General features: G+C 35.4%; 4 protein-coding genes and 1 pseudogene across 7 annotated transcripts; 4 read left to right on the top strand and 1 right to left on the bottom strand.

Moving 5' to 3' along the window:
• Positions 1-4,917: 4,917 nt before the first annotated feature.
• LOC107618686 (transferases, transferring acyl groups) lies at positions 4,918-25,667 on the top strand. Of its 4 annotated transcripts, XM_088499518.1 has the most exons (16): positions 4,918-5,146; positions 20,441-20,561; positions 20,655-20,691; positions 20,954-21,075; positions 21,474-21,547; positions 21,644-21,722; positions 21,801-21,890; positions 22,303-22,376; positions 22,726-22,813; positions 23,603-23,729; positions 23,810-23,914; positions 24,038-24,164; positions 24,259-24,310; positions 24,395-24,439; positions 24,893-24,991; positions 25,107-25,667. In XM_088499518.1, the coding sequence occupies exons 2-16, from the start codon at positions 20,451-20,453 to the stop codon at positions 25,257-25,259; spliced, it is 1,383 nt and encodes a 460-aa protein (XP_088355644.1). In that variant the 5' UTR covers positions 4,918-5,146; positions 20,441-20,450; the 3' UTR covers positions 25,260-25,667. The 4 variants fall into 4 exon arrangements, with proteins under 4 accessions (XP_088355644.1, XP_016176303.1, XP_020966229.1 ...); XM_016320817.3 differs by lacking the exon at positions 4,918-5,146 and having other exon boundaries at positions 20,359-20,561; positions 23,603-23,725; positions 23,818-23,914; XM_021110570.2 differs by lacking the exon at positions 4,918-5,146 and having other exon boundaries at positions 20,359-20,561.
• Positions 14,348-15,810, bottom strand: LOC148543927 (uncharacterized; annotated as a pseudogene).
• A 12,722-nt stretch (positions 25,668-38,389) lies between the features above and the next one.
• LOC107618353 (uncharacterized) lies at positions 38,390-46,672 on the top strand. The gene is made up of 14 exons (XM_016320386.3): positions 38,390-38,603; positions 38,686-38,936; positions 39,873-40,010; positions 40,115-40,196; positions 40,445-40,521; positions 40,842-40,951; positions 41,795-41,915; positions 42,754-42,870; positions 42,979-43,070; positions 44,474-44,540; positions 44,683-44,761; positions 44,832-44,923; positions 45,188-45,331; positions 46,471-46,672. The coding sequence occupies exons 2-14, from the start codon at positions 38,712-38,714 to the stop codon at positions 46,609-46,611; spliced, it is 1,485 nt and encodes a 494-aa protein (XP_016175872.1). The 5' UTR covers positions 38,390-38,603; positions 38,686-38,711; the 3' UTR covers positions 46,612-46,672.
• A 7,313-nt stretch (positions 46,673-53,985) lies between these two features.
• On the top strand, positions 53,986-55,354 carry LOC107615199 (uncharacterized). Its single transcript, XM_016317299.3, has 3 exons — positions 53,986-54,048; positions 54,164-55,000; positions 55,106-55,354. The coding sequence occupies exons 1-3, from the start codon at positions 53,986-53,988 to the stop codon at positions 55,352-55,354; spliced, it is 1,149 nt and encodes a 382-aa protein (XP_016172785.1).
• Positions 55,355-59,696: 4,342 nt separating this feature from the next.
• Positions 59,697-60,501, top strand: LOC107616672 (uncharacterized). The gene is made up of 4 exons (XM_021112332.2): positions 59,697-59,807; positions 59,891-60,070; positions 60,146-60,211; positions 60,301-60,501. Exons 1-4 carry the CDS (start codon positions 59,697-59,699, stop codon positions 60,499-60,501), a joined length of 558 nt encoding a protein of 185 aa, XP_020967991.1.
• Positions 60,502-60,948: the final 447 nt, after the last annotated feature.

Below are 60,948 nucleotides of genomic sequence, written 5' to 3'. Positions count from 1 at the left end.
CTGCGCCTTTCCGGTTTGCCGCCACCGTCTCTTTTCTCGTTAAATGCTGCTCTGCGCTTTTAATTCTGCTGCTACATTGTCTCTCTGATGCTCTGATTCCGCTCACGCCACGCAGCGCCCGCCTTTCTGCTTCTGTTGTTCTGTGAATTTGTGTAGAAGGTGCGATGTTGCTTCTGCTGATCTGTCGTTCTTCTTTGTTTTCCTACCAGTGTTGTTGTTTCTGCTGCTATAAGTGAGAATTTTAAATGTTGTTTGGCCAGTTGCTGCTAATATTTTTGGAATTTGTTGCTGTAAGTGATAACTGTGTTGATTCATGCTTACAACATAATTAATAAGATTGGGATTACGATATTTCTGCTCCTGATTGTTTCTGTTGTTAGTGTGCTACATGGAGCCTCTTTTTTCTTCAAACCCCTCGCAATTGAATCTGGCACGGGAGATTGAATTATGGCACTGCATTTATAAGTGATATATAAAAGCTATAGCATTATAGAATGTTGATTCAGATTTGAGACATATCTTTTAAGATAAAAGGGGCTAGAAGAGTTGAGATATACTCCCAAAAATGGTTTGAAGTTTCCTTATATGGATCATGGTTTTTGAGGATGAAATCATAGTTTGTTTGAGAACAATGATTTGTGAAAATCATAGAGTAGACCTATTGACGGACTAAGAATATTATATTAGTTTGTTGCTCTTAATTAGAGTGAAAGGTTATTGGAGGTTTAGGGATGTGGTATATCACTATATCTTGTGTTTTGTTGGTTATTTCATGCTTTATTTTTGTTTGTAAATGTGAACCTTGCTCACTTTGTGTTGAGCTTTAGTATTGTATATAACAAATGATGAATTTTGTTTAATACATATATGTGATTATGTGAACCTCTGAACCTTTTTGTTTGAGATTTATCAAATTACACACACCACTCCTTTAGTTGACCGTGTACATTCACCACCCCTTTATTACATGCACTGTAAACATTACACTGATTGCAAGTTTCGAACCAAGGAAGCAAGGATTATAGTAGAGGCTCTAAGCCAACATGGCACCCATGGAATGTCTTATACTTAGACCCCTTGGCGATGATGTAACTAACAAATCCTTATACATGTGAACTAGTGCTTTTTTTCCATTTACTTTTGCTTTGTTCAATTAAATTGGCAAAATATCCCCCATAACAAAGTTAAAATACAGAGATTTCTGTATTATCCTTTTGTTTCTACGCATAGACTTATGGGTTAACGATGACGTTTGACAACGTATTTTTAATTTAATAATGTTTCAATTTAATGGACCTATAGAGACAGCACATCTCATTAGATATAATGCTGGAGAGGTGAGTGTATACTAGTTAAATAGTGAGGTGGTGTGTGTAGTTTTGATAAACTCCGAGTGGTTGTAACTTGTAAGTGTAATTTATCCTTTCCTTTTTGTTATTTTTTATTTATTTCATTTTTGTATAATATTTTATGCAGTGTTTAATATTATATGGTCTCCCTATACTTTTCCAACTGCTCCTTTTTTTTTTTCTACCGGAAGAAACATGGAGTTGAATCTCTTCCCTGTTACATACTTAAACTAAAAGAGGAGAAAGCTATTCTGATAATCTGATTCATCTCCATCTCCAATTGTTCATCGCCGCCGATCTTCTGTCGCCGTTGCCGCCTGCGCCCTTTCGGTTCGCCGCCACAGCCTCCTTTCTCGTTAAATGCTGCTCTGCGCTTTTGATTCTGCTGCTACATTGACTCTCTTATGCTCTGATTCTGCTCACGCCACGCCATGCCCGCCTTTCTGCTTCTTCTGTTCTTTGAATTTGTGTAGAAGGTGCGATGTTGCTTCTGCTGATCTGTCGTTCTTCATTGTTTTCCTACCAGTGTTGTTGTTTCTGCTGCTATAAGTGAAAATTTTAAATGTTGTTTGGCGTGTTGCTGCTAATATTTTTGGAATTTGTTGCTGTAAGTGATAACTGTGTTGATTGATGCCTACAACATAAGTAATAAGATTGGGATTATGATACTTCTGCTCCTGATTGTTTCTGTTGTTATTGTGCTACATGGAGCCTCTTTTTTCTTCAAACCCCTCGCAATTGAATCTGGCAAGGGAGATTGAATTATGGCACTGCATTTGGAAGTGATATATAAAAGCTAAAGCATTATAGAATGTTGATTCAGATTTGAGACATATCCTTTAAGATAAAAGCGGCTAGAAGAGTTGAGATATACTCCCCAAAATGGTTTGAAGTTTCCTTATATGGATCATGGTTTTGGAGGATGAAATCATAGTTTGTTTGAGAACAATGATTTGTGAAAATCATAGAGTAGACCTATTGACGGACTAAGAATATTATCTTAGTTTGTTGCTCTTAATTAGAGTGAAATGTTATTACAGGATTAGGGATGTGGTATATCACTATATCTTGTGTTTTGTTAGTTATTTCATGCTTTATTTTGGTTTGTTAATGTGAACCTTGCTCACTTTGAGTTGAGCTTTATTATTGTTTATAACATATGATGAATTTTGTTTAATACATATATGTGATTATGTGAACCTCTGAACCTTTTTGTTTGAGATTTATCAAATTACACACACCACCCCTTTAGTTGACCATGTACATTCACCACCCCTTTATTACATGCACTGTAAACATTACACTGATTGCAAGCATTGAACCAAGGAAGCAAGGATTATAGTAGAGGCTCTAAACCAACATGGCACTCATGGAACTTCTTACACTTAGACCCCTTGGCGTTGATGTAACTAACAAATCCTTATACATGTGGACTAGTGCTTTTTCCATTTACCCTTGCTTTGTTCAATTACATTGGCAAAATATCCCCCGTAACAAAGTTAAAATCCAGAAATTTCTGTATTATCCTTTTGTTTCTATGCATGGACTTATGGGTTAACGATGACGTCTGACAACGTATTTTTAATTTAATAATGTTTCAATTTGATGGACCTATAGAGACATCACATCTCATTAGATATAATGCTGGAGAGGTGAGTGTATACAAGTCAAATAGTGAGGTGGTGTGTGTAGTTTTGATAAACTCCAGCGGTTGTAACTTGTAAGTGTAATTTATCCTTTCCTTTTTGTTATTTTTTATTTATTTTATTTTTGTATAATCTTTTATGCAGTGTTTAATATTATATGGTCTCCCTATACTTTTCCAACTGCTCCTTTTTTTTTCTAACGGAAGAAACATGGAGTTGAATCTCTTCCCTGTTACATACTTAAACTAAAAGAGGAGAAAGCTATTCTGATAATCTAATTCATCTCCATCTCCAATTGTTCATTGTCGCCGCTCTTCTGTCGCCGTTAGAGCCTGCGCCTTTCCGGTTCACCGCCACTGTCTCCTTTCTCGTTAAATGCTGCTATGCGCTTTTGATTTTGCTGCTACATTGACTCTTTGATGCTCTGATTCCGCTGACGCCACGCCACGCCTGCCATTCTGCTTTTGCTGTTCTATGAATTTGTGTAAAAGGTGCGATGTTGCTTCTGTTGATCTGTCGTTCTTCTTTGTCTTCATTCCAGCGTTGTTGTTTCTGCTGCTATAAGTGAGATTTTTAAATGTTGTTTGGCCTGTTGCTGCTAATATTTTTGGAAGTTGTTGCTGTAAGTGATAACTGTGTTGATTGCTGCCTACAACATAAGTAATAAGATTTGGATTACGATACTTCTGCTCCTGATTGTTTCTGTTGTTATTGTGCTACATGGAGCCTCTTTTTTCTTCAAACCCCTCGCAATTGAATCTGGCAAGGGAGATTGAATTATGGCGCTGCATTTGGAAATGATATATAAAAGCTATAGCATTATAGAATGTTGATTCAGATTTGAGACATATCCTTTAAGATAAAAGGGGCTAGAAGAGTTGAGATATAATCCCCAAAATGGTTTGAAGTTTCCTTATATAGATCATGGTTTTGGAGGATGAAATCATAGTTTGTTTGAGAACAATGATTTGTGAAAATCATAGAGTAGACCTATTGACGGACTAAGAATATTATCTTAGTTTGTTGCTCTTAATTAGAGTGAAAGGTTATTGGAGGTTTAGGGATATGGTATATCACTATATCTTGTGTTTTGTTGGTTATTTCATGCTTTATTTTGGTTTGTTAATGTGAACCTTGTTCACTTTGTGTTGAGCTTTATTATTGTATATAACATATGGTGAATTTTGTTTAATACATATATGCGATTATGTGAACCTCTGAACCATTTTGTTTGAGATTTATCAAATTACACACACCACCCCTTTAGTTGACGGTGTACATTCACCACCCCTTTATTACATGCACTGTAAACATTACACTGATTGCAAGTTTCGAACCAAGGAAGCAAGGATTATAGTAGAGGCTCTAAACCAATATGGCACTCGTGGAACTTCTTACACTTAGACCCTTTGGCATTGATGTAACTAACAAATCTTTATACATGTGGACTAGTGCTTTTTTCCATTTACTTTTGCTTTGTTCAATTAAATTGGCAAAATATCCCCCAAAACAGTTAAAATCCAATGATTTCTGTATTATCCTTTTGTTTCTATGCATGGACTTATGGGTTAACAATGACGTTTAACAACGCATTTTTAATTTAATAATGTTTCAATTCAATGGACCAATAGAAACAGCACATCTCATTAGATATAATGCTGGAAAGGTGAGTGTATACTAATCAAATAGTGAGGTGGTGTGTGTAGTTTTGATAAACTCCGAGTGGTTGTAACTTGTAAGTATAATTTATCCTTTCCTTTTCGTTAATTTTTATTTAATTTATTTTTGTATAATCTTTTATGCAGTGTTTAATATTATATGGTCTCCCAATACTTTTCCAACAGCTCTTTTTTTTTCTTCCGGAAGAAACATTGAGTTGAATCTCTTCCCTATTACTTACTTAAACTAAAAGGGGAGAAAGCTATTCTGATAATCTGATTCATCTCCATCTCCAATTGTTCATCGCCGCCGCTCTTTTGTCGTCGTTGCCGCCTGTGCCTTTTCGGTTCGCCGCCACCATTTCCTTTCTCGTTAAATGCTGCTCTGCGCTTTTGATTCTACTGCTACATTGACTCTCTGATGCTCTAATTCCGCTCACGCCACGCCACGCCTGCCTTTCTGCTTTTGCTTTTCTGTGAATTTGTGTAGAAGGTGCGATGTTGCTTCTGCTAATCTGTCGTTCTTCTTTGTTTTCCTAACAGTGTTGTTATTTTCGCTGCTATAAGTGAAAAATTTTAAATGTTGTTTGGCTTGTTGCTGCTAATATTTTTGGAATTTGTTGCTGTAAGTGATAACTGTGTTGATTGATGCCTACAACATAAGTAATAAGATTGGGATTATGATACTTCTGCACCTGATTGTTTCTGTGGTTATTGTGCTACATGGAGCCTCTTTTTTGTTCAAATCCCTCGCAATTGAATCTGGCAAGGGAGATTGAATTATGTCGCTGCATTTGGAAGTGATATATAAAAGCTAAAGCATTATAGAATATTGATTCAGATTTGAGACATATCCTTTAAGATAAAAGGGGCTAGAAGAGTTGAGATATACTCCCAAAAATGGTTTGAAGTTTCCTTATATGGATCATGGTTTTGGAGGATAAAATCATAGTTTGTTTGAGAACAATGATTTGTGAAAATCATAGAGTTGACCTATTGACGGACTAAGAATATTATCTTAGTTTGTTGCTCTTAATTAGAGTGAAATGTTATTGCAGGATTAGGGATGTGGTATATCACTATATCTTGTGTTTTGTTGGTTATTTCATGCTTTATTTTGGTTTATTAATGTGAACCTTGCTCACTTTGAGTTGAGCTATATTATTGTTTATAACATATGATTAATTTTGTTTAATACATATATGTGATTATGTGAACCTCTGAACCTTTTTGTTTGAGATTTATCAAATTACACACACCACCCCTTTAGTTGACCAAGTACATTCACCACCCCTTTATTACATGCACTATAAACATTACACTTATTGCAAGCTTCAAACCAAGGAAGCAAGGATTATAGTAGAGGCTCTAAACCAACATGGCACTCATGGAACTTCTTACACTTAGACCCCTTGGCGTTGATGTAACTAACAAATCCTTATACATGTGGACTAGTGCTTTTTTCCATTTACCCTTGCTTTGTTTAATTACATTGGCAAAATATCCCCTGTAACAAAGTTAAAATCTAGAAATTTCTGTATTATCCTTTTGTTTCTATGCATGGACTTATAGGTTAACGATGACGTTTGACAACGTATTTTTAATTTAATAATATTTCAATTTAATGGACCTATGGAGACATCACATCTCATTAGATATAATGCTGGAGAGGTGAGTGTATACTAGTCAAATAGTGAGGTGGTGTGTATAGTTTTGATAAACTCTGAGTGGTTGTAACTTGTAAGTGTAATTTATCCTTTCCTTTTTGTTATTTTTTATTTATTTTATTTTTGTATAAACTTTTATGCAGTGTTTAATATTATATGGTCTCCCAATACTTTTCCAACAGCTCTTTTTTTTTTCTACCGGAAGAAACATTGAGTTGAATCTCTTCCCTGTTACTTACTTAAACTAAAAAGGGAGAAAGCTATTCTGATAATCTGATTCATCTCCATCTCCGATAGTTCATCGCCGCCGCTCTTCTGTTGCCGTTGCCGCCTGCGCCTTTCCGGTTCGCCGCCGCCGTCACCTTTTTTCGTTAAATGCTGCTCTGCGCTTTTGATTTTGCTGCTACATTGACTCTCTGATGCTCTGATTCCGCTCACGCCACGCCACGCCCGCCTTTCTGCTTCTGCTGTTTTGTGAATTTGTGTAGAAGGTGCGATGTTGCTTCTGCTAATCTGTCGTTCTTCTTTGTTTTTCTACTAGTGTTGTTGTTTCCGCTGCTATAAGTGAAAAATTTTAAATGTTGTTTGGCTTGTTGCTGCGAATATTTTTGAAATTTGTTGCTGTAAGTGATAACTGTGTTGATTGATGCCTACAACATAAGTAATAAGATTGGGATTACGATACTTCTGTTCCTGATTGTTTCTGTGGTTATTGTGCCACATGGAGCCTCTTTTTTGTTCAAACCCCTCGCAATTGAATCTGGCAAGGGAGATTGAATTATGGCGCTGCATTTGGAAGTGATATATAAAAGCTAAAGCATTATAGAATGTTGATTCAGATTTGAGACATATCCTTTAAGAAAAAAGAGGCTAGAAGAGTTGAGATATACTCGCCAAAATGGTTTGAAGTTTCCTTATAGGGATCATGGTTTTGGAGGATGAAATCATAGTTTGTTTGAGAACAATGATTTCTGAAAATCATAGAGTAGACCTATTGACGGACTAAGAATATTATCTTAGTTTGTTGCTCTTAATTAGAGTGAAAGGTTATTGCAGGTTTAGGGATGTGGTATATCACTATATCTTGTGTTTTATTGGTTATTTCATGCTTTATTTTGGTTTGTTAATGTGAACCTTGCTCTATTTGTGTTGAGCTTTATTATTGTATATAACATATGATGAATTTTGTTTAATACATATATGTGATTATGTGAACCTCTGAACCTTTTTGTTTGAGATTTATCAAATTACACACACCACCCCTTTAGTTGACCATGTACATTCACCATCCCTTTATTACATGCATTGTAAACATTACACTGATTGCAAGTTTCGAACCAAGGAAGCAAGGATTATAGTAGAGGCTCTAAACCAACATGGAACTCATGGAACTTCTTACACTTAGACCCCTTGGCATTGATGTAACTAACAAATCCTTATACATGTGGACTAGTGCTTTTTTCCATTTACTTTTGCTTTGTTCAATTAAATTGGCAAAATATCCCCCATAACAAAGTTAAAATCCAGAGATTTCTGTATTATCCTTTTGTTTCTTTGCATAGACTTATGGGTTAACGATGACGTTTGACAACGTATTTTTAATTTATAATGTTTCAATTTAATGGACATATAGAGACAGCACATCTCATTAGATATAATGCTGGAGAGGTGAGTGTATACTAGTCAAATAGTGAGGTGGTGTGTGTAGTTTTGATAAACTCCGAGTGGTTGTAAATTGTAAGTGTAATTTATCCTTTCCTTTTTGTTATTTTTTATTTATTTTATTTTTGTATAATCTTTTATGCAGTGTTTAATATTATATGGTCTCCCTATATTTTTCCAACTGCTCCTTTTTTTTTCTACCGGAAGAAACATGGAGTTAAATCTCTTCCCTGTTACATACTTAAACTAAAAGAGGAGAAAGCTATTCCGATAATCTGATTCATCTCCATCTCCAATTGTTCATCGCCGCCGCTCTTCTGTCGCCGTTGTCGCTGCGCCTTTCCAGTTCACCGCCACCGTCTCCTTTCTCGTTAAATGCTGCTCTGCGCTTTTGATTCTGCTGCTACACTGACTCTTTGATGCTCTGATTCTGCTCACGCCACGCCATGCCCGCCTTTCTGCTTCTGCTGTTCTTTGAATTTGTGTAGAAGGTGCGATGTTGCTTCTGCTGATCTGTCGTTCTTCTTTGTTTTCCTTCCAGTATTGTTGTTTCTGCTGCTATAAGTGAAAGTTTTAAATGTTGTTTGGCTTGTTGCTGCTAATATTTTTGGAATTTGCTGCTGTAAGTGATAATTGTGTTGATTGATGCCTACAACATAAGTAATAAGATTGGGATTACGATACTTCTGCTCCTGTTTCTTTCTGTTGTTATTGTGCTACATGGAGCCTCTTTTTTCTTCAAACCCCTTGCAATTGAATCTGGCAAGGGAGATTGAATTATGGCGCTGCATTTGGAAGTGATATATACAAGCTAAAGCATTATAGAATGTTGATTCAGATTTGAGACATATCCTTTAAGATAAAAGGGGCTTGAAGAGTTGAGATATACTCCCCAAAATGGTTTGAATTTTCCTTATATGGATCATGGTTTTGGAGGATGAAATCATAGTTTGTTTGAGAACAATGATTTGTGAAAATCATAGAGTAGACCTGTCATGGCCCGAACCAAGCCATGACTGGTGCTCAAGGGACAAGTCCCTTAGCAAGCCAAACGACCAAATTTCCAGAAAAACAGACAGAATCTCCTCTATTTCTAGGTCCTTACCAACATGAATATTAACTCCCTATATCAATAATACACATCTATTTCCAAAGACAATAACAACAATATATTCCAATCATATCTAAAATACGCATTATATATATATATATATATATATCACGTTGATAACTAGAGTATATAGTTAAATCCATAAGTTTTACATAACCAACTTATAATTACTATCTAAACAGTTCAAGATTCAAAATAACATAACCCACACGAGGATCCTGCCTGTGACATATGGAGCATTGACATAATCTAAGTTTTGAGCAAAGGTTCCATTACATAATGACTTAGCCCTAGGAAAGAAGAAGGGATCACCAAAATGACTAAGATCTATTGAGGAGCAGGTGGAATGGAACCTGGAATGACTCCTGTATCTAAAAATCATGGGAATATAATAGGGTGAGTTTTGCAACTCAGTGAGCAAACATTACATCTATAACCCACACGAGACAATACAGAGTTTACCTTGAAAATTATATTTCTTTTCAGAGATGAAAAATTCATATTAATTAATTATGCAAATAAATAGATAAGTAGTTAAGCGGATGAACTGAAATGGGAGTTTTCATTCCAGAAGTCAAATCAAATCAAATATTACACACCTAGGGCGGCTCCACCTCTAAGGGTAGCCCTTTCCTCTAGTGTGCTCGTACGGTATAACAGATCCAACGTGTGGCCTACACGTTAGGCTAGCAACGCCCCTGCTAGTTGAGGTCTGAGCCAGATGCATCTAGGTTAACGTCATAACCGCCGGTAACTACGATTTTCTAGTCAGAGTCTCCCAAACCAATCCAAACCAAATCACTTATAAAAATCTCTAATGCTTATAACATACTACTAAATTCCATAGCAAATCAATATATATAAGATTGCATACTAAAATTTAATTAAGATTTAATAAAATCAAATAAGAAAACATGTATGCTTTACAAAATATATAAATTTCGTCTCGTGTGTATTTTTATAAAACTGTAAGTTTCACAAATCAATATTCATTTCAAAAATTCAAAAATCACGATAATAAAATATTTTCAAACTCCAAAATTAATGATTCAACAAAAGTACTGATAATAATATATTTAAAAACAATTATAGATATAATATCCACTCACAGCTTGATTCCAAAGAATCGGAAGCAACTCTGAACGCATCAACGAGCTACCAAATGATGTCTAATAACTCTACAGCTCTAGAAATATGACAATAATAATATTTGTGAGCTACCTATGTTGTCAATTCACATAATCTTACTCAATATGATAGAAGTTCTAAATTTCCTAACCCTAATAACCCTAATTTCGGATTTTGCTATGCCCACAAGTATAGGGATGCTAAAAATTTGAGATATAGCTAATTATTGAGTCAAAGAGTTACCTTGAAGTCTCAATAATAACTGGAACTCAAAGTTGAATGCTTCCTTCACTCATTAAGTTGAAATCACATGATTTGGAGGTTTTGAGAGAATAAGATTTTGAATAAATAGAGGTAGAGTAGAGAAGAAAAGAAAGCAAGATGATAAAGGTGAGTTTGATGACATTGGGTGGTTGATTGCAAGGAAAAGAGATGAGGAATTATAGTTGAGAAGGGAAGAGAAGAGAGGATTTTTAGTATTATTGTTAGGAAGAAATAAAAAGAAAAATGAAAGAAAGAAGGGGGATTGTCGAAGGAGGGGGGCAGCGGAGAAGAGAAAAGAGGTGTTTAAGTGGGGGCATGTACCCCCCACGTGCTCTCCCTCCTTTGTTTTTTTTTTACTTTCCGGTTACTACATTCTCTCCCTCTTAAGAAATTCGGTCCCCAAATTTCGAATTTATATACGGTGATAAGTGTGATAGTTACCTTTAGACTCAAACAAATACGGATATTGTCGCGCATAGCATCCTCCACTTCCCAAGTTGCTTCTTCTTTCGAATGATTCTTCCAAACAACTTTCACAGATGCTATCTCTTTAGAACGTAGTTTCTTTACTTGGCGATCAATTGTAGCCACTGGTTCCTCTTCAAATGATAAATCTTCCTTTAGCTCTTTAGCTTGTGGTGCAAGCACATGAGATGGGTCGGGAAGGTATTTGCGCAACATTGATACGTGAAAGACTGGATGAATCATAGACAACTCAGGCGGCAATGCCAAGCGGTAAGCAACTGCACCTATTCTGTGCAGTATCTCAAATGGACCAATGTAGCGAGGACTAAGCTTGCCTCTTTTCCCAAACCTCATCACTCCTTTCATAGGAGACACTCTAAGAAATACCTGATCACCCACTGCAAACTCTAAGTTACGCCTTCTGTTATCAACATAAGCCTTTCGCCTACTCTGAGCTGCTAATAATCGTTCTCTTATTATGCGAACCTTCTCAACTGCATCTTGTACCAAATTTGGCCCCAAAAGTTTAACCTCACCAACCTCAAACCACCCAATAGGTGACCTGCATCTTCTCCCATAAAGAGCCTCAAATGGTGCCATTTGAATGCTGGCTTGATAACTATTATTATAAGAGAACTCAATCAAAGGTAGATAGTTGTCCCAATTTTCACCAAAATCTAGAACACAACACCTTAACATGTCTTCCAATGTCTGGATCGTCCTCTCTGATTGTCCATTGGTTTGAGGGTGAAAAGTTGTGCTAAGATCCAGACGAGTTCCTAACGCTTTTTGAAAAGATTTCCAAAAATAAAAGGTAAACTGGGGCCCGCGATCTGAAATAATGGACACTGGAATTCCATGTAGTTTAACTATCTCATCAACATAAAGTTGAGCATACCGAGCTGCACTAAAAGTTGTTTTCACCGAAAGAAAGTGAGCTGACTTTGTCATTCTATCCACAATTACCCAAATTGAATCAAAACCCTTAAAGCTACGAGGTAAACCTGTTACAAAATCCATCGTAATCCTTTCCCACTTCCATTCAGGCATCTCAATCTGTTGTAATAACCCAGCAGGTCTTTGATGTTCAGCTTTAACTTGTTGGCAAGTTAAGCAATGAGAAACAAAAACTCCTATATCTTTTTTCATGCCTTCCCACCAAAATAATTGTTTTAAATCTTGATACATCTTATTGGAGCCTGGATGAACTGTGTACTTAGAATTGTGAGCCTCTTCCAAAATAGCTTTCTTCAAGTCGGGGTTATCTGGCACACATAAGCGTTGACCACAACGCAAAACATCTTGATCAACAGAAAAGTCTGAGTTCCTCCCATTGCGAACATCTTCCATAAGCTTTCTTAATTTCAGATCATCACTTTGTGCAACCTTGATCTGTTCTATCAGGGAAGATTGGGCTCGAACATGTGCTAAGAAAACTCTTGATTCTCCAAGGTCAAATTGAATTCCACCGGCCTCCAATTGATGGACTTCTTCAATAATTGGTCTCCTTGCAAGAGTGATGGCCAAGCTACCCATAAATTTTCTACTGAGAGTATCTGCTACAACATTTGCCTTTCCAGGATGATACAAAATAGTACAATCATAATCTTTTAGTAACTCCATCCATCTCCGTTGCCTCAAATTTAAATCCTTCTGTTGGAATATATACTTCAAACTCTTGTGATCCGTATAGATCTCACAGGTCTCACCATAAAGGTAGTGTCTCCAAATCTTTAAAGCAAAGACGACCGCTGCCATTTCCAGGTCATGAGTTGGATAATTCTGCTCATGCTTCTTGAGTTGTTGCGAGGCATAGGCAATAACGCGGCCATGCTGCATCAATACACAACCCAGTCCTATCCGAGATGCATCGCAAAAGACTGAGAATCTCCCAGACCCAGAAGGTAAAACAAGAACTGGTGCTGAGGTTAGACAAGCCTTAAGTGTCTGAAAACTTTCCTCACAAGCTTCTGACTATTGAAACTTTACATTCTTCTGAGTTAATTTGGTTAATGGTGCTGAAATTCTCGAGAAGTCCTTGATGAATCGCCGATAGTAGCCGGCCAACCCTAGAAAGCTACGAATTTCTGTCACTGTAGTAGGCTTTGGCCACTTCTGAACGGCTTCCACCTTCTTTGGATCCACCATGATTCCATCTTTTGATACCACATGCCCCAAAAATGTCACTTGATCAAGCCAAAACTCACATTTAGAAAATTTAGCATAAAGCTTGTGATCCCTTAAGGTTTGTAACACAATCCTCAAATGATACTCATGCTCCGTAGCACTTTTCGAATACACCAAGATATCATCGATGAAGACGATAACAAAGTGATCTAAGAAAGATTTGAAGACTCGATTCATTAAGTCCATGAAAGCTGCAGGCGCATTCGTCAGACCAAAGGACATTACTAAGAACTCATAGTGCTCATAGCGAGTACGAAAAGCAGTTTTTGGAATGTCTTCCTCTTTTATCTTCAATTGATGGTACCCTGAACGCAAGTCGATTTTTTGAGAAATAGGTAGCTCCTTGAAGTTGATCAAACAAATCATCAATCATTGGCAATGGATACTTGTTGCGAACAGTTATCTTATTGAGCTGACGATAATCCACACATAGTCGCATCGTTCCATCTTTCTTCTTTACGAATAGAATAGGAGCTCCTCATGGAGAAGTGCTAGGACGAATGAATCATTTCTCTAGCATATCTTCTAATTGAACTTTTAATTCTCGTAACTCAGTTGGAGCCATACGATAGGGAGGAATGGATACAGATTGGACTCCCGGAGTTAATTCTATAGAAAACTCAACTTCACGGTCAGGCGGCATCCCCGGTAGCTCATCAGGGAACACGTCAGAGAATTCTCTAACAAAAGGAACCTGATCAAGACTAGGAACTTCGGCATTAACATCTCTAACAACTGCCAGAAATCCTTGATTTCCCTTATCCATCAATTGCATCGCACTCATAGATGAGATGATGCTAGCTAAAGTGGGACAATCATCACCCTTAAAAACAAAAGGTGAGATACCCGGTATGTCAAACTTCACAGTTTTGGAGTAACAGCCCACATCAGCATGACAAGCTGCTAACCAATCCATGCCTAAGATGACATCAATATCTTCCATTGGTTCTAAAAGGATCAAATCAGCTAAGGTTTCAACCGTATTAATTCTAACAACACAAGACCGAAACACGACTCGAACCACCATGGAGACTCCAAGTAGAGTGCCAACATGAAAGGGGTGGGATAACAGTTCATGTTGTTTATCGAAATGAGATGCAAGATGTGGAGATACATATGAATAATGAGAACCCGTATCAAATAACACTCGAGCATCTAAAGAACAAACTTGTAAAGTACCTGCCACTACAGCATTAGAAGCTTGAGCATCCTAACGTGTCAAAGCGTACACACGTGCCTGACCTCTTCCTCTTTGGCTCCCTCCTCTGTTATAAGTCTGACCCCTGCCACCTGCTCCTCTAGCACTAGGACCAGAAGAATTTCCAATAGACATAGCTGAAGATGGTGGCATTGGTGTTGTAGGACGTGCAATATCTGGAGCAAAGCCTCCTCTAGGATTTAGACAATCCCTCCTAAGATGACCAGATTGACCACAACCAAAACATGCACCAGTAGCCTTGAAACATATACCGGAATGGTAACTCCCACACTAAAGACAATAGGGCTGAGCTGGCCTTGTCTGATTTGAACCATGTGCACTAGATTGAGAAGCGGGCTTAACAAAAGGTCTAGGACTCGAAACACTCATGGGAGCAGATCCAGAAGAAGTAACCCCACCAAAAGATATTTGAGGACGAGCTCGATAACCCGAATAACCTTGCTGATTAGTTTGACCATGATAAGACTGAAATCCTCCTGAAGTAGATCCACCAGAAAATTGTCCCTTCATCTTAGGCTTCTTACCAACATCCTTAAAGCATTTCTCTCCGCTATCCCAGCTTCAATTCTATAAGCAGAGTTTAGGACATCCTTAAAAGACATGCGTCCGACTTCAGGCATAAGAGTAGTGACCATATGTTCTACCAATCCACGAACGAAACAGCGAACTTTCATCTCTTCTGAATTCACCAAGTACGGAGCACTCTTAGAAAGTCTAGTAAACTCCTTAGCATACTCAGTCATTGTCATATTCTCTTGCCTTAATCTTTCAAAGGCAATTGCATCTTCTGCTTGCTTGTTAGCTAGATAAAATCGAGCGAAGAACTCTTCAGTAAACTCTTCCCAAGAAGGAGGAGGAAGTCCAGCTGCTTCTTTGCTCTCAAGAAGAGACTCATACCAATATCTTGCTGAACCATGCAAGTTGTAGGATACTAACTCAACAGCCCATTCCTTGGTGCACTTGAGAGCTCGAATAGCTTTCTTTGCATCCTCTAGATATTGTTGTGGATCTTCATCCAATGAATCTCCATTAAAAGTGGACGAATTCAGCTTCAAATACTTCTCAATTGGTGGCTCTTGATCCCCAAACAATTGATGAACTCTATGAGGATGAGGATTTGGCATATTAAGAATTCCTGCTCCGCCCCTTTTTTGATTTGTTAGGACCTGTAATACCGCATTAAGGGTTTGATTCATTCCACTTAATTCAGCTGCTAAGTCCGGTTGAGCATCTCTTATTGCGGGGTTCTCCTGAACTCTCTCATGGGGTATCTCTCCTTCGCGCCTATCAGCTATCTTTTGGCTCCTTGGCCTTTGTTGAAGTGCTCCAAGTGGCGGAGAAACTGCCCTATTGGATTCAGCAGTATCAGGAGCACCAATAGCTCCACCACGTCTTTTCTTAGGTGGAATCTTCCACCTATCGAGTAAGTAAAGCGATTGAATCACCAATGACATATGTATATGGAGTTCAAAGAGAATAGGACAGACAGAAAGAATTATGAGAACAAAGGATTGATGACAACTTCCTATAGGCCTCTAGTAACATCACACTTTGTGAAAATGAGCCGATTTTCATTTGCACAATTGTGATCTTACTAAAGAACACTTGCTTCATATTACACAGGAAAACCTAAGGCTCTGATACCACTTTGTCATGGCCCGAACCAAGCCATGACTGGCGCTCAAGGGACAAGTCCCTTAGCAAGCCAAACGACCAAATTTTCAGAAAAACGAACAGAATCTCCTCTGTTTCTAGGACCTTACCAACATGAATATTAACTCCCTGTATCAAGAATACACATCCATTTCCAAAGACAACAACAACAACATATTCCAATCATATCCAAAATACGCATAATATATATATCACATTGATAACTAGAGTATATAGTTAAATCCATAAGTTTTACATAACCAACTTATAATTACTATCTAAACAGTTCAAGATTCAAAATAACATAACCCACACGAGGATCCTGCCTGTGACATATGGAGCATTGACATAATCTAAGTTTTGAGCAAATGTTCCATTACATTACATAATGACTTAGCCCTTGGAAAGAAGAAGGGCTCACCAAAATGACTAAGATTTACTGAGGGGCAGGTGGAATGGAACCTGGAATGACTCCTGTATCTAAAAAACATGGGAATATAATAAGGTGAGTTTTGCAACTCAGTGAGCAAACATTACATCTATAACCCACACGAGACAATACAGAGTTTACCTTGAAAATTATATTTCTTTTCAGAGATGAGAAATTCATATTAATTAATTATGCAAATAAATAGATAAATAGTTAAGCGGATGAACTGAAATGGGAGTTCTCATTCCAGAAGTCAAATCAAATCAAATATTACACACCTAGGGCGGCTCCACCTCTAAGGGTAGCCCTTTCCTCTAGTGTGCCCGTACGGTATAACAGATCCAACGTATGGCATACACATTAGGCTAGCAACGCCCCTGCTAGCTGAGGTCTGAGCCAGATGCATCTAGGTTAACGTCATAACCGCCGTTAACTACGGTTTTCTAGTCAGAGTCTCCCAAACCAATCCAAACCAAATCACTTATAAAAATCTCTAATGCTTATAACATACTACTAAATTCCATAGCAAATCAATATATATAATATTGCATACTAAAATTTAATTAAGATTTAATAAAATCAAATAAGAAAACATGTATGCTTTACAAAATATATAAATTTCGTCTCGTGTGTATTTTTATAAAACTGTAAGTTTCACAAATCAATATTCATTTCAAAAATTCAAAAATCACGATAATAAAATATTTTCAAACTCCAAAAATAATGATTCAACAAAAGTACTGATAATAATATATTTAAAAATAATTATAGATATAATATCCACTCACAACTTGATTCCAAAGAACCGGAAGCAACTCTGAGTGCGTCAACGAGCTACCAAATAATGTCCAATAACTCTACAACTCTAGAAATATGACAATAATAATATTTGTGAGCTACTAATATTGTCAATTCACATAATCTTACTCAATATGATAGAAGCCCCAAATTTCCTAACCCTAATAACCCTAATTTTGGATTTTGCTATGTCCACAAGTATAGGAATGCTAAAAATTTGAGATATAGCTAATTATTGAGTCAAAGAGTTACCTTGAAGTCTCAATAATAAGCGAAACTCAAAGTTGAATGCTTCTTTCACTCATTAAGTTGAAATCACATGATTTGGAAGTTTTGAGAAAATAAGATTTTGAATAAATAGAGGTAGAGTAGAGAAGCAAAGAAAGCAAGATGATAAAGATGAGTTTGATGATATTGGGTGGTTGATTTCAAAGAAAAGAGATGAGGAATTGTAGTTGAGAAGGGAAGAGAAGAGAAGATTTTTAGTATTATTGTTAGGAAGAAATAAAAAGAAAAATGAAAGAAAGAAGGGGATTGTCGAAGGAGGGGGAGCGGAGAAGAGAAAAGAAGTGTTTAACTGGGGGCATGTGCCCCCCACGTGCTCTCCCTCCTTTGTTCCACATGCTCTCCCTCCTTTGTTATTTTTTTTTCTTTTCGGTTACTACAAGACCTGTTGACAGACTAAGAATATTATCTTAGTTTGTTGCTCTTAATTAGAGTGAAAGGTTATTGCAGGTTTAGGGATGTGGTATATCACTATATCTTGTGTTTTGTTGGTTATTTCATGCTTTATTTTGGTTTGTTAATGTGAACCTTTATGTGAACCTTTGAACCTTTTTGTATGAGATTTATCAAATTACACACACCACCCCTTTAGTTGACCATGTACATTCACCACCTCTTTATTACATGCACTGTAAACATTACACTGATTGCAAGTTTCGAACCAAGGAAGCAAGGATTATAGTAGAGGCTCTAAACCAACATGGCACTCATGGAACTTCTTACATTTAGACCCTTTGTCGTTGATGTAACTAACAAATCCTTATACATGTGGACTAGTACTTTTTTCCATTTACTTTTGCTTTGTTCAATTAAATTGGCAAAATACCCCCCATAACAAAGTTTAAATCCAGAGATTTCTCTATTATCCTTTTGTTTCCATGCATGGACTTATGGGTTAACGATGACGTTTGACAACGTATTTTTAATTTAATAATGTTTCAATTTAATGGACATATAGAGATAGCACATCTCATTAGATATAATGCTGGAGAGGTGAGTGTATACTAGTCAAATAGTGAGGTGGTGTGTGCAGTTTTGATAAACTCCGAGTGGTTGTAACTTGTAAGTGTAATTTATCCTTTTCTTTTTGTTATTTTTTATTTATTTTATTTTTGTATAATGTTTTATGCAGTGTTTAATGTTATATGGTCTCCCTATGCTTTTCCAACTACTCCTTTTTTTTTTCTATCAGAAGAAACATGGAGTTGAATCTCTTCCCTGTTACATACTTAACCTAAAAGAGGAGAAAGCTATTTTGATAATCTGATTCATCTCCATCTCCAATTGTTCATCGCCGCCGCTCTTCTGTCGCCGTTGCCGCCTGCGCCTTTCCGGTTCACCGCCACCGTCTCCTTTCTCGTTAAATGTTGCTCTGTGCTTTTGATTCTGCTGCTACAATGACTCTCTGATGCTCTGATTCCGCTCACGCCACGCTACGCCCGCCTTTCTGCTTCTGCTGTTCTGTGAATTTGTGTAGAAGGTGCGATGTTGCTTCTGCTGATCTGTCGTTCTTCTTTGTTTTCTTACCAGTGTTGTTGTTTCTGCTGCTATAAGTGAAAATCTTAAATGTTGTTTGGCTTGTTGCTGCTAATATTTTTAGAATTTGTTGCTGTAAGTGATAACTGTGTTGATTGATGCCTACAACATAAGTAATAATATTGGGATTACGATACTTCTGCTCCTGATTGTTTTTGTTGTTATTGTGTTATATGGAGCCTCTTTTTTATTCAAACCCCTCGCAATTGAATCTGGCAAGGGAGATTGAATTATGGCGCTGCATTTGGGAGTGATATATAAAAGCTATAGCATTATAGAATGTTGATTCAGATTTGAGACATATCCTTTAAGATAAAAGGGGCTAGAAGAGTTGAGATATACTCCCAAAAATGGTTTGAAGTTTCTTTATATGGATCATGGTTTTGGAGGATGAAATCATAGTTTGTTTGAGAACAATGATTTGTGAAAATCATAGAGTAGACCTATTGGCGGACTAAGAATATTATCTTAGTTTGTTGCTCTTAATTAGAGTGAAAGGTTATTGGAAGTTTAGGGATGTGGTATATCACTATATCTTGTGTTTTGTTGGTTATTTCATGCTTTATTTTGGTTTGTAAATGTGAACCTTGCTCACTTTGTGTTGAGATTTATTATTGTATATAACATATGATGAATTTTGTTTAATACATATATGTGATTATGTGAATCTCTTTTTTGTTTGAGATTTATCAAATTACACACACCACTCCTTTAGTTGACCGTATACATTTACCACCCCTTTATTACATGCACTGTAAACATTACATTGATTGTAAGTTTCGAACCAAGGAAGCAAGGATTATAGTAGAGGCTCTAAACCAACATGGCACTCATGGAACTTCTTACACTTAGACCTCTTGGCGTTGATGTAACTAACAAATCCTTATACATGTGGATTAGTGCTTTTTTCCATTTATTTTTGCTTTGTTCAATTAAAATGACAAAATATTCCCCGTAACAAAGTTAAAATCCAGAGATTTTTATATTATTCTTTTGTTTCTATGCATGGACTTATGGATTAACGATGACGTCTGACAACATATTTTTAATTTAATAATATTCAATTTAATGAATTCATAGAGACAGCACATCTCATTAAATATAATGCTAGAGAGGTGAATATATACTAGTAAAATATTGTGGTGGTGTGTGTAATTTTAATAAACTCCGAGTGAGTGTAACTTGTAAGTATAATTTATTCTTTACTTTTTGTTATTTTTTATTTATTTTATTTTTGAATAATCTTTTATGCAGCTCCATCCAATTAATTCATCAATTTACCTTAATGGAGCCCTAGTTTATTTATTTATGATCAACACTTGAGCTGAGCCTCGCAAATAAATTGAATTTGCATATCACATTTCTGTACCGTTTTTTCTCAGTGTGGGTGCCATGGATCCTCTGAAATCCTTCAACTCCAACAAGCATCTCAAAGAAGAATTTGTGAGCAATTTGAGTGGATCCTCTGTTCTCGAAATCATTGCTCTTACGATTACTGTCCCTGTGAGTTACTCTCCCTCCTCCAATCTAATCCTTCTCATGCATAAATGATGATGATGATGATCCGGTTCTTGTTTTCTCTGCCTTCCGCTACAGATGTTGGTCCTTATTCGACACTCCACTTCTGCAACTGGTCAGTCCCATTTCCATGCTCATCTCTCTTTTCAAAATGTGTAAATTGGCCTTTTTAATTATTGTTTACTTCATTCGCACCGCATCCTACCTATGTTTTGCTGTGCTCAACTGCTATAGTTCATTCGAACTCTACAATTTCTCAAAACTTACGCTTTGATTCCCTTTGGTCTGATCTGCCTGTCTCTGACCATGTGGTTTCTTTCGATTCAGCATCTGTTTTCTCATATCTTGCTTCTATTTTCTTATTTCCTCAATGATAGGTGCCTTCTTGAAGAAGAAGAATGATGATGCAGTTTCCAAGTCTAGTAATTTCAAAGCATACTTATCTACATTGTCTTTGGATTTTATTATTATTGTTGTTCCTATGCTGTTGTGTTTCACGGTATGTTTTCTTTCCTATTATCAAATCATTTTTTTTATGAAATAGATAATGCTTTTGGCTTGGATCGAGTCATTTCTTGTGAATCATTACTGTAACTTCACATAGAGCGTCATATTTCAAGAATCAAAACTCATCTTTCATAGTGCATGCGTCTTTGCTGTTAAGGGAAAGAGTGATATAAGGGGTAGACTGAGAAAAGACAGGAAATTCAATTTGGGAATTGTCTTGGGAGACTGGGGTTTCTATAGTGCCCTGTTTCCCTTTGCTTCTTGTTGATTCTCTTCAGTTTTATCTTCAACCTTTAGCTAAGATCCAGGCTCATCAGTGTGAATAATACAATCATGGTACTCTTCTATTCTCTGAGTTTGTGGTTTCTTACATCAACATGTTTGTTGCAGGTACTTTCAAACTGGACATATATATTCACAATTTTGTTAATGCTCTTAACATTCGTTTGTATTGCAGCCAAAAGGTAATGTTTCTCACACTTTTGTGAAATAACTAATTAATACCATGATTTCTTATGAGTCAAGCTAATCATGGCTAACTTCAATACCCTGAACTACAGGACTGCTGCTTCATCTGTTTCTATCAAAGGAGAGCACAATTCTATTCGAGAATATATTACATCATACAGGGTGGTTGTGGTATGAAGTGTCACTATTGATATTTTATTCTACTCTTCTGGTTTTACTTGTTATTATGTTGATAAAGAAGTTTTGCAGATGATTATAACATTCCTGTGCATCTTGGCTGTTGACTTCAGAATATTTCCAAGAAGATATGCAAAGACTGAAACTTATGGAACTAGTTTGGTATGATTATTCTTCACTTTCCAATGTACTAAAATAAATGGTGCTTCTAGACAATTCTCCAGGAAAATATTTTTCTGTATGTTAATGAGAAAAGCGGGTTCCAAAGGCTGTAATTGTAAAAGACTTGCTAATATTGGGAAGAAGGGCTCTTGATTTTCAGCAAAACTTCTTGGCTTGAACGTAGAGCGTAATTCCTGAGTTTATACACAAACAATATGCTTTTATTTAGTTATGCACACTTAAAGTACATGTAAAGAAAATTACTTTAGGCTGTTACTTCTCCTTGCTGATTATCCGAAATTTTAGTTTCTATCTCTGCTCTCTGTTTCCCTGCTTTTGTTCTGTTGCTAACAAGCAGTACAGTCTATAATTTCATTGTTATATTGAATTGTAACATAAATTTTCATGCTAGATGGATCTTGGAGTTGGGTCATTTGTATTGGCGAATGCATTAGTTTCTCGGCAAGCACGAAATATCACATCTGTGTGAGTTCTTCAATTTCACCCCATTCAGTGTATGTATTTAGAAATGAATGTGTATGTATGCTTACTCACATATAGATCTTATGTTCTATAAATTTTAAGTTGTCTTACCCCCAGTAAGTTAGGGAGCTTATGACATGCTCATACAATGGGTAAAAACCAAAAGTCCATGTGATCCCCTTGCTAATAGGCTTTTGAATATAAGTAAAAACCGAAAGTCCATGTGATCCCCTTGCTAATAGGCTTTTGAATATAAAGTGATCAAATTTCTACTTTATGTGCTCCATTATAAATCTTGCTCTGGTGTTCTGTATTTTGCATCCTGAAATATCCATTTTTTCTCCTGCTTCAGAAATTGGAAGACTGCAATAGTTTCAATTAGTCCACTGATCACATTAGGGTTTCTTCGTCTTGTCACTACGACTGGTGTGGATTATCAGGTGCAATTTTTTCATTGTAATCATCTATGTGGCGACAGATACACATAATGTTCAACATGCATTTGCAAAAAACTGTCTTAACAAAGCTGGTCGCCTATCAATTTTTGAAAATTGGAAGTGATATAATTCAGTTTCCACATGACATAGATAATAATCTTTTGGCCAATTTATGTCTTATTTCAATCCCTGTTTTCTCAAGCCTGGAAACTCTGATGCCGTTAAAGAGAGGTAGTCTTGAGTTGAGGCATATACTGCAAAAACAATTCAATTGTACTCCTAATAACTGAGAAGAGTTGCAAAGAAAACAAAAATTAAGGACATGATATATGTCTATTGTTTTCCTCATGATTGTTTTATCTGATCAATGCTATCAGTGTTGTGCATTTCTGTCTATTTCCAGAATTGCAGGTTCTGAATGCATTACTTGTTAGAAAATTGTATATTAGGATGTGTTGTGATGTGCAATGAGGAGTGCCTATTTTAGGCAGAGGATGGAATCTAATCATAATAATGAAATCAACATAAAATTAATACGAGATATATCTAGATCCTATATGAATAGTAATATCATAAATATATTCTAACATTACTATTAGTTAAAGACATTGTTAAGGAAGCAAGTAAACTTTCTGCCTTTTCAGGATTGTTTTTAGTTTAAAAAGTCATCGCAATGCATTTTCCCCGGTATATAGAAATAAGAATTTCAATTGTATTGTCCATTTTCCTAGTTCAACCATTTTGGTTCTAGATGCGCTCAAGGAAGAAAATAATCATTATTCCTTCATATAGGTACATTTCAGTGAATATGGTGTGCATTGGAATTTCTTCTTCACACTTGCTGCCGTGTCAATCCTTACTTCATTTGTTAACGTTCCGCCTCGGTATTCTGGGATTTTTGGTTTGCTTGTCCTAGTAGGTACACCTTTATCTGTATTATCTTTGTGGCTTGTCTTTTTGAATCTGATTTTCTTATGCAATTTAATATTTGTTTCGAAGTGTACCAGTTCTGTTTGATTCATGGTTTAAACGCATACTTGCTTTCTAATGAAAGAGGAATGGATATCATTAGTCAAAATAAGGAGGGAATTCATAGTATATTTGGTGAGAACTGCTCCTTTCATATTTCAAAATTGGTGCTATGACAATGAAATTATTTCTAATAGTTTTACTTTCCATAGATTTTTTTAATTTTTATTTTTTGGTAAACACTCATTTTGTAAACAGGATACTGGGGCATGTATCTTGTTGGTGTTCAATTGGGAAATTATCTTATCTTTGGAAGCCATTCCTCTGGATTAAGAAGTACCAGATGGGTTCAGATGAGGGTCTGGATTCTGTCCATCGTATTTTGGTATGAAATTAATCCAGAACTTGTTTATTCCGTATCATTGAAGTCAAAAGCTTTGAAGTTGTTCTGTTTCTACTTTCCATGATGACCTTGTCAGGTTATTAACTGTGTTTTTAGACAAGCATGTGGAAAGAATTTCGCGGAGAACGGTACGCTTCACTATGTTATGGGTTTCTAGTTAGGTGATTCTTTTGGGTTGATGGATGAAAACTTATTGTCCGTACTTCATGCAGTGCAACCTGCCATATGTTACTAGTGTATTGGCCGACAACCTTCAGGTGATTCTCATTTTGGTTCTATTCATTTGATCACCAACATATCTGATGGGGCTGTTCTCTTTGTAGTCTGTATTCTTAGTTTTTTATTTTTCATTTTTTATTTTCCACTTTATATTACTAGTGAGTAGTGATCAAATTGTATTTGTGCAATTGAATAACTTTTGAACTAATCTGACATACCAAATTCAGTTGTGTATAGCACAGCATTGCTGAGTCCATGTTGCATTTGGATATTGTCTCTGAAACAGAATTATAGAGATAACAGACATAGAAACTGGTTTGGTTATGGAAATAGGGACAAAATATTCATTTTTGTCATCTGTCTTTCCATCTCTAAATTTCTGTCTCAAAGGTAGAATCTAAAAGCAACCTTGCAGAAGTTGTAATTGCTAATATGGAATCTGATTAAGGATTTGGTTGGAATATGTAATTTGAGTGTTTCCCTTATTTCAGCTATTATCAATTCTAATGCTGGGTGATCTTATTCCTGGAAGTAAAACTTCAGTACTAGAAGAAGCACTAAACCGAAACTTATTGGCTACGTTTCTTCTGGTTAAGAAACTATCCTTTAGTTACATTCATATACCTTTCTCTCTAGTCACCAAAAAATATACCTTTCTCTCTCTCTAGATCTAAGTTATAATATTTTTAATTAATTTATATGCAGGCAAATATCCTCACAGGCTTGGTAAATCTTTCTGTTGATACCCTCTCTGCGTCATCAATTACAGCACTTTCCATCTTGCTTGTGTATGCCTATATTTTATCCACGGTCATTGGAACGGCAGATTACTTCGGTGTGAAGCTAAAATTTTGGTAAAGCAAACATTTCTTGTGTTGTAGTCTGCTCAACTAGTGTTGTTGTTGTTATTATTATTATTATTAGCAATGGAGGAAATACTGTCAAACGTTTTGTCAACTAAGAGAGTAGGAGACTTTGTCCAGTTTGTTGCCTTGGGGCTTGTCTTCCTGCGGTTTTTCCTTGTGCGAATCCTGTCTTGTGCATGCAACAACCCATTAGCCAACGGCAAACCCTTAAATAGAGTTTAGTACTGCGACGGATTAGTCCTTAGTCGGTCGGGTTAGGGGATACCGTGAAAAACCAAAAAAAAAAAAAAAGATAGAAAGGATATATATATATATATGTATTTCATAGAGGATTGTATATTTATAACGTGTATACCTTTTTTTTTATGAGTAAATGATTAAATTAATCATCGAAAGATCACTTATTCTTCAAATTACTCTCTGAAATATTTTTTTAATCAAATTTGTCCTTCAAAATTTTAAGTTAGTCATTTTAGTCATTCCATTACTTTCGGTGCTAATGGTGCCAAAATTTGTTGATGTGACACGTTAAGTGATATTACAACATATATCTAATAGTCTTAATTGGTCATTAACATGATAAATTTATAAAATTTGATCAAATCAATTCCAAATTGAGGGATTCCAATATCTTTTAACTTCTTCCTTCAATTAGGTTTTGATTTGATTTAGTGTCATAAATTTATCATGTTAATAATTAATTAAGACTCTTATGTGTATGTTGTAGTATTATTTAATCGTGCCTCATTAACAAATTTGGCGTCGTCAACAAAGAAAATAACAGAAGGACTAATTCGATTAATTTAAAATCTTTGAAGGATAAATTTAATTAAAAAATTTTTTGATGACTAATTTAAAAACAAATGATCTTTCATAAACGAAATTGATCATTACTCTTTTTTTTTATCACTTTATAGATAGTTCTGTCTTCTCATGTTTTCTCCAAGCCCAAAAATAAGCTATTGAACATTTGAAAATACATTTAAATTTCTTATTTTTTTAGATTTGCCTCATTTAAATTTAGTCTCTAAAATTGGTGAAGTACATTAATTTAATTTCTAATTTTTTCATTGTTATAATTTAATCATCTAGATTCAAAAAATGTACTAATATAATCTTTCGTGTATTTTTTGTCGTCGGAACTTAATACCGTTATTGACGTGGCTCAAGCTCTGGACACATTATCAGTAAAGTGCACATGTTTTGGATACATTGTCAAAGATTTGTGTGTCTTACTAGCAAATAATTAGGGATTTATGTATCTCACTAATAAAAAAATAAATAAAAGAAACACTGATATTTCTTTGATTTTAATCCATTTATTTGAGAGTATTTATTGTACTCCTTTAGTAAATATTTTTAAGAGTTCATATTCAATACCGAAACCAAACCAAAATGCCAAAACAAACTATTAATTGAACTGATCATAAAAAAAAAAGTGATATGTAAGTACTAATATTTAACTTCGATGGCAAACAATATATTTTGACACCAAGTAATTTCACCGATATATATAGGGGTGGCAACGGGTTGGGTAGAGGCAGGTTTTTGCTTTACCCGATCCCGTCCCGTCCTACAAAAAACCCGCATCAAACCCGTCCCGTCCTACCCGCGGGTAGTAAAATGTTAAATTCTAACCCGTTCCTGTGGGTACCCGCCCCGTCCATACCCGTCCCTATAATTATTAAATCCAACAAATAAAATAAAATTTTAAAAATTATATAACCACTATTTACATACATAAACATAAATTAAAGTAAAAATTTATATATGATATAATATTATTAATCATTTTATTAATTATTTTATATATGTTACATATATTATATATTAAAAATATATATATATATTTATATATATATTATATATACCGGGGTGGGTAGGGGTGGGTTTAACCTAAACCCGACCCCACCCCGCCCAAGAACCCGCCCCGGTACGGGGGCGGGTAATTACCCGCCCTGAGCGGGTAGGAGTGGGGTGGGTACCCGCGAGTTCGGGTAGTATTGCCACCCCTAGATATATATTAGTATATTCATTCAAATGTCAGCAAATTATTTGACATGATATCATTTGTGTGTCAAAACATAGTACTATGATCTCACCATGTATCTAGTATGTATTTAAATTTGAGGTCTAGCAAGTTCAAATTTTGAGCTATAACAAATGCATATTGTTATTTATTTCGAATCAGTTAATCATATGGTATTTTTTATGAGGCATTAAAGATGAAGAATTAGAGATTTTAGTTTGGAGAAGAAAAAAAAAATAGAAATTCTGCATAAGAAGAAGAATAAAAACGCTTGAACGAAAAACAAAAAGAGCTAACATAAATATTAGAAAGATATGATTAGAATATTTATTTTTCATTTCTTAGGTCTTTTAATTGCAATCATTTTTAAATATCTATATATTTTGAAAAATATCAAAATTGTAATATTTTTTGTTGCAAAATAATATCTCTTAGCATTAAGAATTTTGTTGTTACTAAAAAAATTCGTGCTAAATTAATACATCTTTGTAGTGGCTGTAGTGGCATGGGATGGATCCTTTAGGTTGTTTATTTTGTTTTCTTAGCCTTAATTTATATGAACAATCAAAATTGACATTCAAATCAAACATGTTATTGAGAATGACCACTGCAATAATAAAAGTTTGATCACTCACCACGAGGTCACTTGATGCACTTGGTACAAGGCCATCACTTGGGAAAGTTTGAGTAGTAGCATTTTCAGTGGTTACAAGATGAAATTGTGGTCACACGTTAGTCACACTTTAGTACCTATCTAATCTTCTAATAAATAACGAGACAGATAAACTCTTAATATTTATTCATGAGACACGTAAATTCTTAATCATTTATTAGTGTGTATTTTATTGATAAAGTATGATGTAATTTATTCCTGTTAAATTGTAGGTTGACAAGTGGACTGCACAACTAACGGACCATAGAAAATTGTTCTATTGAGAGATCAGATATTGATAGAAAAACTTGCGTGTTTAACAGAATCAATTATTTGGGACGAAAAGTCCTTTATTATTTATTAGGAGGGGATTGGTATTTATGTAATGAATAGAAGTCGGGTGAGATTTTACTCTTAACTCTTAAAATGTATTTAAAAAATATATACATCAAATTACAATAATAATATAGACTATTATTTGCTTAATATTTATCATCATCAAATATTATTGTTCATACCTTACCCCAACGCTAAGGCCCAGGATTCAAGTAAAAAGGCCCAATCTAAAGGGTTGAGCCTCACCCTGCGCCGACCCAGGCACTACGAAGTCGGTAATCACCACGACTTGCTCTAAAGAAGTCGGAAACGAGGATTAGCTGGCAGATAAACCCTCACTCAAGAGGATAACTGCCCCTAAAATCTCTCTAACCACTTCTAAGAGCCATATCTCAACTTCCCTAAGATAAAGGGACGGTTATTCCCCTTAAAAGGCGGAACTACTCCAACGGTAGTTATGGGTTCACCACTATAAATACCCTGACACTCCTCAGGTATCCCTAAGCCCAATACTCTCTAGACCTGTTTTGCTCCCTTGCTGACTTTGGCATCGGAGTGTCTTTGCAGGTACCACCTCCCTATTCTCTCACAAACAAGTCGGACGGAGGTCTTGGATCGTCAACCACTCAAAGGCTTCCACTTTCAGACGATTGGGCCAGCCAAAATAATCCAATCCAATAATCTCTGGTTACCCATCGTAACATTGGCGCCATTGCCGGGGACCCGAGAGATCAACCAGTGATGGCGGATGTGTCACCAGAAGATGGTCATCTAGCATCGGATTCCGAACAAGAGCATCAAGATACCGGAAACAACGACGCAGACCTGGCTCACCATCAAGAAGCCAACGACCAACATAGAGAAGGCATCTCCGGATTAAAAAATCCGAAGATGAACTCCTCGGATGGACGTGAGTCAGGAAAGGATGGACCATCCCACCCGACCGAATTAATGGGACTAGTCCACGGCCACCAAGGTCGTTTGGAACAGCTGGAACAGGAGCTGGAATGACAAAGGGAGACAAAAAAGAGCCTAAGGGAGGAAATGGCGCGACGAAAAGAGTTAGAAGAAAAACTCTTAAGGATAGAATCCTCCCTCAAAGGTCGGAACTCCCGTGGCGACCGAGAAGAATCACCCCCAGGAGGGGAGGACCCATTTAGCGAGGACATAATGAGGGCAAAAGTTCCAAGAAACTTCAAAAGCCCCGATATGGACCTCTATGATGGAACCACAGATCCGAAGCATCACTTAAGCAACTTCAAAAGTCGGATGTATCTGGCTGATGCTTCTGACGCTACACGATGCAAAGCTTTCCTGACTACCCTGTCGAAAGCAGCGATGAAGTGGTTCGACAGCCTCCCTCCAAGGTCAGTCACCAGTTTTGAAGACCTCTCAAGGAAGTTCTTGATGAGGTTCTCTATCCAGAAGGATAAAGTAAAACATGCGCCAAGCCTCCTGGGAATAAAGCAGGAGGTCGGAGAATCTTTACGAGCCTACATGGAAAGGTTCAACAAAGCATGTTTAGAAATCCAAGACCTGCCCACCGAGGCAGTCATTATGGGGTTAGTCAATGGGCTTAGAGAAGGTCCCTTCTCACAGTCCATATCAAAAAGGCACCCCACCTCCTTAAGTGATGTACAGGAAAGAGCTAAAAAGTACATCAACATGGAGGAGAATGCCAGACTGAGAGATTCGAGTTGGCGACCTGGGCACCTTCCCTCAACAAAAGAGAGGGAGAGGGAGCCCAAGAAGAAGGAAGAACTCGGTCTTGATAGACCAAGGAAATATCACTCTTATACTCCTCTAAAGGTTTCCATAGTGGACGTATATAGAGAAATTTGCAACACTGAAAGACTGTCGCCTCCCAGGCCCATCAAAAACAAAAGAGGGGGGAGTCGCGGCGACTACTGTGAGTACCATAAGATATATGGTCACTCAACTAACGATTGTTACGACCTTAAGAATGTGATAGAAAAGTTGGCCAGAGAAGGCCGGCTCGACAGATATCTCATAGAAAGGTCGGACAATCCTGGGAAGAGAAAGCGAGACGACCCAGACAGAAGAGACCCACCACCGCAAACCCCGGAAAGACATATGCATATGATCTCGGGCGGGTTTGCAGGAGGGGGACTCACCAAGTCCTCTCGCAAGAGACACCTCAAGCGAGTCTACCAGGTCGGAAGTGAATCATCCGACCTCCCTACCATCTCATTCACAAAAGAAGATGGGCAAGGAATAATCCCTGGACATGATGATCCAGTGGTGATAACCATGATCCTAGCCAATGCCCATCTCCACAGAACCCTAGTAGATCAAGGGAGTTCAGCAGACATCCTTTTCAAGCCTGCGTTTGACAAACTAGGGTTAGATGAGAAAGAGTTAAGAGCCTACCCCGACACCTTGTACGGACTAGGCGACACGCCAATAAGACCACTGGGATTTCTACCCCTTCACACCACCTTTGGAAAGGGGGAAAAATCCAAAACTCTGAGTATAGGCTTCATAGTCATCGACGTAGGGTCAGCATATAATGCTTTAATCGGCAGAGCTATCCTTAATCGACTCGGAGCGGTGGTGTCTACTCCCCACCTTTGCATGAAATTCCCGACCCCAACGGGAATAGCAACGGTGAGGGGAGATCAGAAACTGGCAAGGAAATGCTACAATGAAAGCCTGAACCTGAGGGGAAAAAGCAAAGAAGTCCACACCATAGAGCTCGGCGGTGCGAGGGCCAAAGAAGAGCTGCGACCTCAGCTGGGAGGAAAAACTGAGGAAATACAGGTCGGCCAAGAGGAAGGAAAAAATACCAACATAGGAGCCAACCTAGGGGAAACCCTGAAGCAAGGGTTGACTAAGCTCCTAAGAGACAATTCCGACCTCTTTGCCTGGAAAGCCTCTGACATGCCCGGGATAGACCTCGAGCTTATGTCCCACAAGCTCTCGGTATACCCAGGGTCTCGACCTGTACAACAGAGAAGACGCAAGCTCGACCCGGAACGAGCCCTAGCAGTAGAGGAGTAGGTACAGGCATTCCTAGAAGCCGGCTTCATTAGAGAAGTTAAGTACCCAATGTGGCTAGCGAATGTAGTGCTAGTCAAGAAGCAAAATGGCAAGTGGAGAATGTGTGTCGACTACACCGACTTAAATAAGGCGTGTCCTAAGGACCCTTATCCACTCCCAAGTATTGATACGCTAGTGGACTCTAGCTCGGGATATCAATACTTGTCATTCATGGACGCCTACTCGGGATATAACCAAATCCCGATGCATAAGCCGGACCAGGAAAAACATCGTTCATCATGCCCAGAGCAAATTTCTGCTACATGGTCATGCCATTTGGATTAAAAAATGCAGGGGCCACATATCAAAGGCTGATGAACAAGGTGTTCGTTCCCCACCTTGGGAGCTTAATGGAAGTCTACGTCGACGACATGCTGGTAAAAACCAAGAAGGAAATCGACCTCTTGACAGACCTCTCGCAAGTCTTCGACACCATGAGGTTACACGGGATGCGGCTAAATCCCGCAAAATGTACTTTCCCGATGGAGGCTGGAAAATTTCTAGGGTTTATGCTGACACAAAGAGGGATCGAAGCAAATCCCGATAAGTGTAGAGCTATCCTGGAAATGAAAAGCCTGACTTGCTTAAGAGAGGTTCAACAGCTAAATGGCCGACTTGCAGCCCTCTCCAGATTTTTGGCAGGATCAACGTTAAAATCCCTTCCACTGTTCTCCTTATTGAGAAAGGGATGTCAGTTCGAGTGGACTCCTGAATGCGAAGAGGCGTTCCAGGAGTTCAAAATATTCTTGAGTCAACCTCCGATCCTGACCCGACCTATAGTTGGAGAAGACCTCGTTCTGTATTTGTTCGTAGCAGACAAAGCTGTCGCGTCAGCCCTGATAAGAGAAGACGAGGTCAGACAACATCCAGTGTACTTCATCAGCAAAGTTCTACAAGGCCCCGAGCTAAGGTACCACAAACTAGAGAAGTTTGCCTACTCCTTAGTAGTAGCCTCACGAAGGCTATGACCTTACTTCCAAGCTCATACAATAAGAGTCCGCACGAACCAACCCATGAAACAAATCCTCCAAAAGACGGATGTTGCAGGGAGAATGGTTCAATGGGCAATAGAGCTCTCCGAGTTTGACTTGAGATATGAAACTCGGATGGCAATTAAAGCCCAATGCCTCACCGACTTCATAGCGGAATACGCAGGAGACCAAGAGGAAAAGCCAACTACATGGGAACTCTATGTAGATGGATCCTCAAACAAGACAGGAAGCGGCGCAGGCATAATATTGGTTGATGAAAGGGGAACCCAAATAGAGGTTTTCCTCAAATTTGAATTCCCAGCTTCAAATAATCAGGCAGAATATGAAGCCCTGATTGCTGGATTGAAGCTGGCAGAAGAAGTCGGTGCAACAAAAGTGATGATACACAGCGACTCCCAAGTGGTGACCTCACAGATAAATGGAGAGTATCAGGCAAAAGACCCAAACATGAAGAGATACTTGGAAAAAACTTTGGAATACCTCGGGCGCTTTGCGAAAACCGAGGTTAAACACATAACTCGGGATCTCAGCCCAGGCTCCTTTTGCATCTTGTAGCCTTTTCTTCAACCCTGCCAGTATGACTTTGTTGGCTGTCTCGGCTTGTCCATTTGCTTGTGGATGATCCACCGAGGTGAACTGGTGTTTGATCTTCATACTGGCCACCAGATTTCTGAAGGTAGAGTCGGTGAACTGGGTTCCATTATCTGTAGTAATGGAATATGGTATCCCGTACCTTGTGATGATATTTTTGTAGAGGAACCTCCGACTTCTCTGTACCAAGCCAGGAGGGAATAATAGAAATCTGATTCAAGAAACTCTCCAAGAGCCCTTCGTGGAGAAGACAGAGGAAAAAGTTGTCCTTGAGGTAACCGGGATGAACCTCGGATGGATGAACCCTTTAGTCGAATACCTAAAATTTGACATCCTCCCCAAAGAGGAAAAAGAGGCTAAGAAAATTCGAAGGGAAGCACAATACTACACTCTTGTGAAAAATATCCTCTATAAAAGGGGAATATCAACACCATTGTTGAAGTGCGTACCGATCTCAAGGACTACTGAAGTACTAGAGGAGGTTCATAATGGGATCTGCAGAAATCATCTCGGAGCCAGGTCGCTAGCCAGGAAAGTAATCCGAGCTGGATTCTACTGGCCGACCTTGCAGAAAGATGCCATAGAATTTGTGAAAAAATGTCAACCATGCCAAATGCATGCAAATTTCCACGTGGCTCCCCCTGAGGAGCTAATCAGTATAACTTCCCCATGGCCCTTTGCAAAATGGGGGATGGATCTGTTAGGTCCTTTTCCCCAGGCCTCGGGACAAGTCAAATACCTGATTGTGGGAATATACTACTTCACAAAGTGGATAGAAGCAGAACCACTAGCCTCCATCATAGCCCAGAGAAGTCGGAGGTTCCTCTACAAAAATATCATCACAAGGTACGGGATACCATATTCCATTACTACAGATAATGGAACCCAGTTCACCGACTCTACCTTCAGAAATCTGGTGGTCAGTATGAAGATCAAACACCAGTTCACCTCGGTGGATCATCCACAAGCAAATGGACAAGCCGAGGCAGCCAACAAAGTCATACTGGCAGGGTTGAAGAAAAGGCTACAAGATGCAAAAGGAGCCTGGGCTGAGGAGCTCCCACAAGTGTTATGGGCTTACCGGACAACGCCACAATCTGCCACTGGAGAAACGCCCTTCCGACTAGTCTACGGCGTAGAAGCCATGATACCAGTAGAAATCAGCGAACAAAGTCCAATGGTGATCCTCCATGAGGAGGTCGGAAACATACAAGGGCACAAAGAGGAGCTCGATTTGCTCCCCGAAGTCCGAGAGCAAGCCCAGATAAGAGAAGCAGCGCTGAAACAAAGGATGACTGCGAGGTACAACAAAAAAGTCATTCGAAGAAGCTTCACCCCAAACGACTTAGTCTTGATCAGAAATGACATTGGAATCAACAAATCGGGTGAAGGAAAACTTGCTGCTAATTGGAAGGGGCCATACAAAGTTAATGAGGTCTTAGGAAAAGGTTATTATAAGGTGACCGACCTAAACGGCACCGAGTTACCAAGGTCGTGGCATGCTTGTAATATGAAAAGGTACTACAGTTAAAAGCGAACTCTACTCCCTGATGTACTCTTTTCCCAACTTCATGATTTTTTTCCCAAAATCAAAGGATTTTTTTTGAAGAAAGGTTTTTAACGAGGCATCATAGTAGAGGCTAAGGGGGAATAGGTTATCAAAAACCCTTAGTAGCAATAAAGTACCTTCCCAAATAAAAATCTTTTTACAATATCTCTTATAAATTCCTTCTGGTCTTTTCTTTCTTTCTACGAAACGCGCTGACTTAAACTCGACAAAACGTGAAAATCCCATGAACCGACCTAGATGGTCGTCAGAATAAAACGACGAGGTACAAGTCGGTGTAAAGAGGTTATAAAAGTTGATCGCGAAAAAACTCGGAAACATCCCAAGTCGGAATGGGAACCGAGCAGCCAAGAAAACGCATCACAAAAGTAACCTAGGTCATAGGAACTCAATAAATTCTGAAATTGAGTATAAGGAATACCAAAAAAAGATCAGAAAACCTATCAAAAATGTCAAAGTTAAAGACCGTCCTAAGTCCTTAGAGAAAAGAAAACTCAAAGGGACAGACAGTCAAGAAAAGGTTTTTCAAAAAAGATCAAAAGATTTTTTTTTTTCAAAAAAAACTAAAGTCAGAAAAGCATGCACGCAAAAGGTAACTTAAACCCTTATCCAAAAAAGGGTATTTCTTTGTTAAACTTAAAAAACCTTATCCAAAAAAGGGTATTTATAAATATTTTGTTTACGGCCTTAAAAGGCCAGAGAGAATGTCAAGTCACCACCATCACAAACGATAATAAAGAGTTTAAAAAAGAGGGGACCCACAGGGAGGGGACCCACAGGCCGGGCCCCTATATAGCCAACAAATTTTTTAGGAAACATCACCACCAGAGCCGAAGGGAGTAGTCGGATCACCACCAGAGTTGGGAAGAGTAGTCGGAGCGCCATCAGGACCAGGGAGAGAGGCATCCATAGGAGACGAAGAGGAGGTCGGTGGAACCTTCGAAGAGCTCGGAGCATCCTTGGTGAGAGCTCGAGACTAAAATTATCGAAATCTACTTGTGTTAAGTACTTATTTGGATGTCATTGAATTAATAAAAAAGATTTTTTTAGCATATTTGATAAATTTATAATAGTAAAAATAAAAGTACTAGAAAAATGAATTTAATTTTTATGTATTATCCGTGTAAAATAATTTTACATGTGTATTCAATTACGTAACGTCACATTTGTAACATTCTAACTTTTAACATTTCATGATTGTACTAAAAGATTAGACGTTACTTACATCTAAATATTTTTATTTAATATCGAGTCTCTACGAAAATGAACCGAAACTTTAATCGAAAAATCGAAAAGTTTACTCTTAATCACTTAAACACAAATATATATATATTCACATAAGGTTATATACTTAGACTTATATCAGAATTATTAAAATACAAGTTTTATCTTTCTAAAAATCAAAGACAATAAATAACAAAAAAAAAATCTAAAACTAAATCAAATACAAAAAATACGGATACATATGTATATATAAACACGTTTTTTTCTTTTTCTTTTGTCTCTTAGTTTCGATGGAGGAAAGAAAAGAAAATGGGATTTATATGATAATTAAGGTGTATGTGTCCTTATTTTATATATATATATATATATATATATATATATATATAAATCCACATTTGATTTTCTTTTCTCTTTGTTCCTTTGACTTCGGCCAAATAAAAAAAAGAAACTAATAATAATAATAATAATAATAATAATAATAATAATAATAATAATTTTTTATTTTTTTAAATATTTTATTATAATAGAAATTATTTAAAAATTCTAATGAATTTTTGAATTTAAAATATTATAAAATTTAATCTAATTATTTTTAAAAAAATATTTTTTTAAATAAAATAATAAATTATAAATAAATTATTATTTAATTTTTAAAATTCGAAGTGTTACAACATTAATAAAAATAACTACATTTTACATTGATCGCATGATTGTAATGTTTACAATATCAATGTATCAAAATAAAAAAACATCTTTTTTAAAAAATTACCGTTTGCATTTTTTTTAAATGTTTTCATATAATAAATAAATAAAAAAATTTACACAAAATACTCAAACATAAATTTTTTTAATTAAAAAAAATAACTGAAAAAAATCATTTCTAGAAGTTCAGACTTTCGGAGAAAAAGTTAAAAAGTAATTACCCAAATCAGTCCTCAGAGATTTTAAAAGCGGACATTTTAGTACCCAAAAAAAATTAATACACAGATCAATCTCTAAGGTTTTATTCCGATAGACAAATCAGTCCCCAGTTAATTTTCTGGAATTAACCAGATCAGTCCCTAAAGATTTTAAAAATGGACATTTTAGTCCCCAAAGAAAATTAATATACAGATCAATCTCTACCGTTTTTTCTTTGTTAGATATAACAATCCTCCATCCAAAAAAAATATAATAATAATAATAATAATAATAATAATAATAATAATAATAATAATAATAATAATATTATTATTATTATTATTATTATTATTATTATTATTATTATTATTATTAATTACACAATAATATTGTACCATAATTTTTTTGTATATTTTGGACAAAAATAATAATAAATTTATTCATTAGATTCTTATGTATGTATTTCTAATATAAAAAATATATATTTATATACACACACATAGTCACTAAATAATAATAATAATAATATTCAATAAAATTATTAGAAATTATTTTACAAAAAATTTAAAGTTGAAACTATTTGATATTTTTGTATTTAATATAATTAAAAGATGTTCTATTTTAAAAATTATATTTGTATTAAAAGAAAATGTTTTAATTTGGATTTCAAAGCATCATTATTCAGCTTACTTAACTAAGTTAATAACGATACTTTGAAATCCAAATTAAAATATTTTCTTTTAATATAAACATATTTTTTAAAATATGATATCTTTTGATTATATTAAATACAAAAATATCAAATAGTTTTAACTTTGAATTTTTTGTAGAATAATCTTTAATAATTTTATTGATTATTATTATTATTATTATTATTATTATTATTATTATTATTATTATTTAAAAAAAATATGATATAATATTATTATGTAATTAATAATGATAATAATAATTTTATTTTATTTTTTTATGAAGATTGCTACGTCTGACAGAAAAAAATATTAAAAATTGATTCGTATATTAATTTTTTTTACTAAAATGTTCGTTTTTAAAATTTTTAGAGACTAATCTAAATAATTATTTTATTAAAAAATAAATTAAAATTTGATTTATTTGTCAAAATAAAATTTTAAAAATTAATCTGTCTTAAAAGAGTAAAGTATCGTTTTTGTCCCCAACGTTTGGGGTAAATTTTATTTGTGTCCCTAACATTTAAATTGTCCTATTTGTATCCTTAACGTTTATAAAAGTAATTCAATATTATCCTACTATCAATTATACTAACAAATCAGATTATATTTTTCAATTATTCTCTCTTGGATGTATTCATTCTCTATTAGATCTCACTTGAATGTGTTCGATTTTAATATTAGACTCACTATTTATGTTTAAATTCAATTATGTCCCTAGAAAAGTGAATTATGTAAATGTTGTAGGAATTAGTTTCAACATTTGATGAGCTATTTTTCGGAATAGATCATCGATTCTATCCCAGACATTTGTATTCTAACTTCAAGAAGAGATTTTTAAAACCCAAACTAAAGCGCTCATGATGTATAATTGACGGAAGGATAACATTGAATCACTTTTACAAATGTTAGGGATACAAATAGGATGATTTAAATATTAGAAATACAAATAGAATTTATTCCAAATATTAGAGACAAAAATGATACTTTACTCTTTCTTAAAATTTAAAATGTTTACTCTTTAAAATTTTAAGAATTGATTTGGATAATTACTAAAGTTGAAATAACCAATCCCATCTCTCAGACTCTCACCTTTTTTTTCATTTCTCCCGAGTTCCGACTAATTTACATCCGAGTTCGAACCGAAACAACGTTATTTTTCAGTTTTCACTGTTTTCCTACCTCCTTCCGCGTCTCTTTGATCCAAACAAACAAGGCTGTAGTCGTCTTTGCGTTCATCGCCGTCGCCGTGACAGCTTCGCTAGTCGCCCTCCGTTCTCCTCCTTGCACTCTCAGGTTCCTCACTTCTCCTCTTCTGTGCGTTCTTTTCTTTGTTGCCCTCACTGTTTCAGAGCTTCAATTAATTTCGCTATTTCAGTGCACTGGTGACTGGTGAGTCAAGGAATGTCAACTGAGAACCAGAACCTAACAGAAGTTGCGGTTGCAGAAGAGCAAGAAGCACCTCTTCTTCTAAATCATCACCATCATTCCTCAATTCTCATTGATCATCAAAATGAAGAAGAAGACACCATCATTCCCTTTCCAGATAAGCATATGGATGCTCATGCTAAGGTTATACCCAACCAACGCCTCGCTTCTCTCGATGTCTTCCGTGGTCTTACCGTCGCGGTTTGTTCTCACTTCTTCTTCTGAGATTGCTTCAATAACTGAAAAGCGGGAGAGTGAAAATATCCACTGCTTTAGCAATTTTACTGCAATTTGATTCGATTCCTCATTACTGTCTCGTCTTTTATGGGATTATGAGTGTAAAACGGAGCCTAATTTATTTGTTTTATTTGGTTGGTTTTGGGAGGGTCAAACTAATCTAATACCACCACGTGGTAGTGAGTTCAAACCCTGCCTTAGAGCAACTTCAATGAAGTGTTTTTGTATTGGAGATGATTGGCAAAATGAAATTAATCTCACTTTGGAGAGACGGTTTTACTACCTTGTATAAAGTTTAAAATGAATTGGAACTAAACATTGGAGTGATAGATCTCACATTTAGTCTCAAATGACTATTTATGACATGTGCTCCTACAAATACTGATGTTGCATTTTGTAGTACCCAAAATGAAATTAAACTGAAACCGACCATTGAAGATGCTCTTATGCATGGAAAGCATCCTTGGCCAGCCTTTTGTCCTAGGTAGATGGCCCGCGGCGAAGGGTTTAGTCATTGCATCCGGTGGACAACTATCTCCCTTCCCTGCCCTTAGCTTTGTCTACTTGGTTAGCTTATGCGCCACCTATATGCTAGGTTATGTTTTTAACCTTTTATGGAAATGCTATTAGGTTTTGGGGTGAGTTGGAAGATAACTTTGGAGAGCAAAGTGCAATTACCAGCATAATACCCATATATCTGCACTTTAGGATCCACATCCAAACATTTCATTACATTACATTTTTTGTTAAATTTGTACTTATCCCATGGATTTACAATTGTTATTACTATATATATAATATATACTATATATAACGAGTGAAATTAAAGTTCCATAAACTTCACTTGCCTTACTATGTGTTTGTGTTTCCCTCTAAAGTATGACTTCATTTATCATGCAGTTAATGATCTTAGTTGATGATGTTGGAGGAGCTTTCCCATCTTTGAATCATTCTCCCTGGTTTGGGGTAACACTTGCAGATTTTGTAATGCCATTTTTTCTCTTTGGGGTAGGAGTTTCAATTGGTCTGGTATTCAAGGTATGGGATTTTGGGAAGTTATGGTAGACCCTAATCTTTTGTATATAATTAAAGAGTATCTTGAACATTGTTATAATTATTTTCTCCTTTTGCCTGTCTGTCAGAAAGTCTCTAGCAAACCAAATGCCACAAAAAAAGTGATAATTAGGACGATTAAGCTTTTCATTTTGGGGCTGCTGCTACAAGGTATGTTCCCCTGCCTTATTGCCGTTGCCATTGCCTTTGTTTTGCAGCCAAGTGAAGCATGACATATTGAATTCACCTGTATACTTATGTGCCACTTTGTTTTTTATAGTGAAATAAATCCATGGTTTTGATATCAGTGTAGATGGATAAATCACTCATACTTTGTTAGTTGATTGACCATTTAGATTTTCAAAATTATGCAACTGTTAACTGTTTCTTTGATCTTTCATTCTGAAATTTATTTATAGGCGGCTATTTCCATGGGCGGGGCAATTTAACATATGGAGTTGATTTGAGCAAGATACGCTGGCTTGGTGTACTACAGGTAGTTGCAACTAGCAAAGTAGAGATATCCATGATGCTTAGCTTAACTAGTTTTTGTCTTGTTTTGTACTTTTGTTCTGTAACTTTGGGTTATTAATTTATAATTTAATGTTTGATATTATTGTTGTAATTATACATGATATTTTCCCTGTGATTTACTTTGTGCTGATGATAATTTTTGGTCTCGATGCTGCTCTGTTAAGCAAATTTTCATAATCAGGGGCAAATTTTCATAACCGAGAAAATAATCAAGTGAGAAGGTGGCAATCAGTTTATTTATGACTCTACAAATTAACACCAATTTCTTTGTATGATATGCAGAGGATATCTATTGGATATTGCTTGGCCTCACTGTCAGAGATATGGCTTTTGAATAATAATGTTTTGGTTGACTCACCTGTAGCATTTGCAAGGAAATACTGTATTCAGTGGTTAGTTCATTTTTCTAGTGTTAGATACTTTGAAATTGTGATCATGGCAAAATACAGTTTTTATCTTTGCTGTTGCTGCCAAATACATCTATTAATGCCGTGTTTCTTTACGAGTTTCTTATATTGTGGTTGCATTCTTCTATGAGTTTTTCCGCACCAATTCTCATCACATAGTGATGCTATGCCCAAATGTTGATGTGAGTCATGAAATGATCTTTTATTATTTGGGGTTCTACAATGTCCTTAAATTTATGACATTCTCATGTTAATGAACACTCCTGTCATGTGGTTTCTATTTTTTCTGTAAATTTTTCTATGAATTGGATTATAATCTCTAGAGATAAAAAGATACGCCAAACTTCACATGTTGCCATCTTTACAACCTTGTGATTTTATTCCTACATTTCATTGGAGGTGAACTTTTTGGAAGATTGAGGCAACTAGTTGAGAATCCTTCATGTTGTCAAGCCAACTTCATAACCTTTATAGATAAGGCACTTTAACCCTGTAAACTATAAGCTATCTGCACTTTATGCCTTTCGTTTTGGAAAAGTGCAGATTGATCCCTGAACTTGCTTAAATGTATGTTTTTCCATTTTTAGCAAAAATAATGTGGTTATCTACAATCTACCACCTCACCTTTCCTAAATGTGCAGCCTTGTGTCCAAAATTTTCTGTAACATTCCTTGTCGTTAACTATTGATGGAAGCCTTCTGTATGATATTCTTTTGTTGTAACACTTTTCCTTGAGTTAAATTACTCTTCGGTGGACGTCACTTTTCTTAGTGTTATGACATTCTTTGGTGTTAACTGACTAAGTCTTCTCGTTTTATTTCTTTTCAGGATGTTTTCTCTCTTACTCTGCTTGGTGTATCTTTGCTTGCTCTATGGTCTCTATGTTCCAAATTGGAAATTTGAACAGTCTAACTTGGTTTGGTCTAGTCGTGGTTCTATCATTCAAGATGTGAGTTGCCATGTTTCTCTGACCTTCATTGAATGCTGAAAGACATATAATGGCTTTTCTTGGCTATTGTTTTAACTTTTATGTATGTTTCTCATGCAAATAACCATATGATGCATTCTATACAGTTGATGAAGTCAGCATATAATTTATTCTTATTGCTTAAATCCTTTCTTTGTGGAACATGTTTCTGTTGTATAATTTATAAAACTCCCCATCCCCCAATTTCTTAAAAGATAATTCTGTTATTATGTTAAGATGTATTTTTTGGTCCTTACTCTTTCCCTTAAACCCGGTGTATATTCTTATAGATCAACCGGCTTAGAATTGTTGTGTGTTGTTTCAAATTACATACAGTCTACTGTTACATAACTTGGTTAATCAGTACAAATATTCATGTGAATGTATACTGTTTATAAAATATTATTACTATATTACAGGAATGGGTAACGGCCATATAAACACATAAGCACTACTACTTTGTGACACACACTACTGTTTGTTACTTCATTTGGGGAATTGAAATATTGACCAAACACAGCATGACAGTTAGCCTAAACAATCAAGTGGTTAGTGCTGGATGGCCTACAAACCTCAACTTTGTGGTTCCAAAGATCATGGAACATTTCTCTGTCTAATCCATGACTTCTTAATTATTAATTACTGGAGTAAGAGAATGATAATAGAGTGATATTCATGATGCCTAAAGTAGACATTATAAAAATTGGTATTTCTTTTCATGCTTTACCTATTACGGTTCTCAATTTTTCCATTTATTCTTAAAATCCTTTCTTTTTTGAAATGTCATTTTGGAGAATAAAATTGCAACACAATTTACCAGGTTCATTGTGAAGTGAGGGGAAGTCTTGATCCTCCATGTAATGCAGTGGGATATATTGATAGATTAATTCTTGGTGAACATCATATGTATCAGCGTCCTGTGTACCAAAGAACAAAGGTTGTTTACTTTCTCTCAGATAACTTATGTGTTAAATTTACTGGCACACAAGGTTCACTGGTTATATCCATCATATGATCTTATTATGGACCACCTTTTCATTTTTAGGAGTGCAGTGTTAATTCTCCTGACTACGGACCATTGCCTCCAAATTCACCTGGATGGTGCCTGGCACCATTTGATCCAGAGGGCATTTTGAGGTAAAAAAAACCAGTACCTTCTTTATCCATTTTTTATTCAACCCATCCATCCCCTTTAGCAATGTATAATTGTGGTTGTGAATTTTATTTGCACCAAAAAGAGAGAGTATTATGTAGGTTAGTCATAATGTGGATAAAATAAAATGTAAAATTACTGTATAAGTTTACGTGTGTATATATATGTATTGGAATGCTAGCTTTTATCCCATTGGGAATTCTTCAATTTTTTAATGGATAAAAAGACTCCACTGTTTTACCTGTGCAATTTCAACAATATGGTTTTGATTGCATAGAAACAACATCAAAGCCTTATCTTATTGAGTTTAGTTGGCTATAAGGATTAGGGGAAGCCAAAGTAGTCTATCATAAATCAATTACAAATTTGTCTTCTGTCCTTGTTGAATTGTACATTCTTGAAGCTGCCATTATTTTACACACACACGAAGAATATTACTTGATATGAACAATGCCAGGCCTTCCATACTGTTAAAATCCATGATTAACCAGGAAAATAATATCGTAGAGTAGCAACTCAACAAATAAAAGAGAATATTACTCTTATGTGATGTGTTTTACACGAGAAGAGTACTAGTATCTATAATAATAATAATAAAACCCTAATACTAATAAGGAAATAATTATAAATATCAATGATAATTCTAAGAGATCATATTTGGTACTCTTTGGTATGATATGATTCTATCGTGATTTCTAATACTCCACCTCAGGCTTGAGCATATAGATAATCTGCACCAAGAACATATAAAAGATATTATTTACTAAGCTTTAAGCTTGTTAAAATAAGACCCTTGAACAAAAAGTTGATGTAAGACTGTTGAAGAGGAAAGAGGACCAGCTGGGGCTCCAGAGCCATGCCAGGGCCAACCGGATCTGCTGGAGACTGGCCGGGGTTAGTTGGGACTAGTGGGAACTTCCCGGACCATGGGGAACCTGGGTGGGTGACTTAGTTAGCAGTCATGTTCTTGTTATGAGTTCCGCATCTCTCAAGGGTATGCTCTCTAGAGAGTTTATAAGTGTCAGACATCACTCAGTTACTTTTTGGGGTGAGTTAGGCCCACTCAATTATCATATTATATGCTCTTTGATATGATATGATTCTGTCCTGATTTTTAACACATATTTAAGCTCCAAGGAGCATAGTTGGATAGAGTTCTTTTTCTCTAGAATACTAAATGTCTATCAATGTGTTTATGGTTTAAAATTGTACTGTTCAGAAAAGGTAATTCTTTATATTCTCTAAAGTTCTTACTCCATCCTTCTGTATATTAAAATCCTTCACAGCGCTACAAATTTCAAATTAGTAGTACCTAAGATCTGTCGATTTTGACTTTTCCATTCTTATTAATATATTGGTTCCTAATTTGTTTTCTTAAATCTGCCAGTTCACTGATGGCAACAATTACATGTTTCATAGGGTTGCACTTTGGGCACATACTTGTGCTTTTGCAGGTTTGGACTATGGTTATTTTACAATATATGGTTTCTCATTTTTTGCACCTTTCTTGTAATATGGTGTTGGGAGATGTAAAAGTTGTTTCTCTGGGTAGATTTCTATTTTTTTGTATTATTAACTACCATCTTCTCCGTGCAGGACCATAAGCAGAGGGTGTTTCTTTGGTCCACATTTTCCTTCTCTCTACTGTTAATGGGATACATTCTGGAGATCTTAGGTACTAACAATTTGAAATTTCTGAAAATTCCAATGTTATATTCTCCTCTAACAACTGTAAAGTTTTTCAGGAATTCCTTTATCAAAAGCATTATACACATTAAGCTACATGTTTATCACTGCCGGAGCATCAGGCTTGGTCTTGACTGCTATCTATTACATCGTAAGTTTTTCCTTGTGTCATGATTAGAGACACTTGTAATGCACTGAGAGTTAAACAGATCCCCAGTAATTGATTGTATCCAAGTATAGAATAACTTTTAAGATCATGAAAGATTAAAGGTAAATGATCATCTAATAAACTCTATGATAACACCTAAAACACTCTTATGATATTCTAAGATGTAATAGAGATGTTACTAGATATTTTCTTGATTTCTAGCATCATTCAAGTTTGCAACTTCCCCAACACTTTTTTTTCTTTCAGGTGGACATAGAGAACTTCAGAAAGCCTACAGTCTTACTACAATGGATGGGAATGAATGCTCTTATTGTATATGCGTTGGCTGCTTGTGACATTTTCCCATCTCTTATCCAGGGTTTCTATTGGCGTTCTCCTGAAAATAACTTGGTAATGTTTCTTTTCCACTGGGCTAGTTCTTTATGCATCTACTTTCATCATATTAAATGATTTTATTTTATGCATCTACTTTCATCATATTAGATCATTTAATTTATAGGTTCCTAACAGTTTCACAGCAGAAAGTAAATATAAAATAAAATTACATCGTATTAGCCACAAAAATACACCGTATTAGTCTCGTGTCCTACACCTTAGTTCAGCTCCCGACAGCATCCTCAAGCAAAACTTAAGACACACCTGATTCGTATCTCAAGCTTACATTTGCTATATATTTGAGCCATAAAGGAAGTAGGAAGTATCTTCAACATCATCTGATCTCATATAGACACCATCCAGTACTCCTCCATTCCCCTTCGGCATTTCCATCAAGGAAGAAGGACACAGAAAACTGTCACCCTTGAATCTATTACCACAGCAGACTTATCATTGTAAGAATAAACATCCGTGTATACCAGATAAGTCTACACTAGTGCCTTAATTTTGTGCCTTGATTCTGATTTTGCACCTCGTATCTATCCAATCTAACACCTGCTCCACGTCTTTCATATTCATCTCTGTCCCTTAATTTATTAGCCATACCTGTCTATGTTATCTAAGAATTGGGCACCTTTGCCAACTTTCAAAGCACCCCTTAGAGTTCCTTGCCAAAGACTGATCCAGCATTCTAGAAAAGAGTTCCTTATCTTACTACTATTATTATTGAGTTCCTAGTATAGTAGCTAGAATCTCGATTTAACTCTTAAAATCTTTTAATATTATGATTTTAAATAAAATAATCGATTTTACAAAATTTTTACTAAGTCAAATGATTTTTTTTATTTAAATATTGTTACAAATTATATTTTACATGTTTAATTAACTTTTCCTATTTCACGTAAAATCTCGATTTTTTCAACCTTTTCCCAGTATGTAGGAAAAGGATAATGCTCTTTCAGTGGATATGGCTGGTGTTTTTTTGTCAGGCCTTGGTGTCCTTTTTTAGCTCTCATGTCTCAAAAAAAGTGTTTTAGTTGCTTTTTTTTTTTGGAGTAGGGAGGGCATTAGTTTCACTTCTTAAACCTTCCCAGAATTGCTTGTTAAAAAGTTGGTTAATTGGGAATTTTATTTCTTTTTTTTTTAAAATGCAGGTTAACGCCACAGAAGCTTTACTACAGACCGTATTTCATTCAGAAAAGTGGGGCACAATGGCATTTGTAATAGTGGAGATTTTGTTCTGGTGTCTTTTTGCTGGTTTCCTCCACAAGAAAGGGATATATATAAAAATGTGATTGTGACGTGTACATATATGTTATATATCGTTATCCAAGTACATATCTTTTTTTATTCTCATTGCCTGCCAAAATTGTCTTTCTCTACTTTTACCTTCGAAATGTCTGGATGGCATTTCATCAAGTTGTATATTAATGTTTAAACAAAAAGCCGTTTTGAATCTAGAGTTGGCAATGTGGGTTTATTTTTTATCCCTTTTTCTATTTTCATCGAGATACATTGCAAAGAAAGAAAATATACGTTAAAGTGGAAATATAAAAATGATAGTGGAGTTGATGCCGGTTACTGTGGAGTTGTATGATAATGGCATTAAGGTTGGATAACATTGTGTTTGTAGTTTGTACCAAGCAACTCTTGTTTCTTCCTTTTCTTTTTAAACAAATCATTTACTTCATTTAGAAAGAGAGGATAAGACGCCATTCACATATGTGTTTTATCATTTATAATAGAAAATTAGAAATAACACAAGGAGTCAAGGAAGTCTATAGCGTCAGTCTTTCTATGACAGAAGATTAATGGATAAGATGCAATTTATTCAGTTTAATGGACAATGGATAATCAATACATCCTGAGATTACCTTAGTGATGACAATTTGACAATTGAGCACAAAATTGTAGCTGATTTCTGGCAAATTTTTTTGATCAGTCCACAATTATGTTTTTTGAATCAAAATCACCCTTTCCCCTCCTTCCCCTTGATGCTTCTACCATTTTATCTACCACACACACTTCCCAACCTAAACACAAAGAGTCGAAATGCTATGCTGAGGTCATCTGTGATCCTAGTTGGCAGGAGGCTATTAATTCTAAATTGACTAATAGAACTTGGACCCTTACCAAACTTCCTAATGGAAAGAAAGCTGTGGGTTGCAAATGGGTCTTTAGGCTAAAACTGAAGCTTGATGGTTCAGTTGATCGTCACAAGGCCAGGCAATTCCAGGACAAATTCAAACTTGACATTAGACATCAAGTTTAATTGTGAAATTTAACAATTAATCAACAAAATAGTGAATAAACAACATTATTTGAGTTATGAGAGAGAGAGAGAGAGAGAGAGAGAGAGAGAGAGATCCAATCCCTGTGATCCTGCCTTCCACTTTGTGTGCAACAGAAGCAAAATATTCTTGGGAACTTTCCGGAAATAAACAACATGATTCTCATCTTTATGGCTACCTAAATGGTATAATTGGTTTCTTGTTGTCGAAGATAACACTGAGTTTTACAAACTACCAGATAAAGTGCTTCCAAGAAGCATAAAGTCTCTCTTCTTCTTCTGTGGGCCTCCTGCCACCTTTAACTATGGCCTTGTCACTATTTGCAAAGAATTTCCAAAGTTAAACCAATGTGCTAAATAAATTCAGACTTGTTTATATGACATGGGATTAGTCAAGATGATAAATACTTGGTAGATTTTATGGTGTCTATAATTTGGTGAATGCTATCCTATCTTTTCTAAATTAAAACGTAAGTTACCCTCTTTGATGTGTTATATTCTAATTCGATGTTTATTTTAATACATTTGTTATATATTTATTAAAATATTAATTTAAAAATTTTCTTATATTAACTAAATTCTAAACTAAAATATTGATGTGACAAATTAAAAATAAAAACACAAATTAGTGTTACTGTAAAAATTTTTAATTTGAAAAGTTTATAGTGTCAAATAGATCTTTAAATTTGAAAATTTATTTTATACAATTTGGTTTCGAATTATATGAAAAAAAGGAAGAAATTGAAACAATTTATATCTTATTTTTTAAAAATTAATGTAGTTAGTTTGTAATTATTTTTTATGAAGGTCTGGATTTTTATTTAATTTTTGTTGGAAATCAAAGATTTTGTGTGAAAAATAAAAGAGTAATATATAACATTATTTTTCAAATATTTTGTTAAATTTTTAAAAAATTTTAATGACCCGAAATTAATTTTTTATTTTTTATTTTATTAGATAAATTAGTCATCCAACAAATTCTACTAAAAAATTAAAATAAATAAACATCTATTAAAATATGACACATCAAAGAGGGTAACTTACATGTTATTTTAGAGAGGGTATGGTAGTATTTACCTTATAATTTTTATAGTTACAACGGTTAAATAATTTTAATAACATTTAACAAATATTATTAAAATTAAAATAATATTTTTTTATATTTTGATAATATATTTTATTTTTTAAAATTAAAAAATTTTATTAAATAATAAAATAAAATAACTTTAATTTTAATTACATTTAAGTTAAAATAGTCACTTTATTTATTTATTTTATTTTATTTTATATTTTTTTTTAGGTGAGTCACTAACTACTATATCCATGCCTCCATGGGCAGCATAAATACTTTAATCATTTAATCAAGTTCAAGTTCTAGAAATGGAAAAGATCTTTGTTAGGAGACTCTACTCTCTTTATAGGCCTTGAGCTAGATTGGGTTCTATTATTCCTTTAGCTAAAAGAAATTATGCTCAACTTCTTTTCCTAACTATATAAGACATTTTAACCAATGTGCTTCAACAATCAAAGCTCTATTTTGGCTTCTTGTATTATTCAGGAGAGAGGCAAATGGATACTCAGAAAGACAATGCTGAAACTTCAGCTGCCTATTTCAACATCCACAACAATTCTGTTCAGCCATCATCAAGCGTCAACCATCTTGACAACTGTCACTTCGGGAAATCACTAGCATACAGAGCGGTTTACCGTTGTATCGGTACTCCACGTAATGGAAGTAGAAAGGCCAGAGGCAATGATCCCAAAGCATCACCAAGCAGGCTTAGCAAGGTCTCACTGGCTGCTGATAATACACAAGATTAGCTAGCTTGATCACAATATATATATGAAAAATGATAGAGGAGCATCTGAATTTATTGTTTTTATCCATTATTTTTAGTTATCAATCCAATTTTCTTAGTCTAGTAATCTAATATTATACTTTATCCCACACTGTTAAATATTGATAACTAACTGATGGTCGAAAATAATAAATTCTAATGACCCAACCTTCTTCTTTATAATGTGTGTGTTTATATATTCTTAATTACAAGAAAGTCATATATATTAAGAATACAAGTGTGGTTCATTATGGAATTGTTATTCTATTGTTCTATTCTTCAAAACTGAAATTCGGGTTTGTGTTTAAGATTTTCTAAAAGAAAAAAAAAATACTAAGTTAAAATAAAAAGTGATTTTATTATTTTTTTTTTTTAGAAAAATTCTGAAAATAAAAAATTAAAAAATGAAAGCAGAAAGCGTTTACTCAAAGCAAAAAAAGTCTTAATTATGACTCTGAAGCCTATGTATATTATTACTTTGTATGTGAGTCTTAATTGTGGACGTTATCCAATCTTGTTCGAATGTGGAACTAGATTAAATTGGATTACTATCTTAAAGTAAATAGTCATTCATTTGAATTTAATTTTTAATATTTGTGTTATGTATTTTTTTTTTTTGTTTATTATTTATAAATTTCACAACGGTACTGTAAGTTCTTCAAATGACTTGATGAGATGATTAAAGAAAATATTAGTTTCAAATTAAAAGGTGTTGATATAGAAAGACAAAATACTAAGGTGCAAAGCAAATTGTCAAAAATAAAAGAGAGAGTGATAAAATTAGAGTTACTACGATAGAATAGAGTGCAAACCCGAACAAAATTTACATAGTTAGGATTTTAGAGTGTGTTGGAATTTATAATATTTTTTGCTGCTGTTGTGAAGTTTGTGTTGTGTTAATTGTATGAATTGTGAAATTATTTTAATGCATAGCATCTAGTGTTATTGTTTAGGACTTAATTTAAGATTGTGTAGCTTTGGCGGGGACTTATTGAAGCAAATAATAATATTATGTAATTTTAGTTGAAGCATACTCATTGAATTTTGCTTCAACTTGCTCAATAGACTAATATTCCTAACTCCTAACATTGATAGATATCAATGTAATCTAAAAGCACAATATATCATTAGCCATTAGTTTTTGGTAATTTTAGTATATTGTCACATAACCTAAATATACCAAAATAACCATCCATGATATTATGTCATAATACCTAATAAGTATGACTATAAATGGATATGGCAACAAAAGTTATAACTTACAATTTAAAATAAACACAAACATCTACATCATCCTAATAATAGCAAATAGCAACTTATATTAAACAGATCTTAGTCTTTACTTTTTTTTTTTTTGGAGGATTGAAACCAGTTGGTGCAGTAGTTAGTTGATGCTTTTAAACTTGAAGATTTATTGAGGCCTGGAGTTGAGATAATTTGGAAAAGCCTTGTTACTATACTAGAGCTTGTGGCTGCCAATGTTTCTGTAAAAATTTCATTGTTATTATTTAGTTTAGAAAGTGCTAGCTTAGATGCTTTTGCAGTTACAATTAGTTTAGCAACTGGTGTGACATGAGAAAATTTAAATCGGACAAGCATGGCCTCGCAATAGGTTATTTGGCTTTCCATGGTCTTATTATTGGTGTGATTTTTGATGGTATGTCATTGTAAATTATGGAATTGGGTTGAGGACTAACATTGGCCTCTTAAACTTAGTAAATAAGTCAAATCAATGACAAATTTCAATTCTTAAATCCACACACACTATGAGATTAATATATTATATTCCAATATCTTAGTTGGTAGTATAAATTAAGAAAGTGGAATCTCATATTTTCTTTATTGTGGTGGCTTTGTAATTTTTTTTTCTTCTTCTTTTGCTTTTTAGCTTTAGTCCATATGCACAACTAAGCTTAAAATTTAGGCTTACTATGTTTGTAAAGTTTTAAATGCAAAATTATATATAAGTAGCATTTACAACAGAATCAATTGCTTATCTCTAGTGGTGTACTATTTGTCACATATGGATTAACTCCATTTGGCCTTGGAGCATTGCAAACTAGAGACACATCCTGATGGTGCAAACAGATAAAATATAGACTATTAAATCTTAATCGATTTTTTTTTCAGACAACAAAAAATTTTGTAAGGAATTCTTAAATCCCTGTCAATTTTATATAAAGACATTTAAAACTACGAACACTATAAATTTAGGTATACATAATACCTACTACTCAGTTGGTTAGACTGATTGCTGCTGTCCTGGTAAATTTCCCGTAGCCTCAGTAGTTCTTTACTTCTTTCTCATTTGTTGTCAGTTGGGATTCCTTGGAGCTCCTTTGCATGTTTTGTAATAGTGACATTTTTTTTCATACTATAAACTTACTTATTTCTCTTATTTGCAATAACATTCTTCCTTTTTGGAGTCAAATCGTTCTACTTTGTTGTTAATTTCTTCTTTTTTGGAGTCAAAATCTCACAACAACTACTACTATTATCATATTCAAACCTAGGTCGGGGAGGTTTATAAGTTTCATCTTCCGCACTCTCATAACTGTCACACTATCCTGATCTCTTTCAAACCATCCTCCATGGTAAAACACAAGCATAATTTCATAAGTCATTTGTAGCAACGTAATAGTAAATTTAACTAAACTCTAATAAAACTAATTTTTAATTAACTCACATTACCTCATTCAACATTAATTAGAAATTGCTAATTTATTTTCATTACTTGATTTTTTTTACTTAACCCTAAAACAGAAAATATTTATCACCCAAACAACTAAACAAGTCACTAACTCCAAATTGCATGCAATGGAGTTACAAAGGAGGACCATCTAGCACGACCACACTCATAGGACCACAACCAAACATAGAAAAATGCTAGAAAACAGAGTAAAGAGCATACTTCGTGTTCTTCGAACAGGACGTCACCATAATATCACAATGATGTCAGCTCTTCGCCGTCACCGTATTGTCACGCCACCACTCGTCCTCTGTCACGGTATCTCTCATTGGAGAATTTCTAACGCAAAATAAGGTTTTCCTTAGGATTTTCTATAATTGTTGATGTCAATAAGGGAGGTGAATAGAAAAAGTTTGTTTATATAACGTTTGTGATGTGAAACGCAACATTTTGGCCTCCTAAAAAAGCTAATGTTTTTCTTACTACATCAGGGGACGATTTGTCCCAAACGAATTATCCAATGACACGTAGAAATGTTATTTTACACATTGGAATATAACCTTACACATAGAGTTGTTTCCGTCTTCTATTGATGGAAACTTTGACAGAAAAATCATGATGTCTAACGGTCGTGATGGTAATATATTTTTCTTAAAAAAAAAAAGAAATTTTATAAAATTATCAGAAAATGAAATGAGATTTTACTCTAAATATTGTGAGTTAATTCAACATTTTGAATTAGTCGTCTTTCATTACTAGGTCAAATTCTAGTTACCAAGTCAAGTTATCCGACATATGGCATAAGCTATTTGTCATTGTCATCATTTGAAAGGTATACCTTCAAATAATGTTGTTAATTAAGTCTAACAAACTAAGACTTATTCTTTTTAAAATCCTTTAATACAAGGAGAAAAATTAAAATGAAAGCCCATTTAGTTTTTGTAAAATTTTTCAAAACACAACCTGAATTCTAACCACGGTTATATCAACTATTGTTGGAAACTGCAGCAAAACTATTTTGTTGCACCTCAAAGGGTAACAAAAGACAAAGCACTACCATTTAGTGGCAATTAAAAACCATTTTATCGCACCTCAAAGGGCGGTAAGCACCCCTACACTATTTAGCGGTTTTTCAAAATTGCCCCAAAATCCCTCCAATATGTACCGCTGGTGGGGTAGTGCCAATTCAAATCCTATAACATCCCTTGAAAAGAGGGTTTCTTCAGTAGTGGAATTCCGACGTGGCTTGCTCCTGGTTAATTCCCACTTCTCCCATCACGTTGTACAAAAATGCTTAGATAGATACATAGATACATACATGGATTATTCTAATGCAATCCTCCCATACATACATTGTTCATTTCATTCACACAGCTATGCCCCTTTACCTTCATGACACCATGCATCATATACTAACCATACCATCATAATCATCATATGTGACACTATCATAATATAGCATACATATTTTGTCCTTATTCACTTTTTCCTTTTGTCGAGATACATGCCTCGAGAAGTGAATTCCCCTAGCCTCTTCACGCCATTCTAGATTTATGATTTTCATACTGAAGAACATGCTCTCAAGGCTTATATTTGTCGTTTAATGAGTCAATAAAAGGGCATTTCACAGTCCCACTACCTCCATTCTATGCTCATCGTTATAGAATCTTCAATCCACTGTTGCTCCATCTCTCATTACATTGTTCATCCCAGGACATCTTTCTTATTCCATCCCTGTTACAGTACATTACATTTCTTGATCTCCAAAGTAAAATTAAACGGTTACATCCCTTCCATTTTGTTGTGGTTCACCAGATCTGCGGCTAATACAAATTCGCATTAGAGGGTCGACATGGCTGCATCTAACTTCTACGACCAAGGGCGTCATTTCTACATGGAAATCAACCCTGACTTAGTAAGGTGTTTAGTTAACCTCATATTCAGTTGTTAGCGTACGCACCACTAGGCTTGACTATTTATCCATACTTCAAAGTTCGTCTGTCTTCTAACATTTAAAAAGCGTCTTGCAGGACATGGGTGAGATCCCTTCCATTTTTTTCAGGAGATTCAAGGATGGGCTTCCAAACTTTATGACTTTCCACGACTTTGCTGAAAATGAGGTTGATGTTGTTATTGAGAAGTGTCACCACACGGCTATTATTGTTGCTGGTTACAATAGCTTAGTCACACTCTATGGCCTCAAAGAAAGTGGTTGGCTCAAAGTGTGCTACGTTGGTAGGGAGAAATTTCTCATTATCGAAGTGAAAGACCACAATATAGTGGCCAAATGTCTCTACTTTCCACCACTCAAGCTAAGTATCAACATCAAACCTACCATTGCTATTGATGAAACTATATCACTTTCCAAACATACCTCAGTGGCAAGCCCCGTCAACCAGGAGACGGTTTCATCCAAGCTAGGAGAATCGCCCCAAATTTTGCATAATGAAGCCAACTTGCAATCTAATTCAGATTTTGTACTCCACGGTGGTCATTTTATAACTCACTCTGTTTTCAATGTCTCAAACCCCGTTGAACCCACTGCTTACTCTGGGATGGAGGCTCCATACAATAACACAACGATTTTGTCTTTTGATGATGCTATAGCTCAACCACCTCACGATCCAATCAAACAAGTGCTTTCAATGACGATCTTCCCTGCTCCTCCCCAGATAAGTAAGCCCCTCAACCAATATCTTCCATCTACATTACCATCCTCTAACCCTAACATGTCAAATATCAGTGTTGGTGATCTTAACTGTGCTGCACCCATCTCACCCTTCTTGCCTCCGGATTCTATCCCTGGCGAAGAGCTCTATAGCATAGTGAGGGTTATACCTGAATACCAATCCAAACACTACTCATTGGTCAGTGTCAGATTTGCATCATATTTACATTAAATTTTTTTTTGTTAGTTCACCATGTTTCTCTTATGGAGTCTAAATCTAAAATGGAAGTTAATCTGTATGCAGCTTATTCTTTCGGCTTTTGCGGCCCAAGCATTTCCTTTGAGGCTTGACTTTATTCATGTTCGTCAACTGCATAAGCCACCTATTCTCATGAAGCTTCATTGGAGGAGTCCTAGATCATCTGAGGCATTTGTTACTAGGGGATGGTGTAAATTTTCCGTTGCCAATGGTCTTAGGTGCGACAGAGTTCTGCATCTCAGCGTCCCTGTGCAAGATGAGACCACCATGTTCGTTACTATTCTACGTATCTAGCGATGTTTCTCAGTTCATGTTTCTTTTGGATCAGTTTCCCACTTGCAAACTGCTGTTTATGTCTTTGGTTTAGTTGTAAACAAATTGGTTACTTTGGTGTAATTGAAAGTTATTAAAGCCAATCCTAAAAAGGCATTTTGTTATGCCCGAAACCTATTTGTTTGTAGTTTCAAATATGTATTTCATACCAAACGTCGTTGTTTGGTTTTGAATCTCCAATATTTATTTCTACCAAACTGGCAATCATGTATAGTAATAATCCGCATCAAAGCCACCAATGCTTTTTCAAAGCTTTCGACACCATTCCCACACCAGTTAAGTTGCCATCCAGGTTGATATGACTGCTCATTGATATTAGAATATATTAGTTTTGTAATATATTATTTTATCTTTTAGTTATTTCTAAAGACAATCGATTATTAGTTGGGCTAATTTTCTTCCACAAGTTATACAACAATTAGTTTTTTTTAACATTCCTCTTTCAATTTATCATCTAATATAACTATAAAATAAGAAAACAAAATGTTACAAAATTTTCCAGTGGTATTCTTCAAATTTACCATACTTTTGTACAAGATAGTTAAGTTCATGAAATTAGATATTCTTTCTACAATTTTTCCCATCCTTAATCTTTTGGTGCAAACCATGATCGAACTAGCAACTCAAAGCCCACTACTTCATGGGAATGGAAGGGTTAAACCCAGCTTGAGAAAGCAAGTTCCTAACCACAGATGGGTCCATACAAAACACTCCTTGAAGCAACGAAGGATTTGTAGTCGAAGCAGCAGAACCAAATAACCCACTCTTATTACTATCTTCATTATTATTATCATCATGCAAAGCCCTCTTCTTGTATTCCTTCAAAGCTTCCTCTTTTGTGATGTTCGCCATAATTTCAACATTACCCTTCTGACTCAACCTATACAAAAATGTTGCAGACCTCTTGGCCCTTTCCTTAACATCCTCAATGGGAGCAAAATGAAGCTGCATAGAGAGCTGATCAATGTAACATACAATTAATGTTTACTGATGGATGAGAAGGGAAGAATTTGTGTACTGAGGTAGGTAACAACTCATAATAACCAAGCCTGTGCCATGTTAATGAGGACAAAACACCAGGCACACCTTTATAATTCACCATCGGCGTTTCATGGACTTAAAATCTACAACTACTAACTAACAATACAATACACGATAAGAGGCCCCAACTTCGTGTACAATCAGATCAGGCACGATACATGACTGCTGAGTTGTCGTCCCTGGGTCTTTACAACCACACATTGCTTGAACCATACTCTTCTAATCTTCACGAATCTATGCCTTCATCACAATGCATTGCTTTACATTTACATGCTTTACATGGTTTCAATTATTGCGTTACGGACTCTTCGTCAAATGGCGGCATGCATGGTTATGGGAACATGCACAACACTGTCTTCTTCTTTTTGTTCCCTTTTACAGCAAGGTTCGTGCATGCCGTTTGTGTCACAGTCCTCGCTTCTATAAATTAGGCACTCCGATTCCTTTGATCAACATCCTCCTTTACCCACTTGTACCAATATCTCTTACTTTTTGACATCCCTGCAACTTGCAGTAAACAACATGGCTAGCACCTTCAACAATGTCAAGGACATTGACGTGTCCCATGACAACTTGAGCTATAGGATCAAGGTGCGTGTGATTAAGATTTAGACCCTATCTATGGCTGAGTAGAAATTTCAAAAGCCAATGTTGGAGCTAGTGGTCATGGATAATCTGGTAAGCTATCAACCCTGAGATCTCAATTGTAATCAATAGCATTAATTTATATGGTATATATATTACAATAATCATGCAACTATTTCCACATAGGGAAATCGGATCCAATGCTCAATTCGAAACCCTCATAGGAGGTTATTTGAGGATGACCTTACTGAGGGAAAAATATACAGTATCTCCAATTTTTCACTTGCTCAGAATGACCTCAAGTACAAGGCCACCAATCATCCTAGCAGAATATATTTTAAGAGAGATACCCAGCTTAGGGTCGTTCAGGATCCTATATTCCCTACACATATTTTTTGTTTTGTGCACAATGAAGTAATACTTAACCACACCAATGCTCAGTCCCATTTAATTGGTATGAAGTTCCTAATATGTTGTCTCCTTTTTCCTATATCAAAATCAATGCTGAATTATTACTCACAAATTTATCTTTTAGATGTAATTGGGCTCCTCACTGCTAAGGGTGACATTATTGAATTCACAAGAAATGGAAAGAAGTCCATCTATATTGTCATAGAGCTTGATGACCTAAAGTTAGTAGAACGTTCTTACCTGTCCAATTTTGTTAAAAACATCTAATTTAGTGCAACTTTGTTTCTATGCATATTGACTAATCGACTGACTCTTGAACTAATTAACTGTTAAATGTTTCCACAGGGGAAACGGTACCGTTCGATGTACTTTGTGGGAAGAATTTGCAACTCAATTGGTAAAGCATATGGAAGAGACACCAAGCTCAGAATATATACTCATTATACAATTTGCGAAGTTTAACCTGTTCAAAGGTTAGTCACGTATTGAATCCGAATTATTTTGTGTCAAGTAATATACTTCGTGCCTATCTTTGACATCTAATCAAGGTTATAAAATATACAAGTTAATCGAGTTAATCATGGTTTAGTCAAGAAACCCAAAACAAAATTAAAAAAATGCATAATTAAAAATAAAAAAGCAAAGATGTAAATATTTTTTATCACAATGAAGAAAATATACAAGATCAAAATATACTATGTAACAAAATTTTTTCATTTTATGTAACTACCATAAAGAATGAAGGTTACGATATTATGTCCTATATCTTATACATTACGTAATTAAAGAAAAATATACACAAAAGTATTTATTCAAATACATGTTATATTGTACATTATCTCATTCTTAATTATGATATATTGTTAATTAACTATTCTATGTATAATTTGCTAAAATAAGTATAACTTATTATAAAGGCAAAAATTGAAATAAGCATTAATATAACTGTATTCTCATGTTTTTTTTTCGCTTAAGGTATTTCATGTAATGAAAAACAGAAGGCCTTTTTTTTACTCGGGCTTCAACAACCGAAGTCTCTAATTCTAGATGATAAAGTACGTGGCATTTATCTACCAAAAAAAAAAGTAGAATTTTTGGTTCAAAAACATCAAGAAACCCAAAAAACCAAATGATGCAACTACCTTAACCTATGCGTTGTGCGTGCTATGAGCAACACATTTGTTTTTTTATCCCTGTTTCACTTTTGTTTTATTCTAGGGAAAAAAAAATCCCAAATCATGTTTTATGCTCGTAATTCTCTATTGCGGGGAATGGAGAAAATCATGGCAAGTGGCAACCCTGCTCAGCGCGATAACACACACTCCATGTTGATCACCGTGGATGGCGGCAGCTGAAACCTATGTCGATGGCTGTGACAGGAGAACAAGGGCACAAATACGGGGAAGGATTTCCCGTGGACCATTCCTGGGAGTTGGGTTTCTCATCTTTAATTTAAAAAAATAAAGTTAATTCTTATAGTCTCCTTTCCTTTCAAGTGAAAGCCATCTTACTGTTTTGAAGAGTTTTCAAGACTCAATTTCAATGCATTTATGTAAATACAGATTGCAGAAATTTTTATACGTTGTCTTGATTGTACACAGGTACAATGGGTATATCAAACGCCAACTACAATTCCATTCTACACATCAACGGTGATTTTCAAGAGGTCAAGGATTTTCGAAAGAGGTCTTTCAATTTCAAACTCAACTTATTTTATCAGTGATAAGCTTGAGATGTATACAACTTTCACATGTTGTATACTGGTACACTTCCAGTGTCATAATGTCAGGTGTACCTGCTGCAACTCAAGTTTTCCAAATACTGGGAGAACCGACGCATTCAATTGAAGAGGACCTACTTAACCATTTCATTTATAAGCCCATATCCAAGCTGAAGGATTCAATTGAGGTGCACATGCATTCAAGCATTGTTGTCTCCAAAGCCTGATTTCAGTTATATGAAATAAATTGATAGATTAATAGATTACTAGATTAGTATAAGCAAACATGCAGAATGGGCTCTTTGTCACTATTGGCACGATTATATCCATTGATTCTAAGAATGGATAGTGGTACAAGAGTTGCAAGCATTGCTTCCATTCTTTACAAGAAGCTGAGAACTCATACCACTGTGCTAGGTGTAAGACATACCCATCGTCTCACACCCCAAGGTATATCTTATTATAATTTTTCAACACTTTCTGCAATAATGTCCTACTATCTATTTGAATACGATTCATGTTATGCTATACAGGTTTAGCATAAAGATGCAAGTTGCTGAGGAGACTGATACGACTTCCTTCCTACTGTACGATAAGGAAGCGTCCAAATTCCTTGGTATATCTGCATCCGATCTCAGACTTGCACAACTAACCAGGGTATTATGCATTTTTTCCAGCTATGAGTCTTCTTTATTACACACTTTCTTGAAGCCATTATAATTTCTTTTTTGCATTTATAGGGTGGAGATGAAGAATATTCAATAGAGCTTAACTCACTGATGGGAAAGAAATTTCTGTTCAAAATTTCTGTGAAAATGGAAGATCTAAATGCATTCCAACCATGTAGCATAATTGTTACTAAGCTCTGTGGGGACAACTCAGTTATCACAAAATTTACTGCGAAGAATAGCTTAGACGAGGTTACAAAATTCTTCAAAGTTTTCGTGGTTGTCTTTGTATTTGAGTTGTATGTTTATTTTGTCTATGCCATGCAGCAAAATATGGGTATGCAGAATTCTGAACTGCTGAGCATGAACGCTAACTCTGCTGAAACCCCAAAGGTATAAATGCAGAACAAATATTTCTCTAGATTTGTTATACATGCATCATGTTTAAAACATGTGTTATACCAACCCGATTGGATTTTTAGGGTACAATCTCTCCCTCTGCTGAGACTCTATCCCATGGAACAATTGATGCATTCTCAACTCCAAATAATAAAATCATCATTGGTGGGTGGTTTAAGAAGCTGATCGAACTGTACCCGGATTCTACCCATGCATCATCCTCCAAATGCAGGAAAGTGATAGAAGGTGCCACTGCAACCATTGTCGAGATTCATGATGATTAGTGTCATTGCTATGTAATAAACTAATCTAGGCCTTAGCGGTTTTACCGACAGACCAGATTATGTGTTTAATATATAGTGATTACCTAAGTTGTGTCGTTGGATCTTTTGTATCCAGCTTTGTGGTTTGCCTTATGCTATGTCATTAGCTTGAATAATGTATGGTTGACTTATACCAACCATTAATGTAGTCGTTTGGCTTGGAATGTGTCTATGTAGTCGAAGTAGACGTGATCTCCATGAGACCGTTTTACTTCTTATGTCTTCATTTGAAGTTCAATGAAATCAGGCTATTTTGCTATATGACATCAGGCTTTGGATCACAGAATGCGATTTACTAATTGAATACAACTCCAGTTGCACACTAATCAACTTAGGCTATAGCTATAATGAAAAGAGATCACGAAGGTAATTTTAGTTTAAAATTTAGTTTAGAAATTTATTTAATAT

Source organism: Arachis ipaensis, chromosome B9 (genome assembly GCF_059453495.1).
Source record: "Arachis ipaensis isolate K30076 ecotype BB chromosome B9, ASM5945349v1, whole genome shotgun sequence".
Classification (NCBI taxonomy): Eukaryota; Viridiplantae; Streptophyta; class Magnoliopsida; order Fabales; family Fabaceae; genus Arachis; species Arachis ipaensis.
The sequence above is the reverse complement of the archived record's forward strand: the minus strand, read 5'-3'. Positions and strand labels throughout refer to the sequence as shown.

What these genes read in the sequence shown, in the direction of transcription:
- LOC107615199 (XM_016317299.3), top strand. Translation starts at nt 53,986, where the DNA reads ATGGCTGCATCTAACTTCTACGACCAAGGGCGTCATTTCTACATGGAA. An exon ending in TGGAAATCAACCCTGACTTA is followed by an intron (nt 54,049 to 54,163) that starts GTAAGGTGTTTA and finishes AGCGTCTTGCAG; the next exon opens with GACATGGGTGAGATCCCTTC. An exon ending in AATCCAAACACTACTCATTG is followed by an intron (nt 55,001 to 55,105) that starts GTCAGTGTCAGA and finishes ATCTGTATGCAG; the next exon opens with CTTATTCTTTCGGCTTTTGC.
- LOC107618353 (XM_016320386.3), top strand. Translation starts at nt 38,712, where the DNA reads ATGTCAACTGAGAACCAGAACCTAACAGAAGTTGCGGTTGCAGAAGAG. An exon ending in CAATTGGTCTGGTATTCAAG is followed by an intron (nt 40,011 to 40,114) that starts GTATGGGATTTT and finishes CCTGTCTGTCAG; the next exon opens with AAAGTCTCTAGCAAACCAAA. An exon ending in GTTCTCCTGAAAATAACTTG is followed by an intron (nt 45,332 to 46,470) that starts GTAATGTTTCTT and finishes TTTAAAATGCAG; the next exon opens with GTTAACGCCACAGAAGCTTT.
- LOC107616672 (XM_021112332.2), top strand. Translation starts at nt 59,697, where the DNA reads ATGCAAGTTGCTGAGGAGACTGATACGACTTCCTTCCTACTGTACGAT. An exon ending in CGAAGAATAGCTTAGACGAG is followed by an intron (nt 60,071 to 60,145) that starts GTTACAAAATTC and finishes TATGCCATGCAG; the next exon opens with CAAAATATGGGTATGCAGAA. An exon ending in ACTCTGCTGAAACCCCAAAG is followed by an intron (nt 60,212 to 60,300) that starts GTATAAATGCAG and finishes TTGGATTTTTAG; the next exon opens with GGTACAATCTCTCCCTCTGC.
- LOC107618686 (XM_088499518.1), top strand. Translation starts at nt 20,451, where the DNA reads ATGGATCCTCTGAAATCCTTCAACTCCAACAAGCATCTCAAAGAAGAA. An exon ending in CTATGCTGTTGTGTTTCACG is followed by an intron (nt 21,076 to 21,473) that starts GTATGTTTTCTT and finishes TGTTTGTTGCAG; the next exon opens with GTACTTTCAAACTGGACATA. An exon ending in AAAGAATTTCGCGGAGAACG is followed by an intron (nt 24,311 to 24,394) that starts GTACGCTTCACT and finishes TACTTCATGCAG; the next exon opens with TGCAACCTGCCATATGTTAC.